This window comes from Zootoca vivipara, chromosome 12, assembly GCF_965207765.1.
Source record: "Zootoca vivipara chromosome 12, rZooViv2.hap1.1, whole genome shotgun sequence".
NCBI classification, from domain to species: domain Eukaryota; kingdom Metazoa; phylum Chordata; class Lepidosauria; order Squamata; family Lacertidae; genus Zootoca; species Zootoca vivipara.
Genome location: NC_142595.1, coordinates 28203880 through 28275573, shown reverse-complemented (window position 1 = coordinate 28275573; position 71694 = coordinate 28203880). Strand labels below are relative to the sequence as shown.

General features: G+C 45.9%; 2 protein-coding genes, 1 non-coding gene and 1 pseudogene across 3 annotated transcripts; 2 read left to right on the top strand and 2 right to left on the bottom strand.

The window, feature by feature from the left end:
- Nucleotides 1-10771: 10771 nt before the first annotated feature.
- Nucleotides 10772-13935, top strand: LOC148683868 (uncharacterized). The gene is made up of 2 exons (XM_088655836.1): nucleotides 10772-11983; nucleotides 12129-13935. Exons 1-2 carry the CDS (start codon nucleotides 10772-10774, stop codon nucleotides 13863-13865), a joined length of 2949 nt encoding a protein of 982 aa, XP_088511962.1. The 3' UTR covers nucleotides 13866-13935.
- A 23259-nt stretch (nucleotides 13936-37194) lies between these two features.
- On the top strand, nucleotides 37195-38533 carry LOC148683867 (uncharacterized; annotated as a pseudogene).
- Nucleotides 38534-51668: 13135 nt separating this feature from the next.
- On the bottom strand, nucleotides 51669-59333 carry LOC148683866 (epididymal sperm-binding protein 1-like). Its single transcript, XM_088655837.1, has 4 exons — nucleotides 59188-59333; nucleotides 57780-57932; nucleotides 56453-56617; nucleotides 51669-51979 (listed from the first exon to the last, which is right to left on the bottom strand). The coding sequence occupies exons 1-4, from the start codon at nucleotides 59252-59254 to the stop codon at nucleotides 51939-51941; spliced, it is 426 nt and encodes a 141-aa protein (XP_088511963.1). The 5' UTR covers nucleotides 59255-59333; the 3' UTR covers nucleotides 51669-51938.
- A 4064-nt stretch (nucleotides 59334-63397) lies between these two features.
- Nucleotides 63398-63470, bottom strand: TRNAK-CUU (transfer RNA lysine (anticodon CUU)). Its single transcript has one exon. It is a non-coding gene; the product is annotated as a tRNA-Lys (tRNA).
- Between the last annotated feature and the right edge of the window lie 8224 nt (nucleotides 63471-71694).

Sequence of the window (71694 nt, the reverse complement as noted above, 5' to 3'; positions counted from 1 at the left end):
CGCTGCTGCCTTGGCTGGCTGCCGCTGGGTCAGGGCTCGGCTCAGCGCGCTGCAGCCCTCGCCGGGTCCCGCTGGGTCCGGACTTGGCTCAGCACGCACTGCAGCCCTTGCCGGCTCCCGCTGGGTCGGGGCTTGGCGCGGCGCGCTGCTGTCCTCGCCAGGTCCCGCTGGGTCGGGGCTCGTCTCAGCACGCTGCGGTCCTCGCCGGGTCCCGCTGGGTTGGGGCTCGGTGGGCTGCGGCTCTTGCTCGGTCGAAGCTTTAGCACAGTGCGCGCTGCTGCCCTTGCCGGCTCCTTGCAACTCTCGCTGGTTCCTGCTGGGTTAGGGCTTGGCGCAGCGCGTGCTGCTGCCTTTGCCGGCTCCCGCTTAGTCGGGGCTCGGCATGGTGCATGCTACTGCCTTTGCCGGCTGCCGCTGGGTTGGGGCTCGGCTCAGCGTGCTGCTGTCCTCGCCAGCTCCCGCTCGGTCTGGGCTCCACATGGTGCACGCTGTGCATCCAGTTCCGTCAAGGACAGGTGACTTCCTTTTCCTCTTCCTTACGGAAGCGCCATCCAGACCTGCTCCCACCACTACCCTGGTATGGCTTCTTTTTGGGGTATGTTTTATATTTTGTTGCCTCAACAAAATCGTGCAATGGCTTATTTTATAGGCACGTCTTATTTTGTGAGAAACACGGTACATTGTTCCTAATCCTAGAATGGTGCTCTGATATTATTGCTTTCATTGGTCTGAGAGCATGACCTACATACAACAAACCACAGGGACATCTAACCACGTAAATTACACGTGGAGTAGCACATGTAGCAAATGCGTGTAAAAGGGACTTAAAAACTTTATTGGTAAACTCTTTTACCTGTAGAGCATATTTACAGGAGGTACAATGCCCACATCTAAAAAATTGCATGGAGGACTGGACAACGTACATTGTGAGAGTGTGGATTTTAAATATCGTATGCACCAATATATCTTTAAATGACTTTGTGTGTCGTTTGGCCAAGGGCGTATGCTATCGCACCACGGGATATCCTTAAGAATATGCCAATGACGCCTAATGAATGTACGTGAAGATCTTCTATCGGCATGTGAAACAGATGTAAGATGGGTCGACCTCTCTCAGGAGTATGGGCAGCAGTCAGGCTCTGGGGCCTGTAGTGCTTTGCAGGACTGGGGCCTGCCTCAGCTTGTGCTGGAGAAGCAAGGGGTGGCCACTCAGGTGAGGCCACTTGATAACTCACTGCACCTGGTGACAAGAGCTGGGAGGGATAAAAGCTCAGCATTTCCCTTCAGCTCTTTGCCACAGCAATGCAAACCCTGCCCTGTTGCATCTGGCCTCTTGCTCCTTGGACCCTCGCCTTGCCGGCGCCTTGTTCCTTGGACCCTTGCCTTGCCAATGCCTTGCTCCTTGGACCTTTGCCTTGCTGACGCCTTGCTCCTCGATTCCCAGACCTTTGCCTCCGCCTTGCTCCTTGACCCTCAGGCCCTTGCCTCCGTGACGCCCTGCTTTCCAACCTTCGGTTCCTTGACCCTGCGACTGCCTGCTGCTGGACCCTCACCCTGCACCATCCAGACCCTGTTCGTGCTTCCACACCACCATCTTGCCTCTGGTCCTGACGTCCTGAGTTGGGACTGCTACCTCCCGCCAGCAAGACCGTGACAATCTCTCTCTTACATATGTTTTTTGGATGGCAGTTGTTATGACTGAGTTTGGATAACCTTGTTGTAATAAGGATGCAGAAAGTATTTTTGAATGGGCTTTAAAGTCTTGTGGGTCCGATGAATTGCGTTTTAATCTTAGAAACTGACCTAAGGGAAGGTTATCATGGAGATGTTTGGGATGGTTAGATCTGTAATATAACAAGGAGTTTCTCTCTGTACTTTTCTTATAGGATCACACTTTAATTCTTAATTCATCCACAAAGATTTCTAGATCAAGGAAACGTAAACAATGTGAACTCGATGTACCGCGCTGACAGCTGATCTTCCTTTGCTGCTTTCTATGGCCGCGCTTCGTAAGATGAAGCGGCGGTCATAGAAAATTTTGTCATCTTACTAATGCCTCGCGCAACGCAAAACTCTTTCGTCTAGCTAATTTTTCATTGTGCAAGGCATTCGTAAAGCGAGGCACCACTGTACATGATTTGTAAAACTTCTATGTGCTTTAACTTTCTCATACCAGAGGTAAGCATGCCAACCAAATCTGTTGTCGTAACCTTCTAAATCTAAAAGATCAGTATTTTCCAATGTTATCCATTCTTTTAAGCAACAGAGACAGGACGCTTCATAGTATAATCTTAAATCTGGCACAGAGAATCCACCTCTTTCTTTTTTATCCACTGAAAGTTTAAATTTAATTCTAGGTTTCTTCCCCTGCCAGATAAATCTTGAAATTACTTTCTGCCATTCTCTGAACTGTCCTGTCCCCTTGATTATTGGAATTGTCTGAAATAGGAATAACATCTTAGGTAATATATTCATTTTAATCACTGCAATTCTTCCATAAAACGACAACTTCAATCTATTCCAGATCTCCAAATCCCTCTTCACCTCTTTCCACATAGGTTCATAATTATCATTAAACAAATTTATATTTTTTGCTGTCAACCATATTCCTAAATATTTAGCTTTGTTTACTACCACCAATCCACATTTTCTCTATAATTCTTCTTTATCCTCCTCCTGCATATTTTTGACCACAATTTTCGTTTTCACTCTATTCAGTTTGAAACCTGCCATACATCCAAATTCCTCTATTTCATCTAATGCTTCCGCAACAGATTCCTCCGGATTTTCTAATGTCAAAACCAAATCATCACCAAAGGCCTTCAATTCTTTTGCACCTACTTTTACACCTCTGATTTCTGATCTTTCTCTCAATCTAATTAGGAGTACCTCCAGGACTGTGATGAATAATAGTGGCGACAGTGGACACCCCTGCCTGGTACCTTTAGTTATATCAAAACAATCTGTTAGCACATTATTTACTATCGACTTTGCTATTATTAAATATAATGTTATATCATTCTCAATGCAATTTTCTATTGTTGAAGGCTCGCTGCTCTGCAGTGCCCTCTGGTATCACATTTTGTTAACACATTTTTAACATTATAAACAACCAGTGTAGATCTGTCACAGGCTGGAATGTGTCATTGAACTCTGATAATATCTCTTGCTTGCCAGAGTGGAGGAAATAGAAGGGATGCTTGAATTTTTGTAGAGCCTAGCCTACTCTATAAAAGTAAAAAATTACAATAATTGCTCTTTGTGCTTTTGCCTCTGGCCCTGCCTACCAAGGGCATGTGGCCCTCAAAGTTTACCCAGAAGGGAATGTGGTTCTTGGATTACTAACTGTTCCCCATCTCTGGTATAGGTGATTTAGTGAAGATTGGGAGAAGATTCTCATTACAGTATAAGAGATGGTGAACCTACCTTATCATACTGGGTTGGCACAACCTCTAACTTCTTCTTTCAAGTCTTTAGATAGCAATCAACATAGCATGTTTCTGGTTAGATCCCAAAATGTCCCTATTTCCCTTAGGACACCCCTATTTTCATTATAAAAAAATGTTGAAGGGTATGGTAGGACATCCCTATTTTCATTGGAGAAATATATGGAGGTAAAGTTATGCGACCCCCAGGCCAAGAAGATAAGTAACTATACAACCTTTAGAAGACATATGAAGTTTCTTAATGTTTACTGTTTAATTATGTCAGATGTGCAGAGCATAAATAAAATAATAATAATGAAATAGGATGTCCCTATTTTCATCGGAGAAATGTTGGTGGTTATGTAATAGCCACTTCAAAGGAGGATGGTGGAACAATCAGACAATTGATTGTTGTTGCATATACAGTGGTACCTCTAGTTACGAACTTAATTCGTTCCAGAGGTCTGTTCTTAACCTGAAACTGTTCTTAACTAGAGGCATGATTTTGCTAATGGGGCATCTTCCGGCTGCTGGTGCGCCGCTGGCACACAATTTCCATTCTCATCCTGGGGTAAAGTTCTCAACTCGATGTAACTCTTCCAGGTTAGCAGAGTTTGTAACCTGAAATGTTTGTAACCTGAGGCGTTTGTAACTCGAGGTACCACTGTAATTGCAAACTCTTTGGAGAGGGATCCACAATGATTTATCATGGCAGTGGGGCTATGCACATGCTTCTTTTACAAGCCAACAAACTGCTATTGACCACAGCAGTAAAGTACTGCTTCGTAGTGCTTTTCCTCATCACTATTTTTTCCATATAGTTTTAATGTTGCACAATCTTTGCTTCTCCTGGTAACTCAGTTTTTAGTACCATGGGCTGATCTTGCCAAAAGTTAGCATTGGGCATCCTTATAAACAATTCTTTAGAAACAGGACAATTCTCACTACCATTTTGCATCTTTCAACAGCATGCCTTCAACCCCTTTGTGGAATCATTGCCTTCCAAACTGGGCTGACATGAGCAACACTTTTACTCTGAATCTGTGTTTAGCTTTATGTGACCCCACAGTGAAAACACAAAGACATTTTATGCAGGTATCATGCTGTGTAAGTAGCAGATCTGGCAGGATCTAAAGAAATCATGCAATTTTTGCAAGCTCAAGGGAATGAAAGACACTAGCATAAGATGTATGTATCTTTCGCCTGCTGTTTGGTTGTTTTAACTGTATCTTGTTTTGTGGGTCTATGGACCGCAATAAAGATATTTAAAACAAAAATTAAAAAATCCTTCCAGCAGCACCTTAAAGACCAACTAAGTTTTTTATTTTGGTATGAGCTTTCGTGTGCATGCACACTTCTTCAGATACACTGAAATGGAAGTCCCCAGACGCTTATATGTAGAGAAATGGTGGGGAGGGGTGGTGGAAATGGGTGATTGTCTGACTGATAGCTGTTGACGACTGTAAATGACTGCAAATGGTCTTGCATGAAAAAGCAAGGGGTGAGATGGCTGAAGATCGCTTTATCATGTATAATGAGATAAGAATCCAATGTCTGTTCAAACCAGGTCTTTCCATGGTATTAAGCTTGGTGATAAGTTGCAATACAGCAACTTTTCTTTCCAGTCTATTTCTGAAATTCTTTTGTAGTAAGACAGCTACTTTGAGATCTTGTATAGAATGTCCTGGGACATTGAAGTGTTCTCCTATTGGTTTTTCTGTCTTGTAATTCCTCATGTCAGATTTATGTCCATTTATCCTTTGGCGTAGGGTTACATTGTCTTACTACAAAAGAATTTCAGGAATTTCAAAAATGTGTCTTTGTTAATTCTTATTGAACCCTCAGTGACTTTCAATACCATCAACCATGATATCCTTCAAAAGTGGCTGTCCGACTTAGGAGTGGATGACACTGTAAGTCTGCATTTTTTAGTACAATACAGAAAGTATTGATCTGGTGTGTTTGCATTAAGTTGGATGTTTGCGTGAAGTGTGTGATAGAACAAAAATTCTCACATAAAACTAGCCACATGTACATATTTTCATTCAGTCTATTAAGACTATGCAATCTCATTGATGCAGTTGCAAAAACTTTCTCCCACACACATCATATTTCATAGTGATCACTCATACATTTTTTATGGTGCCCAGCAAAGTAAAAGAAATGTTTTATTTTTGTAACACAAAGATACAGTTTGACAAAGATTAATAATCTCCCACTGCCACATCTTATTTTTTTTAGGACACCTCACAGGGTAAAGGCCTCCCAAGACTTTACATATTGGTAACAGGGTCATCATCCTTATAAATCATTTGCAGCACAACCCACTAAGCAAGGCTTCTAGTCGGCACACCCAATGATCTTTCTTTTACTCATCCTCCTGTTGTGATCCAAACTGGATAACTGGAATCACTGACTTTTATACACGTAGCTGCCATCCGGTTGAATTCCTGGAAAACGAGAACAGAGTAGTCAGACTATAATTAATGTTATACAGTTCAGATGAAATCTATAGCCCTAGTGATTAAAAAATAAAAAAAATGGAAAGGATTCACCCAACTAACAAGTTCTGGGAAGTACCATAGATTTATTTCACAACTATTAATTTATAAGTTTTAAGCACCTGTGGAGATTGGGCTTTTCCCAGATCCATCCCAGTTTGATCAACTGACATCTACTGAATTCTCAGTACTCGCTGTACAATGTCAACTCATTTCTACAAATATTAGTCATGCTCAGAGTAGACCCACTGAAATTAATGGGCATCGCTAATGTCAGTGGGTATACTCAAAGTACATATTAGTAGGATATGACCCACTGCACTTCTGGATGCATTTATACATAAAATCTTGAACAAGGAAGAGAGTTTTGGCACTATTAGCAAAAGCCATAGCCCACAAACAATCATGGCAGCACAAGACCCAAATTGTTGGTTTCTATTCCTCTCACTGTGTTTATGCATTCAAGCAAAGATTGTTGGAATCACGGGAGCGGATGTTTGCTATATTCGGTTTCCGTTTGCTGTCGTTTTCTTCTTCGGACTTGCTTTCTTTTGTAGCACACACCTCTGCCTCAGTCCTTCTGTGTTTTACTCTGCAGGATACCTGAATATGTGCCTGGTCATGAAGACATCGGGGAGAAGTGCTGGAAATATCCCTACGTGTTGCTGGGGGATTGCCCCCCCCATTCACTTAAAAAGGTAAACGGACCCCTTCCGGGTCATGCGGCCAGCATGACTAAGCCGCTTCTGGTGAACCAGAGCAGTGCACGGAAATGCCATTTACCTTCCCGCAGGAGTTGTACCTATTTATCTACTTGCACTTTGATGTGCTTTCGAACTGCTAGGTGGGCAGGAGCTGGAACCAAACAATGGGAGCTCACCCCATCACAGGGATTTGAACCGCCGACCTTCTGATAAGCAAGGCCTAGGCTCTGTGGATTAACTGACACCGCCACCTGCATCCACTCGTTTACCTGACATGCCATGATAAAAAGTCCATAATAAAGCAAAGGAATTGGGGTGCCATTTGCAGTATCAAATGGGCAGGGGGGCAGGGCTTGCTGATCCTTTCTTCTGCACAGTGACTTCTTCAGCAAGCCATCCTCAATATCCCTTTTCTCCCAAACAAACTTCAGTACTGTGAGAGAGTCCAATTGGAAAAGATGGGATGTAGGGGTGGGGGAGGGTTTCGAAGATTCACAGCCATTTTTCCGCCTGTCACTTTGGTGCTGTAGATTGTGCTGCTGATCCTACTGGTCAGCAACTCTCTTCCTAACCAATCTCTCAGGGATGTTGTGAGGATAACATGGAGAGCAGGGGAGCTTTGAGTTCCTTGGAGGCTTTGAGTTCCTTGGAGGCGAGGTGCAATAATAAATAAATAGATAAAATCACATAGAAAGGTTTTGTGCTCTACAGCGCCATGTGGTGTTACATGATTATAACACATGTGAATGATGGAGACCGCTCCCTCCTCCAGCCAATTCCATCAAGCCTAGGGGGAGGGGCCTACACTCACAGCCACAGCTTGAGAGGCCCCAGGAGGCCTTTGGGACACCGCTGCTGTTGCTGCTCCTGTGAATGTTTGGGAATTCCGCTCCTCCCTGCAAGCTAATTCCATTGGGCCTACACTCACACATAATCTGAGCAGCTCTCTGCAGCAAGTGGCAAAAATTGTTTTAAAGTGTTCTTAATCTGATGCACCTCCAATGATGGTTTTTTACAATATTTTATTATTTTCTTTCTGTTTGGGTTGGGGCAAATGTTTAGTCGGGGCGGGGAGTAGTTTAATTTTAGAATATATGTTTCCCTGCTTTGTTTTTACTCTCATTATTTTGTTAAGTTATTGCATAGTTTGTATTTTGCTTTTTAAGGTCAGGGCTGCCTGGGAGTGGGCCTCAGCCAACAGAATGGCTGGGGCAGGTTCCACGGGGGTGGGGGGATGTAGTGGGACACCCGATCTCAGTGATCACGGGCAGGAGAAGGAGTGACGCTAAGACCAGACCATGTCATTACGGAGGAGGAAGGCTTAGGCATTTTTTGAGGACTATCCCTGCCTCTAGTTCTGGTCCTGACCGGAAGGATACTGGAATCATCAAGGGAAACCCACATGACCTGAAAGTGTTGTAGTGCAATGCCAGGTCCTCCCCGCTGTGCCAAGGATTCCCTGCCCGAGCTGCTTCAGGTCATGGCGGATGTGCTCCTGGAGACACCTAGTTTGGTTGTCCTGGGGGATTTTAACATCCATGCTGACACGACCTTACAAGGGGCTGCTCGGGACTTCATGGAAAACATGGCCTCCAAGGGGCTGTCCCTGAATAAGTTTGGTCAAACTTATAGCCGCGGATATGCCTTACACCTGGTGTTTACCACTACTGATGTTGGTGATCTGACACTAAGTAAAAGTGAAACAAAAGAAGTGCAATGGTCAGATCACTTAATGGTGCAACTGGACTTCTCCGCAACCCCTCCCATCTGCAGGAAGGTGGGACCGATTCAGAGGGTCCGCTCCACCAGTTAATGGATCCAGTAGGCTTCCAGAGAGTAATAGGGGATGTTTTATCCCATGTTGATGGCCTTTCAGCTGATTCCCTGGTGGCCCTCTGGAATGCGGAGTTAACCAGGGTTATTGACTGTCTGGCTACAAAGCGCCCTCTCCAATTGCATGGAGCCCGGACAGCACCGTGGTTTTCCCCGGGGCTGAGGGAAATGAAACAATTGTTGAGACTGCAAGAGCGCTGGTAGCGGAAAACTCATTCTGAATCAGACCGGACACGGGCTAGAGCTCAACGTCAAGCCTACCAAGTGGCAATGGCGACGGCGAAGAGGACCTTCTTCACTGCCTCTATTGCATCTGCAGAAAAGCCACTTCCGCGCTTGCGACGGAGGTGGGGTTGTGGGCTGCCCGACTGTACCATCGCGTAGGGGCTGAAAGTTCAGCCCCTGCGCGATGGTGCGCTCCCGCCTGCGTCACACCCCGACCGGCCAATGAGGCTGGGCGGGGCGGGGCCAAGCCGTTTAAAGGCCTCCGCAGGCGGGAAAGCTCCCTCTTTCTTCGCTGTTCGCCGGAGCGAACAATTCGTTGCTTGTTTTGTGATCCTCCTTTTGTTTTCTTTTGTTCTTTAGCTGCCGTGGCCCTTTCTCTCCTCTTTTGCCTCCTTCTAGGTAATTTGATTAAAGGCGATCCGGAGCGGGTAACTGGGGGCTTCTTCTGCAGCGCGCGCGGCTACCGCCCATCAGCTGTTCGGGCTGCTTCCGGGTTCGGAGGAGCGCTTTCGCGGCGGCTGCCCCGCTCATCAGCTGTTCACCCCGCTCGTCCTGGAACGCCTTGATCGCCCTGCAAGTTGCCCTCGTGGGACCCTCCTCGTAGGCGAAATTAGCTGGTCTGGGGTGCACAGTAGAGGCGGCTGCCATCTACCCAGCTCTCTTCTCAAGGACCTTCCGCAGGCGACCAGTCCGGTCGGGTGAGCTAGCCGCTTTAGCGGCGCGGTTTCTTTATTTTCCAGGCCAGTGTTACTGCTCAGTCGTTTTGCTTGCTAGCGGCGCGACTTCATTCTTTTCCAGGCCAGTTTTACGGTTCAGTTCGTTTTGCTTGCTTCCCCGAGTCTGCCCCTCTTTGTGTCAATTTGGTTCTTGCTTTCCTGTGTCTGCCCCCCCCTCTTGCTTACTTCTCGATGTCCTTTTAGCGTTCATTCATAAGGCGGGGTGTTTTCCTTCGTGCGTGCACGTTCTTGGAGGCTGCCGCTGGTGGTGCTTATTTACGATCGATAGTGAGGGCTACTAGGCGCTAGCGGCGCCATCTTGTTTGAGGGCAAGGAGGCTGCCATTTTGGGAGGGTTCTTCAGAACAAAGGGGCCGACGCCATTTTGAGTGTGGCTTGCTAGTGAGCTCCAGGGAGCCATTTTGAGTGTGGCCACGTGCGTCTACTGGCGGCCGCCATTTTGAGAGGGAGTTTTTGTGGCTCTCGTTTGGCAGTCATTTTGAGTGGGGCTTGTGAGTTGCCAGCATTTGCAGCAGCCCATTTTCTTTGTTTTTAGCTAATTGGAAGAATTCAAGCCGTTTGTTAATCTTGATTGGATACCGGTTCTTATTAAGGCTATCAGGGGAAGCACATTAACGGCTTCCCTGCCTGCATAGGAATTGCCTGGCAGGATATAATTAAGTTAGTGGCAGTCCTTGAAGGGGTAGCTGAGTTTAATAGTTTAATTAGATTTGCAATTTAATAATTCACGTTAAGCCCCTATTGCATTACATTAGCCAGTTGATTTCGGGGTAAAGAATTAATTTGCTAATAAATTGGCTGATTAAAGTAGTATTGTGCTGACTATATGATACGGAATTTCATTATTTCAGAATCTTATTTTGTTTGGATGGGCATAATTCATTGGGCATAATTGATTGGGCATACTTCTCGGATACATTACATAATTAATTTATTAATTATCAAGGTAACGTTAATTTAGTAAACAAATATTAATAATAATAAATAAATAAATAAATAACTAGATGAAATAAATATAATAATAATAAATTGTAAATTGAAAATAAATTGATTATATTAATAAGATAAATAATAATAATAAATTAAATAACCATATACATATATATTATATATATATATATATATATATATATATATATATATATATATATACATAAAGATTAGTGCACGCACATACACACACACAGACATACACATATATAACTATATAAATACATACACTATATAACTATAATAATACTACATACACGCACACGGACACACTAGCACATATACACAAACGCATATCGGGAAGATCAGGAAAGTTTAGGTGTGATTTCACGAGCTTGGTCCAGTACCTGTCCGAGCATGGCTCCTAAGCGCGCGCAGGGTAAGGTCCCTTCCAAGGGCCCTGCGGCCCGGGACAAGACTGAGGCTCTGGTGCGAGTGGTTTCTACACTGCAAAAAACTCAGCTGGACGTTTGCAAGCAGCTTGCGGCCATTGCAAAAACGCTTGCGCCTGCGGCCACCGACACACAGGAGGATCCTCGTGGGTTACAGGATGAGCCAGGTGAGTCGCAGGATTTCATTCTCGACACCGGTTTGACAGAAAGTGATTTGCCCTGTACCTCTGCTTCTCTTTTTTCCAGCTCTAGTTCCGACCGGGGTAGCAACGTGAGCCAAGCCCCGCGGACACGAAGGCAGAAGGCACACGCTAATGCCTCCAACTCGCAAGGGCAGGGGGAGGGGTCTCATTCTGCAGGTTCTTCCACTCAGCCGTCGGCAGGTCCCCGGGCGGCCCAGCTTGGGCAAACCCTGGTGCAGCAGGGGACCGGGGATTCCGATACGTCTGGGGACGAGGGTACTTCCAGACCTGGAGGAGGTACCGAGAAGGAGCCAAGGATCGAAGAAGAGCGTCAAGGTGGGAAAGCCAAGAAGAAGACCGACAAGCGCAAGAGGAGCAAGGACGACTCGGACGATTCAGGTACGACCTCCGAATCGGATGGTGACATCCCGATGGAGGATTATTGGGGGATTGCGGAAGACCAGACAGGCCTTCCTCTATGGATACATAGGCGGAGATCGAGCGCCCATCGCAAGGGCTTTAAAGGGACTTTAGAATGGAGGGATGGCGCCTTAGTGCCAGATTCAAAATATTCCACCAACACTGACACCGACATTTTCTTGGGATCGCATTTGTCAAATAAAAAGAGGGAAAAGATTCTGAACGGGGATTTTGTTGACATTTTCACCCTTTTGCCTTTGTCGCACACGTTGGGAAAGGGCGAAAAGAGGAAGGATTACGGTAGGCGCAGATATAGGACCCCCCGCGCCGACCGTACTTTCGAAAACTGGCTAGATGGTATTCACATCTGGGCGGCGGTCATCTCCGCTGCATACCCCAAGAGGGCCTTGCACTTGTGGGCCTATGTAGCTGACGTTAGGTTGGCAAATAAGATGGCCGGGGAGGCGGCGGCTTTAAACTACGATGAAGACTTTCGTAGGAACGCGTCTCAGAATCCAAAGACCAGATGGGATCAGCGCAATCAGCATTTTTGGAGTTACCACGTGGTCCCATACGTAGAAAGGAAGCAGACTGATCCCCCTAGGTCAGGGAGGTTTGAACCCAGGAGGGACCCGCGCCGCAGGGTCTGCTGGGAATATAATAAAGGCATTTGTCAGCGGCCCAACTGCAAATATACGCATGAATGCGAAAAATGTCTAGGACAGCACCCTGGAGTGTCATGTTTCAAAGGGAGGCAGTCCTTTCGCGGCGGGCGAGGTAATTCACACCAGGGCCCCAGGCACACCAGTGGCGCCCCCCAGGGAACAGGCAGTAATCGGTTCTAATACATCACTCACTCTTGCTTTCTCCCCTATAAAGCTCGGCCCCCTGAAACTCCTTTTGGATCTCTATCCCAATAAAAAGGCAGCTAATTACTTCTGGGAGGGGTTCTCCTCCGGTTTTCGAATACCAGTAAAAAGCCCACCCCTTTCGTGCAACCCCCCCAATCAGAAATCCGTGAGGGAAAGACCCGACATAGCGATTAAGAAAATCAACAAAGAGATTACTGCCGGTCGGGTGGCGGGTCCTTTTGCGGTGCCACCCATACCCGAACTCCACATTTCCCCTTTGGGAATAGTCCCTAAGAAAGCGCCAGGCGAATTCAGGCTCATCCACAATCTCTCCCATCCGAGGGGCAGATCCGTAAACGATGGCATACCTCAGGAGCTTTGCACGGTTAAATATGCCTCCTTTGACCAGGCAGTGAAGCTGGTAAGGCAATTTGGTAAGGGTGCCTTGTTGGCAAAGTGTGACATCGAATCAGCATTTCGCCTCCTGCCTGTCCACCCGCAGGACTTCAGATGGCTGGGCTTTCGGTTCGACGGGGCATATTTCATCGACAAAGCCATGCCTATGGGTTGTTCCGTGGCGTGCTCTGCATTTGAGGCCTTTAGCACGTTCCTGGATTGGGCCCTGCGCTTTAAAACTGGCCTGTCTGGAGTCTCGCATTACTTGGATGATTTTCTCTTCGTGGCTAGGGCAAATAGTCCGGAGTGTGCTGGCCTTATGCAAGAATTCTCTGCCCTTGCTCAAGAGCTGGGGGTGCCGTTAGCAGCAGATAAAACTGAAGGGCCCATTTCACGTTTAACTTATTTAGGCATAGAATTAGACACAGTAGAGCAAACGTCCCGTTTGCCCGCGGACAAAATCAAGGGCCTTAAAGAGACTATTAGACAGCTCATCCCCTGTAAAAAACTTACCCTTAGACAAATCCAATCTCTCCTGGGTCACCTGAATTTCGCGTGCAAGGTGATATCGCCAGGCCGCCCCTTCTGCCTGCGTTTGGCCAGGCTTACGGCAGGTTTAACAAAACCCTTCCACCGGAAGCGTCTCCCTCGAGGCGTTAAGGCTGACCTGGAGTCTTGGCTTACATTTCTGGAAAATTTCAATGGGGTATCTCTATGGCAGGACAGCTTGTCTCTGCATTCCGATTTTCAGGTACAGTCAGACGCGGCCGGTTCTTTGGGTTTTGGAATCTATTTCAAAGGTAGATGGTGTGCGCAGCGTTGGCCGGCTAGCTGGCAGGGTACAGACATTACACGCGACTTAACATTTCTAGAGTTCTTCCCTATAGTGGTGGCAGTGCACCTATGGTCCGAGGAATTCAGGGATCGACGAGTCTGCTTCAGAACCGACAACCAAGCGGTGGTCAGCGTCCTCGCCCGCCAATCATCAAGATCCCCGAGAGTGTCATCTCTCTTACGCCATTTTGTCCTACTAAGCCTGAAATTTAACATGCATTTCTCAGCCAAATTCGTGCCTGGGCTTAATAATAATATCGCAGATGCTTTGTCTCGCTTCCAGATGGACCGCTTCCGCTCATTGGCACCAGAGGCACGCCTGTGGCCAGAGCCGTTCCCGGAACATCTATGGAACCTTGGGAGCGCGAAATTCTGAAGGGAGTATTTGCGTCGGTTGCCCCCTCTACCCTTAACTCGTATAAGCGGGCCTGGTCAGATTTCAATAAGTTTAGGCAGATGTGAACCACGGGTCCTTCTCCTGGTCCGCCCTCCCAGGAAGAGGTTATGCAATACATGGTGCATTTGAGGAAGCTGGGGCGAGCCGCTAAGACCCTTCAAATTCACACAGCAGCCATAACATTCTTCTCAAAATCACTTTATTTCATAGACCCGTGCAAATATTCCGTGATTTTGATACCCTATTGGATTCTTGCCCGGGGATGACGCTGCTTTGGTCAGCCCTGCTGGAGAGGCGCATTTGGCGCGATGGACGTTGCCCGATCGCTATGAACAGAACTAGGCGGCGCTTGAATTCTTTCGTGATCCGCAAAGTGTTAGCCTTGAATGGCCGAGTAGTCTCGCACCCAAGCCTAAAACAGAGTGAAGCAGCCCTGTATCGTCATGACGGTGTGCATCTATCGCCTATGGGGAATGATATTTGGCTCGAAAACATAATTACAGGAATCCACGATTGGCTACATGCTAGTGTACATAACTAGGTGAATAAGAGATTAGGACCACAGCCCCCCTTAATAACGTTATAATATTAAATAATTAAATAATGTTTATGTTATACCCACTAATTGGCAAGAGGTGACTACATGTGAGCGGATTGGCGGCGAGCCAGGGTGGGCTCGAGTGGCGGTTAGGCGTTGGAAATTTGCATAACAATCAGTGGAGGAGGGGCAAGTACGTCATCAGCTGCCCTATCTTGGAGAGGTAATTCCGTTAAAGGATTCCGGGGGCGAGGCTTGGTCCTGAGCCTGGAGTTGCCTGGGCCGTAAGGCACGCCCCATCGGTGGCCACAGGAGGAGCTCTAGTAGATCTACGTCGCGGGGCTCCTTTCTGGTGGTTAACTTCTCACAGACTCCCACACACGGGTTGGAGTCGGATATAGTCTGTTAGGTTCCAACGCCTAAGCCAATTCCGCTCTACATGCATATTTAATAAAGTTGTGGCCTTAACCACCCAATTAATTAAATCTTAAACCTGGTGTCACGAGTCTTTATTCCGGGGAAGGAGGGCATATAGCCACACAAAGCCACTTCCGCGCTTGCGACGGAGGTGGGGTTGTGGGCTGCCCGACTGTACCATCGCGTAGGGGCTGAAAGTTCAGCCCCTGCGCGATGGTGCGCTCCCGCCTGCGTCACACCCCGACCGGCCAATGAGGCTGGGCGGGGCGGGGCCAAGCCGTTTAAAGGCCTCCGCAGGCGGGAAAGCTCCCTCTTTCTTCGCTGTTCGCCGGAGCGAACAATTCACCCGCCCGCCCACCCCTTAATAAGAGGCAAGGGGACGCTGCTATGGACGTCAGTTGGTTGCCCTGGCTGGCCAGGGGGCTGGGTAGGATTTTTCCCATACTGGGTTAGCCATGATGGGTTTTTCGCCTACCTCGTAGCATGTCGTCACAACTTAGGTTAGGCGGTTAGGCGTTGGAAATTTGCATAACAATCAGTGGAGGAGGGGCAAGTACGTCATCAGCTGCCCTATCTTGGAGAGGTAATTCCGTTAAAGGATTCCGGGGGCGAGGCTTGGTCCTGAGCCTGGAGTTGCCTGGGCCGTAAGGCACGCCCCATCGGTGGCCACAGGAGGAGCTCTAGTAGATCTACGTCGCGGGGCTCCTTTCTGGTGGTTAACTTCTCACAGACTCCCACACACGGGTTGGAGTCGGATATAGTCTGTTAGGTTCCAACGCCTAAGCCAATTCCGCTCTACATGCATATTTAATAAAGTTGTGGCCTTAACCACCCAATTAATTAAATCTTAAACCTGGTGTCACGAGTCTTTATTCCGGGGAAGGAGGGCATATAGCCACACAAACAGCAGCAGAAGACTCTTTCAGGTGGTTCACAGTCTATCAGAACCACCTTCGTCACCGGAGCCTGCTAGGGACCCCAAGATCTCCTGCAATGCTTTTGCAACGTTTTTTCACGATAAAGTCACTCACATTCAGAAGGACGTAGACTCCACCATGGGAGCAGGGCCGGGACAGGGGAGTTCTAGAGTCCTGTCTAGTCATGTTATATGGGATCAATTCCAATCTGTTACCTCTGAGGATGTGGACAGGCTGCTTGAATGAGTGAAACCGACCACCTGTCTCCTTGATCCTTGCCCATCCTGGCTAATAAAAGTGAGTCAGAACGGGCTGGGCTCTGTGGGGCGGTGAAGGCTTCCCTCTGCAAGGGAGCCTTCCCAGACCCACTGAAAGAGGCGGTCATTAAACCGCTTAAAAACACACACACACATCTTAGGCCCGGCCAATATGGCCAAGTATCGCCCAGTCTCAAAACTACTATTCTTGGGCCAGGTGATTGAGTGGGGGGTTGCTGAACAACTCCAAGCATGCCTGGAGGATGCAGGCAATTTGGATCCCTTCCAATCTGGATTCAGGCCTCACCATGGGACTTATACTGCCTTCGTCACACTGGTCGATTATCTCCAGCGGGATAGGGACAAAGCTGAGAGCTGTTGCCTAGTTCTGCTAGATCTCTCAGCAGCCTTTGACACCATTGACCATAACATCCTTCTGGAACATCTAGAGGAGCTGGGAGCTGGGTGCACTGTTAAACAGTGGTTCCGCTCCTTTCTCCTGGGCTGTGTCCAGAAAGTGGTGTTGGGGAATGAGTGTTCAGACCCCTGGGCTCTCACTTGTGGGGTGCCTCAGGGTTCTGTCCTCTCCCCCATGCTTTTTAATATCTATATGAAGCTGCTGGGAGAGATCATCTGGGGGTTTGGGCTGGGTGTTCATCAGTATGCAGAGGACACCCAGCTCTACCTCGCTTTTAAATAAGTACCAGTGAAGGCGGTGAATGTCCTGTGTGAGTGCCTGGAGGCAGTTGGAGGATGAATGGCGACTAACAGACTGAGGTTGAATACTGACAAGACAAGTACTGTTTTGGGGGGAAAGGGGTCAGGTGGGTGTGGGGGACTTCCTGGTCCTGAATGGGGTAACTGTGCCCCTGAAGGACCAGGTGTGCAGCCTGGGAGTCAATTTGGACACACAGCTGTCCATGGAGGCACATGTTAATTCTGTGTCCAGGGTGGCTGTCTACCAGCTCCATCTGGTATGCAGGCTGAGACCCTACCTGCCCGCGGACTACTGCAATATGCTCTACGTGAGACTACCTTTGAAGGTGATCCAGAAACTGTAATTAATACAGAATGTGGCAGCTATACTGGTGACTGGGAGTGGCCACCGGGACCATATAACACCGGTCCTGAGAGATCTGCATTGGCTCTCAGTACGTTTTACAATTCAATTCAATTGTGCTCAGTACGAGCACAATTCAAAGTGTTGGTGCTGACCTTTAAAACCCTAAACGGCCTCAGTCCTGTATACCTGAAGGAGTCTCTCCACTCCCATCGTTCAGCTGATATCCAGCACCGAGGGCCTACCGGCAGTTCCCTCATTGCAAGAAGTGAGGTTACAGGGAACCAGACAGAGGGCCTTCTCGGTATTGGTGAGCGCCCTGTCGAACACCCTCCCATCAGATGCCAGGGAAATGAACAGCTATCCTAATTTTAACAGACATCTGAAGGCAGCTCTGTTTAGGGAAGTTTTTAATATTTAATGCTGTAATGTTTTTAACACTTGATTGGGAGCCGCCCAGAGTGCCTGGGGAAATTCAGCCAGATGGGTGGGATACAAATAACAATATATTATTATTATTATTATTATTATTATTATTATTATTATTATTATTATAAACTGTTTTTGACTAATGTAGCTGAGTCCTATATCATTTCTTTTTCTATAACTTCTGTCACACCACCTATTTTCATATAAGCTCACAAAGCTGTTATATACTGTGCACCAAGCTATTATGTAATATGTGACTAGTGGTTCATCCAACTAATCCTTTTTTCACTGTTCTGAAAACTATTTACTCAGTTCTCTATGGTCCTATCCAGACCTGTCGTCTCAGATGTACTGGCCTGAACCTGGAACTGTGCTCAGGACTGCTAAGACTAAGCAAACTTTTCATCAGAAGATAGAAAGCTGACAGAGACTGGATCAACACACAGGGGGGAAACACTTTAAACAAGTCAGAAATTACTGCAGTTTAAAATGTCTGGAGGGCACCAGATTGGGGAATACTGAACTTTCCTCTCACACTCCTTGGCCTACAAAGTGCCTTGTCTAATTATTCATCCAGCCAACATCTCCTGTTATTCTAGGCCCTTACATCATGCTCACCGGTATCAGGACAGTAGCTCCATAACCCGTGCCTGTCATAGCTCTCTGTTGTCGCACACCAGTAGCTTATTTCCCAAAGATTTTGCATCACATGTTTATAGATGCAGGTATAGAAGCTTTGGCCCTCGTACACAAATGGGAAGAAACAGGCTTCTCCGCCATCATTACCTCCATACTCTAGACCCAAACAGAGTGACATTATATGCATTGATACATACTAGCGATGATCACAAAATACAAAAAATAAAACAAAATGGTGAACATGTCACATATATATAAACCTTGCCTGGGATCTCCTTTGCAAAGGTTTAGAAAGATAGCTACAAACCAAGGAGAAAGGAATTTTTCAGGAGCCTGTGAGAGAAAGTGACAATTGCTCAAATGACAATAATGTTAAAGAAACAAGAAACTATAAAGAAAGATTAAGTGAATTAATTCAGTTATACTAGATATAAAACAAGACATAAGGATAGCTGCCATTTATACCTAAGTACAGGGCCGGCTCTTCATAGACCCCCGGTGGCGCAGTGCACCATGGCGGGGGGCTGGTAAGCTGGGCACTGGCCCGGAAAGGAGGAAACCAATTGTGCCCTGCGAGGGCGGGGCGGGCGGCTGAGCGATCTCCGCCCCTCAGCACCAGGGTGCGCGATCTGCTCAAGACGGCCCTGCCTAAGTAATATCAGTAATATTAGAAAAGATGACATTTGACTTTTATGGTCTATGCAATCTTTATCAATTATTAGCAGGAAATATTTGTACAAAAGCGCCTCTTAGGTACATAGTTAGAAGCATATTTTCAAATTAACATACTGATATATTTTTCATTTCTTCAGAGATCTTGTTGCTTGAAGCAACTTTTATCTGATCCTTGGAAGGAGATTTGTAATAGTTTGGGCATAAGGAATATCTCTACAAGCTACTGATTGTAGTCCCAAACCTCTTTAAGAGCACAGAAAGAGTTCTGCTGCATCAGACCAAAGGCCCATCTAATCCAACATTTTGTTTCCACAATGTCCAATCAGATGCCTATAGAAAACCCACATCTAGCTTTAAAGTTCATGTGGAGGATCTGTTTATTTTATTTCGGTAAAATGGCTATGCATATGTGTGACATAGGAAACCAGAAATAGAAAAAAATACAGGTCACCTTTAAGCATACATGGTTTCCATTTGTTTTGGCACATTTCTCTCGTTTTAGGGTTAACTTTTGTGGCACACCACAGCTCATCACGGTGATCTTTGGTGCAATTGGAATAGGATTTACCCTCGTAAATAAATGGGAAAACACAGGGACCACCAACTGAAATGGAAACAGGGGACAAAGGGGTAAGAATAAGAACTACAATTCATTAACTGCAAACGGTGTAGTCATCATTCATACATGTGAGACAGCTGTCTCAATTTCCACTTACTCAGCATTCAGTTTTCTAGTCGAATTGAAGCTGGTTTAAGAAAATCACACACCAAACTGTTGAAGTCTATTTTAAAGTCCACAGAACATGTGCAGAGTTCTGTAGTAACCACTGCAGTGCACGTGCAGACTTCCTGGAAGCTTGGCTGCAAATGCCGATGAAACAAAATGAAGTAGTCACTGCCACTAACAGCTGACTTAACCAAACGAAATTTATTATTTACAGCATATATACAGATAAAGGAACTCAAAAACAAACACTTCTCTCTCTAAACTTTCTCATATGTAAGTATGGGTGAGCAAATTATTATTATTATTATTATTATTATTATTATTATTATTATTATTATTAATACCTCACCCATCTGGCTGGGTTTCCCCAGCCACTCTGGGTGGGTCACATCACATACTAAAACATCAAACATTAAAAACTTCCCTAAACACGCTGTCTTCTAAAAGCAGCAGAAAACCATGACCCATTTTTGCAAGTGAAGGATGTGGCGGTTTTTAAGGGGAAGGGATTTTATACATGCCAGTGGTTTAGTTTAAGGGAGATAGAACCTCTGTGGAGGCTGCAATCCTGTGCACACCTACATGGTTCCAGCACCTCTCAGGTAGGTGCCATTGCTATTATAACAGAACAAGGGAGCTGTTCATGTTGAGTTCCAGCACCTCTTTTTCTAGAAAAAAAATAGCACTGGTAAACTCATTTACTCAGTGGGACTTACTGATGGGTGGGCAGACTGTAAGTCATCTTTTCCCCACTAAGACAGGACCATAGCTAAACAGACATTTATGCAAGTGAAGGCTAGCTGTAAGAGATCCTTTGAAAGCAGATATCAATGTTTCACTAGCCTCGTTAAGATGCATCAGAAGAAAATTCATGGAATATTTCTTACCCACAGCTTCAGGCAACAATAATAAGAGACTACAGGTGAGCAAGAGGAATGCCATGATGGAGTCCATCTCTTCTCTGACACACATGAGGTAGATCCTCTTTTTACAAGCTCCACTTAGTCCTTCCTTCCTCCAACTACAGATGTCTGATTTTGGCACAACCCAAGAAATGGCATATTTCCCCAAAGCAGCTCAGTGTACCTCATCATATTTTGTTTCCTCTTTGTACAAAATGCTAAAAACAAAGGGAAGTGGATCTTATCTTGCAATGAGTAAATAAGGAAGTTTCCTTAGAAAATGATTACATCTGACTTGAAATCGACAATTGTACCCTCTATGCTCCAGGAATGATATACCATAGCTGTCAACCTTTCCCTTTTGTTAAGGGAAATTCCCTCATTCCGAATAGGATTCCTCGCAAGACAAGGGAAAAGTTGACAGCTATGGATATATCAACAGAGAGATTCCAACTATACCTTTACTACCACCATGATCTGGGGAGTGTGATGTGTGTGTTATAAATCTGTAATATGCAAATTATACATTTTTTTGACATTATTTACACAGAACCTTATCTCTCCTAAAACGTCCACAAAGGAAACACATACAACAAAAGGAGGTGGTTGTTTCCTGATGTGGTTGAAATGCTGGTGGAAAAATACAGATTTGGAAAGTTACTCTTTTTAGCCTATATCCCTGCAAACTGAAAATTAGCACAGGTTATCTCTTCCCTTTATTCCCCCCTTCCCCCTTGATTTTCCCAGTAGTTATTCTCTCATCCTTGGTTACTTCCCTTTCCCCCCTCCTCCTGAGGGGCTTTCAACTCACCGGGCATCAGCCCGGCGAGTGCTCCCAGTCTTTCGAGCTTGCCACTACTTCTTTAATTGCCGTGGGCTTTTATGCAGTGGCATTTCCTTCTCCCGGCTGCGACTGCAGCTTTGGTGCTTGAAAATTTTATTGGGCTGCTGATCGCTTTTGGGCATAGCGGGGAGTTCCGTCTCCAAGCGAATTGCTTTTTCCTCTGTTCTGTTCATGGGGCTGGTGGGGAATTTCCAGGGCCGTTACCCCACCCCCACCCCACCCCGCATTTAACATGATTGCCATTTTGTACCTTCTTTCCAGTAGGGGAAGTCTTCACCCAGCTATTTTTTGCGGGAGCGCCATCTTGTTTTGGCGGGAGCACCATTTTGGTTGTGGGGTGCCTTTTCAATTCCGTTTGTATTTCTGTAATACCCCTTGTTTTAAAAAGATTGTTTTGAGATGCCTATCTAGAGGAATCACAGTCCCGCTCTCCCTTCTAAACGGGTGACCAGAGGCCCGTCTCAGTCACTGCATTCAGTGCCTCCCCCAGCGGTTCCCCAGCATACACTGGATCCCTTGGGTGCAATTATGGCCAATATCAGATCAGATCCTGAGACCGTGTCAAGGTTCAATACTGAGCTGGGATATTTGGCTCAGCAGTTTGAAAGGCAGCCTGTTTCCCAGCCTGGCCCTTCCATGTCTTCTACTGCTTTTGAGGCTTATGGTCCTTGGGATGTGAGTGAAGGGAGCGAGGCTTTTGATTCTTCTGTGCCTTGTTCTCCCAATTCCAACCTTCCAGGATCCCAGTCCCAGCTAGACCTTTTTTTAAACTTCATAGTCTTTTCTTTAATTAACCCAGAGTCTGCTTCTCATCTCTATTGATAATGGTTTTTTGGGAATTGAAATATACTCGGAGTCAAGAGTGAATTTCATGCTCTTTATTCAGCTCATAGTCATCAAGGAGGAGAAGAGAAGACGAATGGCTCTTTTCCCCAAACCATCTGCTTATATACATTATTTACACAATGGGCCTTGCGTGATTGGCTACTTCAGGGCTACACCTGTGGGCCAATTATATTATGGATTGACTTCTGCCTGCAGCCTGATTGGCTGCTCCTACAGGCCAATCAGGTAGCAGATTCACTTCTGCCAGCCGCCTGATTGGCTGCTCCAGCAGGCCAATCAGGTTGCGGATTCACTTCCACCTGGAGTTGGATTGGGTAGCTCCCGCTGATTCTGAATCCTATTGTTCTAGGATTCAGCTCAGTACATAACACCCCTCCCCTCTAAGTTCCAGTCCTGCCCGGGAAGTTGCATTCGTAGTCCCCAAGGTCTGCTGGCCGCCTCCGTGTGCGTTGTGGCCTGGGGTGTTCCTTGGTCAGGGGTTCTGGTTCTGGCTCGTGTTCCGAGGCTGCTGGCTGTGCCAGGGCTGTCTGGTCTGGCGCCACTGAACCACTAGGTTGTAGCTCTGGTTCCGGTGTCCTTCCAGCCTCGGGGCGCCCCTCTGTGCCTACTGCTTCTGCTTCCCCTGCCCACCCCTCTCGCTCTACAGGCCTCACTGCCCTGCTGTCCCCTTGGGACCCCTCTGTCCCGCTCTCCTCCCGGGTTCCTCCTGGGAATCGTCGCCGTAGCTGGTCGCAGTGGCGGCGCCAACATTGCCCCCCTTCCGTTAGTACCTCGTACGACACGGGACCGGTCACCTTGGTGACTGTGGCGGGTACCCATGCTGGGCCTGCCCCAAAATTCTTTGCATACACTGGGTCCTGGGCCACAAATGTCCGGGGGTTCCTGCCTTTCCCCACCACTACCTCATCCTGAGCTCTGTCGGGGTGAAGTCGGTCCAGTCTAGTTGCAAGGCGCCGGCCCATTAGTAATTCAGCTGGGCTCCGGCCCGTCGTTGTGCTTGGGGTGCTGTGCTGTGCTAGAAGAAATGCGGCAAGGCGGTATTCCCAGTCCCCTTGTGTCATGCGGCGGAGGCTGTCCTTGGTGGTCCGCACCATGCGCTCCGCTTGGCCATTGGTGGCAGGGTGGAATGGTGCTGAGCGGATGTGGCGGATGGCGTTCTGCGCTGTGAAGGTCTGGAACTCCTCTGACGTGAATGCGGTTCCATTGTCCGAGACGAGGGTGTCAGGGAGCCCGTGGGTCGCAAACAGCTTACGTAGTACCCGGATGGCTGCCGCCGTAGAAGTGGATGGTACCAGTGCGACCTCCAGCCATTTGGTGTAGGAATCCACCACTATGAAGAATGTTTTTCCCTGGAAGGGGCCAGCGAAGTCCACGTGCAAGCGTGACCATGGATGTCGGGCGGACTCCCAGGGCTGGACTGGGGCCCTTGGGGGATCCGGGCGGGATTCTTGGCAGGTCTGGCAGTGTTGGACCCAGGCCTCTATCTCTCTGTCAATCCCCGGCCACCACACATAACTCCTGGCAAGGGCCTTCATCCTCACTACCCCTGGGTGTGTCTCGTGTAGGGCTGTGAGGACCCTTTTGCGGAGGGGCTGGGGAACAACGACCCTGCTTCCCCATAACAGGCACCCCTTGTGGGCCGACAGTTCATGTTTGCGGTTTGTGTAGCCAGCGAATTCTGGCCCGGGGCTGCTGCTGGGCCATCCTCGCCACACCCAGTCCAGGACCCGGGAGATGACCCTATCTTTTGTGGAATGGTGCGCAACTTCTTGTGCCTGAATGGGTCGGTCGGGAAGCAGCTCCAGGGTCATAACCTCTTGCGCAGGCGCTGGGTCAGGGCCTGTTTCTGGTAGTGGTAGCCTGCTGAGGGCGTCTGCGTGGCCCATCGCCTTCCCAGGGCGGTGGATTAGTGCATACTGGTAGCCGGCAAGGAAAATTGACCACCTGAGGACACGTGGAGACAACACTTGGGGGGTCTGCTTCTCAGGGGCAAACAGGCCAAGCAACGGCTTGTGGTCAGTCACTATGGTAAAGGGCCGCCCGTACAAGAAATCATGGAATTTTTTTACGCCCTTCACGATTGCCAGACCCTCCTTGTCAATCTGTGAGTAGTTTCGTTCGGCTGCAGCAAGCGTCTGGGAGAAGTATGCCACCGGCACCTCTCTTCCATCCGGGAGTTGGTGTCCCAGGACAGCGCCGATGCCATAGGGAGAGGCGTCGCATGCCAGCACCACTGGCAGCCTCTCGTCGAAGTGTGCTAAGACCGAGTTCGAGACGAGCAAGTCCTTGACTGCCTGGAATGCGGCCCTTTGTCGCTGGCCCCACACCCAAGGGGCCCTTTTATCTAGGAGTCTGTGTAGGGGCTCCGCTACCGCTGCCTTATGGGGAAGGAAGGCATGGTAAAAGTTCAATAGTCCCAAGAATGACTGAAGTTCGGGCTTGCTCTTGGGCGCTGGGGCCTCACAAATGGCCCGTACCTTGTCACCGGTTGGATGGACCCCTTCTGCGTCCACCTTAAATCCCAGAAAGTCCACCTGCGGCACTCCCAGTAAACACTTTTCCCGCTTCACCTTGAGGCCCGCCGTCTGGAAACGGTGCAGGACGGAGCGGAGGCGGTCCTCAAATTCCTCTGGTGTGGGCCCGGCGATCAGTACATCATCAAAGAAGGGGGTGACGCCAGGAATCCCTTTAAGGAGAGAGTCCATTAGATTCTGGAATATGCCTGGTGCCACGCTAACGCCAAATTGCAGCCGCTTAACTCTGAATGCCCCTCTGTGCGTCACAATCGTCTGAGCCTCTGCTGTGGCTTCGTCCACAGGCAACTGTTGATACGCTTGGGCCAAGTCCAGTTTGCCAAAGATTTTTGACCCAGCCAGGGTGGCGAGGACATGGCTGACCACTGGCACTGGGTATGCATGGGCCGTGAGAGCCTTGTTTATGGTGCATTTGTAGTCTGCACAGATGCGGACCGAACCGTTAGGCTTGACGGGTGTGACAATTGGAGTTTCCCAGGGGGCGTTGGGCACCGGCTCCAGCACTCCTTGCTCCACGAGCCGGTCCAATTCCTCGTCTATGCGGGGTTTCAGGGCGAACGGGACCCGGCGGGCCTTGTGCCTGATGGGTCGTACAGCGGGGTCCAGCTGTAGGGCAATGGGGGGTCCTGTATATCGTCCCAATGCCCCATCGAAAACCCCTGGAAACTCTTTGCATATGGCGCCCACGTCCACTTGTAAGCTAGTGCGGTTCACCCCGGTAACGGCTAGCCCCAGAGGTCCAAACCATGCCAGTCCCAGTAAGCTAACGTAGGGGCCCTTAACTACCAGCAAGTCCAATTGTTGCTTTCGCCCTCGATATTGCACCCTGAAGGTCCCCACCCCCATAGTAGGGACCTTACGTTTCTGGAAGTCCCGGAGGGTGAATGGGGCCGGCCTTAGTTTGGGACCCCCATTAGGGCACAGTTCCCTTAATGTTCGGGCCGAGATTATGGATAGAGTTGAACCCGTGTCCAGCTCCATGCGGCATGGGGCTCCCTCTATCTGTACCTCTATATAAATTTTCTCTGTGCTGGGATGGGGCAACTGGAATACCTGGTAGTCCGTGATCTCCGTCGAGTTGCCTTGGTGCATGGTGCCGTGTGACCTGGGGCTCCTGGGTCGGTCATCTGATGCTTGTCGACGGGTGAGTCGAGCCCGACACACCCGGGCGATGTGTCCCAATTTTCTGCACTGCCTGCACTCTGCGTTGCGGAAACGACAGGTCCTCCTCTCGTGGTTCTCCCCGCAGCTTGCACAGTTCCCTCCTTCTCGTCGAGGCTGCTGTGGTGTGTGTGCTGCTTGAGTGCGCTGCTGTACTCGGTGTACTTCCTCCCTGTCAGATTCGGATTCGTCGGTGAGGTCTTCGTGGTAGACCCTCGGTTGGGATGGCGGGGCCGGTCGTGCCTCTTGCGTTGACCTCTCGGCGGCTTCGGTTGCCAGGGCTTCCTCCAGAGCAATCTGGAACGTGAGGTCTTTTTTGGCGTAGAGGCGTCGTTGCAACATCTCGTCCCTCAGGCCACCGACGAGGCGGTCACGAAGCATGTTCTCCAATTCTGAGAAGTTGCATAACCGGGCGGCTTGGCGGAGGGAGGTCACAAACCCAGTTATGGTTTCCCCCGGGGCTTGCCGCTTTGCGTAGAAGGCATTTCGGCAAGCTACCACCGAGGGCTGTGGTGAGAAGTGCTCCTTCAGCCGTTCCATTATTGTTTTGTAAGAGACGGTAGCGACATCTCTAGGTGCAAGGAGAGCCCGGGCGATTTCAAACGTCTCCTCTCCACAGACGCTGAAGAATGTCGCCCTCTTCATGGCATCGTTGGTGACTTCTTTCGCTTGCAGGAGGAAGTTGAAACGGGCGGCGTACCCTTCCCAGTCTCCTGATGCTGGTTTGAATGGCGAGAAGCTGCTGTCGGTTGCCATTCTGGGTTCCTTGGGTCCTGGAGCTGAAGCCTGGATGCACGGTGCGATGCAGCGGTGCAGCAGGTGGCGGTGCTGCGGTGCAGTGCGTGGTGGCGGTCAGCTCAGCAGGATCCCACCTTCGTCGCCAGTGAAATATACTCGGAGTCAAGAGTGAATTTCATGCTCTTTATTCAGCTCATAGTCATCAAGGAGGAGAAGAGAAGACGAATGGCTCTTTTCCCCAAACCATCTGCTTATATACATTATTTACACAATGGGCCTTGCGTGATTGGCTACTTCAGGGCTACACCTGTGGGCCAATTATATTATGGATTGACTTCTGCCTGCAGCCTGATTGGCTGCTCCTACAGGCCAATCAGGTAGCAGATTCACTTCTGCCAGCCGCCTGATTGGCTGCTCCAGCAGGCCAATCAGGTTGCGGATTCACTTCCACCTGGAGTTGGATTGGGTAGCTCCCGCTGATTCTGAATCCTATTGTTCTAGGATTCAGCTCAGTACATAACACCAATGGTGATTCCTAACAACTTTTTGAGCTTTTCTTAAATCAGATCCCAAAAGATTTTTATCTTCTTGCACGTCCACCACATGTGATATAGGTCTCCATTGTTTCCCCCACATCTCCAACATTTATTTGCAAGACCCTTGTACATTTTAGATTGTCTCGACGGGGTGAGGTACCACCAATGCTGGGTTTTCATCATGTTCTCTTTTATATTATATGACGTCGTAAACTTCATATTTATCCTTCACAAGTTTTCCCACTCAGTCATCATTATTGGGCCCTGTCCTGTGCCCACCTCACCATTGATGATTTAACCTCCTCCTCCTTAACTTCCTAATCGAGGAGTAGGTGGTAGACTTTCGATATAATCTTAAATTTATTATGTATCAATTCTGACACGAGTTTAGATATTCTTTGGCAAATCCAGTCTTTTTATCTTGTTTTAAAATTTCATAGAGTTGATGGTACTCCAACCACCCCCCAAGTTGGTCTTTTATTTCCTCATAATTTCTTAATTTAATTTCTCTTTGATCTTCTATCAATAATACATTATATGTCAGCCAATTCGATTTCATATTCTTTTTTTCTTTTTTTTAATTATTTTTTATTGATTTTAAAACAAGCAAAACAGACAAAACAAACAGTATACAAACTCTGTCCCTCCATTCTCCCCCCCCACAAGTCCACTTCTGCCACCAGTGGTACCCACGCGTGGAGAGAGTCAAAGGGGTCCACTTTGAAGCTGGGTTTGACCTCCCCCCCTCCTCCCCCCTCATCCCTCCCCTGCCACTGAAAGGACAGGGACGGAGAAGCACAGAGGTTTGGTTTTCTCCCAGCAGCTCCTTTAGCACAACCTAAAAACAAACAATAAAGCAAAAAACAAAAATAGAACAAAAAGAAAAAAGAAAAGTCCAATTCTTATTTTCTAAACATTGTCTTTGTGACTTCCTCGATTCTCTTCTTCCTGGTTTTCTTAATTTTTCTATAGATTAATAGCGGTTTTTCTATTCTAATTCAAAATCTTATTCTTATATTTTTCACTTAATCCTCCTCCTTCTTCCTGCTGCCCTCCACGAGTCCCCCCCCCCTGCCACTGGATGAACCCGCAAGGTGCAGCATTCCGAAGGATTCCATTTTTGCGTCTGGGTTTCCTTCCACCCCTTCCTCCCCCCTCAGCACACCCCCTGCCACCAGGTGTTACTGAGCACAGAGAGGAATAAAGGTGGCTCTCTGCCCAAACGCCTATCTAAACACAACCTATTTAATACAAATCTAAAATTTCCTTCCTCAATCATTATTTTCCCCCTCCAGAAAATTCAATTTTTAAATATACTCCTTTCCCTAATCAAAATCATAACTTAATACTTTAGAACACTTTCCTTCCCCTCCCTCAATGCCATTCCCCCGATTGGATCAACATTTCCTTTATCAGGCCAAGATTTCAGAAACCGTTATTCAACCACAAAATATCTCTTAACTAAAATTTTAACCCACACCACATCTTTCCCATTTCCAAATCCAGGCCTCTGTCTCCCCCTCCTTCTGCATTTCCCCCCCCCTCTGCCAAACAACTCAAAGTTTCTGTCCCTCCAGGCTCCTCCTTGTCTGGAATCTTCCTTTCACTTGGTAACTCAATAGTCCCATCTTCTGTCTTTTCAACTCCTTGTTGTACATCATCCAAGTCATGTTTTTTGTAATCCAAATCAATTTCGACATTGTCTTTTTTATCTTTTTCCTTAGTCGTAATCTCACATTTAGAATTATCTTCTAAATCCTGATCTTGAATCCCAATTTCTGGACATGGTGAACTGGGATGTAACAGTCTCTTGTTAATGTCTTCCAGCACTTGCAAATAGTTCAGCACCGCTTCCTGGAAGGCTGGTGAATATTTTGTTGTCTTCATTTTTTGTCTTGACCACAAGCAGACATGAGATTAGGAGACAAAAGGCACTGGAAATTTCCTTTCTGTCTAACGCTCGCCTCCATCTTGGCTGTTTCTTCTCATTGTCTTTAACTTTCCCACACGCCAATCATAATTCGAAATAACTTAACTTGACTTCTTCTTAAAACAAATTGTATCCGTTAGCAGTAATTTTGTAACTCCTTCTAGTCTTTTAACAGCTTTGACACCTTCTGACAGCTGTCAGCGCACTTTTCACCTTTATATTCTTGCTGAGCCTCAAGGGGTGCCGGCTCTGAGGGCTGAAAAGGGTTAGCAAAGTCTTACTTTCTCTCGGGTTCCACACTCAAACAGTTCCTTTTGACTTTGGAATTATTAATTGCGCTTCCTAATTACCCATTAGGAAGAGATCGACTTCCGTTTTTTTGTATCTCTTCCCAGTTTTCCAATAAAAAGTTCCGAATTTACTTTTAGAGTTCCAATAGAGATTCGACTTACTTTGTTGCAATCTTAATTTTCCTTGAAAGAATCCGCCGCTACCTGGCAGGAGACTCAGGGCTTCGCTTCTTCGGAGGTGACGATGTCGACCAAAATGGTTCACGCGACTCAAACTCCGCTGACTCTCGGAGACTCTACTGTGTCTCCGGGCAACAGAGGAATCGCCCGAAAACGGAGCCCGCTGGTCTCTAAGCCCCCGGGACGCTCTTCCCGAGGTTCTTGCGGGGAATCTGTGCGCCCCGCAGAATTCCCCCCCCTCCGCGATGCCAGGGACCGCGCAGCTCGCGTCCCCTGCATCTCCTTGCCGGTGCGACGGACCGGAAGTCAGCGATTTCATATTCTTTTTCTTGATTGTGTTTGCCTCTAGGGGAGATATCCATCTTGGGATCTTTGGCTCCAATAGTTTTTGATATCTTCCCCAAGTTTTGAATAACACGTTTCTTGCTATGTGGCTTGTAAAAAATTTATAAACTCTGTAAGTATGCATGCCATCTGAAATGGAGTTCATGCCCCTCTAAATCTAACTATTCAGTGTCTTGAAGTAGGAACCACTCTTTTAACTCATAATATAGTTTTAAATTGGGGAGGAAAAATCCCCCCTTTCCTTCGTATCGGTTAATGCCTTGTGCTTTATTATATTTATTTATATGGGTGCCATGATGCAGCGTGCCTTCAAGTCTGGATAGCCTCGTTCACAATCAGCACCCCAGGGCCTGGGGGTTTAGGGCCTCAGTTTGCACAGCATGTTGGGGGGGGGGGGAATCATCTTCCCAGCCAAGCTCCTCATATGCTTTTAGTTCTGTGCAGGTCCGGTCTGCTCTTTCGAGGGAGGTGCTCCGCATCCAGTCATCTGAGGAGGATCTCCCTGTGCCTAGATCCCTTCTTCTGGTGGCAAGTGGCAGAAGAGTTATTGCTCCAAACACAGGGCCAAGGGGCACAGAGTTGGCAATGCCTCCTCTTCCACTGGTACACCTTCTCAGACCTCTGATATGATGCTAGGGTTATTTCTGCAGCTTACCCCAAGAGGAGATGTTTTCACCTGTGGATTTATCAATCGTTGATGCGTAATAATAATAATAATAATAATAATAATAATAATAATAATTTATTCATACCCTGCCCATCTGGCCGGGTTCTCCCAGCCACTCTGGGCGGCTTCCAAAAAAAAATTAAAATAAAGAAATCCATCAAACATTAAAAGCTTCCCTAAACAGGGCTGCCTTAAGATGCCTTCTAAAGGTCTGGTAATTGTTGTTCTCTTTCACCTCTGGTGGGAGGGCATTCCTCATGGTGGGTTCCACTAACCAGAAGGCCCTCTGCCTGGTTCCCTGCAGCTTGGCTTCTTGCAACGAGGGAACCACCAGAAGGCCCTCGGTGCTGGACCTCAATGTCCGAGCAGAACGATGGGGTGGAGACGCTCCTTCAGATATCCTGGACCAAGGCCGTTTAGGGCTTTAAAGGTCAGCACCAACACTTTGAATTGTGCTTGGAAACGTACTGGGAGCCAATGTAGGTCTTTCAGGACCGGTGTTATGTGGTCTCGGCGGCCGCTCCCAGTCACCAGTCTAGCTGCCGCATTCTGGGTTAGTTGTAGTTTCTGGGTCACCTTCAAAGGTAGCCCCACATAGAGCACATTGCAGTAGTCCAAGCGAGAGATAACTAGAGCATGCACCACTCTGGTGAGACAGTCCGTGGGCAGGTAGGGTCTCAGCCAGTGTACCAGATGGAGCTGATAAACAGCTGCCCTGGACACAGAATTGACCTGTGCCTCCATGGACAGCTGTGAGTCCAAAATGACTCCCAGGCTGTGCACCTGGTCCTTCAGGGGCACAGTTACCCCATTAAGGACCAGGGAGTCCTCCACACCTGCCCGCCTCCTGTCCCCCACAAACAGTACTTCTGTCTTGTCAGGATTCAATCTCAATCTGTTAGCCGCCATCCATCCTCCAACCGCCTCCAAACACTCACATAGGACCTCCACCGCCTTCACTGGTTCTGATTTGAAAGAGAGGTAGAGCTGGGTATCATCCACATACTGATGAACACCCAGCCCAAACCCCCTGATGATCTCTCCCAGCGGCTGCATGTAGATGTTAAAAAGCATGGGGGAGAGGACAGAGCCCTGAGGCACCCCACAAGTGAAAGCCCAGGGGTCTGAACACTCATCCTCCACCACCACTTTATGAACACAGCCCAGGAGGAAGGAGCGGAACCACTGTATGACAGTGCCCCCAGCTCCCAAGCCCTCTAGACGGTCCAGAAGGATGTTATGGTTGATGGTGTCAAAAGCCGCTGAGAGATCCAGCAGAACTAGGAAACAGCTCTCACCTTTGTCCCTAGCCTGCAGGAGATCATCAACCAGTGCGACCAAGGCAGTTTCAGTCCCATGACGAGGCCTGAATCCCGACTGGAAGGGATCCAAATAGCGTAAGGCCATTACATTGAATGATTTTCTCAATTTTGAAAGACTTACGTGTGTTTTTTGGATAACAGTTTCATGACAGAGTTTGGATAACCTCACTGTAATAAGGATGCAGAAAGTATTCTTGAATGGGATTTAAAGTCTTGTGGGTCCAATATATTGCGTTTTAATGCTAGAAATTGACCTAAGGGGAGGTTATGACGGAGATGTTAGGATGGTTAGATCTGTAATGTAACAAGGAGTTTCTATCTGTGCTTTTCTTAGAGGGTTGCACTTTAATTCTTCATTTATCCACAAAGATTTCTAGATGAAAGAAAGGTAAACAATGTGCACTCGATGTACCTTCAAAGGTCAAGTGTGGACACACACTATTGATCCAACGGTTGAACGGTTCAAAAATAGCCTCCGAAAAAATAAATATAAACTCATGTATATACTGGCCATAAAACACAAAGTATTAACTGAATGGGTTATTATGAGCAATATGTTCTTTCCGCCTATCCAGGTGTTCACCCTTAGCTGACCTATCCTGGTTCCTTGGGTCAGCGCTACCTGCAAGGGTGCAGGGAGCTAGTCGAACCAGAGCCTATGCAACAACTCACTTTCTGTAATCAATAATGTTGTGGCCTAAATACTGCCAAAAAGCAAACCAAAATTTGAGTCAAGTGTGAATTTCTTTAGGGGGGAGGTCTCTGAGTCTGAACATGCAAATTCCACCCAGGATGCTCTATCTGGCCCTCAAGGTGTTCCTTAGGTCATACACGCTGTGCAGACTTGAACGCTCCCTGAGTGTTTTGGCCTGGGCTGGATCTACATTGATATGTAAAAATGTTATTAAATATAACATTATATCATCCTCAATGCAATTTTCTATTGTTGAAGGCTCGCTGCTCTACAGTGCCCTCTGGTGTCACATTTTATTAATACATTTTAACATTATGAACAACAAGTGTAGATCTGCCACTGGTTGGAATGTGTCATTGAACTCTGATAGTATCTCTTGCTTGCCAGAGTGGAGGAAAGAAAGGGGTGCTTGAATATTTGTAGAGCCTAGCCTACTCTATAAAAGTAAAAAAAAAATACAATAATTGCTGTTTGTGCTTTTGCTTCTGGCCCTGCCCACCAAGGGCATGTGGCCCCCAAAGTTTACCCAGAAGGGAATGTGGCCCTTGGATTACAAACTGTTCCCCATCTCTGTGATAGGTAGCTGATTTAGTGAAGATTGGGAGAAGATTCTGATTATAAGAGATGGTGAACCGAGCTTATCATACTGAGTTTGCACAACCTCTAACTTCTTCTTTCAAGTCTTTAGATAGCAATTAACATAGCATGTTCTGCCATGTAAGGCTCACAGCTTGGCCTGGTGCAATGATGTTCTGTATCTGCCAACGCAGGTGTCATTTCTCCTGATAATTTAACAGCAAGAGAACAGTCTCTAAGTTGTTCTATGTTTGTGTTGTGTTAAATTAGTTATCCAATTGGTTATCCAAATTTTACAGCACTCACATCATTTTACAGCACTCACCAAGTGTCCCTATTTTCCAGGGACAGTCCCAAATTCACAGAAACCGTCCTGGTTTCTGGTTAGATCCCAGAATGTCCCTATTTTCCTTAGGACACCCCTATTTTCATCAAAGAAATGTTGAAGGGTATGTTAGTACATCCCTCCTTACATTGGAGAAATGTTGGGAGGGTAGAGTTATGCGACCCCCAGGCCAAGAAGAGTCCAGACCTCACTTCATCTGAGGTTGGCTGAATGTGTCATTTAGACTGAAGTGAACCACCTTTAAACAGGAATTATATCCCATGTTGTCACTGAAGTTTTGTAGGAATTTTCCTTTTGAATTGTTGCATTGTAGCCTTGCAGATGTGTACTTCATTGCTTTGTATTCCATTCAATGGACTTTAACGTTCCCCGTTTTGTGGTCTGGATATCTATACCATGGTATATCGCACCCAGACAAATTCTCCCACTAATCCTCTTGAAATTGAATGCCTGTACCTTGCCTTTTGCATCCAACCTATCTTCACCGCACGGCTCCTTGGCCCCAAAGGCACGGCGGTGATGCAGAATGCGCTGTTCTCAAATCCAACTAGGCTGGCCGGGAGACTTGTGGGTAGTGACCCAGAACCCCTTGCAACGCTCCTCCTCCGACTCATCACCTGAGGAGTCATACATACCAGGTGCCGGTGCCGGTGCCGGCGCTGCTGATTCCTTATTTTTTTAACTGGGACTTGGCAGCTATGGGCCAACCTGAGCAGGTGGGTGGCACCCTTTCCAGGTAAGGCTCGCACGATGTCGCAAACCCCGCCCACCTGAGGGGAATGGTGAGGGCAGAAATTTCTGCTTACCATGGTATATTGCACCCTGACAAACTCTCCCACTGATCCCCATCCCTGCTTTGCCTTAACCTTCAATTACCTCTGTTGATTTTGCTCATCAAACAAAGCATCACTGATGTGTATATGATGATGTCTGTCAGGCAAGAGATAGGGGAAATGTGTCTCTGTTAATTCTCATTGACCCCTCAGTGACTTTCAATACCATCAACCATGATCTCCTTCAAAAGTGGCTGTCCGAGTTAGGAGTGGATGACACTGCATTTTTTAGTACTAGTACAGTACAGAAAGTATTGATCTGGTGTGTTTGCATTAAGTTCTATCCAAGGAGAGGGGCTGAGAAGGTAGAATTTTCAAAGGAAGTGACAACAGTTGAATGGGGTGGCAGGGCTGTTCCCTTCAGGGCTGAGGGCATTGGCTGGGCATGAGAGCTTTGCTTGGTTGATGCTGGCTTTAACTAGGGTATCTCTGAATACTGAATCATACTCAGTTTATCTACTACAGATATTCCTTTGACATGAACCAGTGAAAGCTAAAGACCACTTGGGCAGCTTTTGGATGTTTGGGTGAAGTGTGTGATAGAACACACAAACTCTCACATACATCCAGCCACATGTACATATTTTCATTCATTCTATGAAGACTGCAATCTCATTGATGCAGTTGCAAAAACTTTCTCCCACACACATCATATTTCATAGTGATCACTTATCATACATTTTATTATGCTGCCCAGCAAAGTAAAATAAATGTTTAATTTTTGTAGCACAAAGATACGGTTTGACAAAGATTAAAAATCTCCCACTGCCACATCTTTTTTTTTAAGACACCTCACAAGGTAAAGCCCTCCTAAGAGTTTATATATTGGTAACAGGGTCATCATTCTTCTAAATTATTTAGAGCACAACCCACTTAGCAAGGCTTCTAGTCAGCGCCCCCAATGATATTTCTTTTACCCATTCATTTGTTGTGATTCAAAAATAAAAACTGGAATCGCGGGCTTTTATACACGTAGCTGCCATCTGGTTGAACTCCTGGAAAACGAGAACAGAGTAGTCAGAATATCATTAATGTTATACACTTCCAATGAAACCTATAGCCCAAAAGATTGAAAAATTGGAAAGGATTCATGCAACTAACAAGTTCTGGGAAGTACAATAGATTTATTTCATAACTATTACTTTATAAGTTTTAAGCACCTGGCTTGAAGATTGGGCTTTTCCCAGATCCATCACAGTTTGATCAACTGACATCTACTGAATGCTCAGTACTCACTGTACAATGTCAACTCATTTCTACAAATATTAGTCATGCTCAGAGTAGACCCACTGAAATTAATGGGCATGGCTAATTTCAAGTGGGTATACTCAAAGTACATATTAGTAGGATATAACCCACTGCACTTCTGGATGCATTTATACATAAAATCTTGAACAAGGAAGAGAGTTTTGGCACTATTAACAAAAGCCATAGCCCACAAAAAATCATGTCACCACAAGGCCTACATTGTTGGTTTCTATTCCTCTCACTGCGCAGTCACAAGACTGTGTTTCTGCAATCAAGCACAGATTGTTAGCAGGGCTGGTCCTAAGGCAAGGCTGGGTGGCGCAATGCGCCAGGGTGCCGGGCCGCCAGGGGGGCGCCACGCTGCTGTGCCCGCCAGACAGCCACGCTGGGAAATGAGGCGGGGGGTGGCGCCGGAAGGATCTTTGCACCACGGTGCCACGGCGCCTGATATGCTTAAGATGGCCCTGATTGTTGGAATCACGGGAGCGGGTGTTTGCTGTATTCGGTTTCCGTTTGCTGTCATTTTTTTCTTTGGACTTGCTTTCTTTTGCTCTGCCTTATTCTTAGTAATAAACGTAGTTTGTAGCACACATTTCGGCCTCAGTCCTTCTGCGTTTTGTTCTGCAGGATACCTGAATATGTGTTTGGTCATGAAGACATCGGGGAGGAGTGCTGGAAACATTCCTGCGTTTTGCTGGGGGATTGTTCCTCCCCCCCCAACTCGCTTAAAAAGGTAAAGGGACCCCTTACCATTAGGTCCAGTCGTGTTCAACTCTGGGGTTCCTGCCCTCATCTCGCGTTACTGGCCGAGGGAGCCGGTGTACAGCTTCCGGGTCATGTGGCCAGCATGACTAAGCCGTTTCTGGCGAACCAGAGCAGCACACTGAAACGCCGTTTACCTTCCTGCCGGATAGGTACCTATTTATCTACTTGCACTTTGACGTGCTTTCGAACTGCTAGGTGGGCAAGAGCTGGGACTGAACAACAGGAGCTCACTCCGTCACAGGGATTCGAACTGCCGACCTTCTGATCAGCAAGGCCTAGGCTCTGTGGATTAACCAACAGGGCCACCTGCATCCACTCGCTTCCCTGACATGCCATGATAAAAAGTCCTTAATAAAACAAAGGAATTGGGGTGCCAGTTGAAGTATCAAAAGGGCAGGCGGGCAGGGCTTGCTGAACCCTTCTTCATCACGGTGACTTCTTCAGCAAACCATCCTCAATATCCCTTTTCTCCCAAACAAACTTCAGTACTGTGAGTGAGTCCAGTTGGAAAAGAAGGGATGTAGGGCTGGTGGTGGGGAATGGTTTGAACAGCAGGGGAAGATTCACAGCCATCCTTCTGCCTGTCACTTTGGTGCCGTAGATTGTGCTGCTGATCCTACTGGTCACTAAGTCTCTTCCTATCCAATCTCTCAGAGATGTTGTGAGGATAACATGGAGAACAGGGGAGCCATGTAGTGGGACACCCAATCTCAGTGATCACGGGCAGCAGGAGTAGTTACCCTAAGATCAGACCATGTCATTACTGAGGAGGCAGGCTTAATCGTTGTTTGAGGACTATCCCTGTCCCTAGGTCTGGTCCTGACCGGAAGGATTCTGGAATCAGCAAGAGAAACCCACATGACCTGAAATGTTGCTCTACAATGCCAGATCAATGATGAATAAAGCCACTGTCATCCACGACCTGGATGAAGCACTTGACCTGGCATGTGTGACAGAGACTTGGTTGGATGAAGCAGATGGGCCTGTCCTTGCCGCTGCTTGTCCACCAGGTTTCTCTTACGCACAGCAACCCTATTGGGACGACCCAGTTTTCTGAGTGCATGTTCTGGAAATTGGGCAATAGGGGCAGTACAGGATTCCTTTTGGTGTACCGACCTCCTCGCTGCACCAAGCATTCCCTGCCCGAGCTGCTTCAGGTCATGGCGGATGTGCTCCTGGAGACACCTAGTTTGGTTGTCCTGGGGGATTTTAACATCCATGCTGACACGACCTTACAAGGGGCTGCTCGGGACTTCATGGAAAACATGGCCTCCAAGGGGCTGTGCCTGAACAAGTTTGGTCAAACTTATAGCCGCGGATATGCCTTACACCTGGTGTTTACCTCTACAGATGTTGGTGATCTGGCACTAAGTAAAAGTGAAACAAAAGAAATGCCATGGTCAGATCACTTCCTGGTGCAACTGGACTTCTTCACGAGCCTTCGGATGGTCCACCCCTCTAGTTAATGGATCCAGTAGGCTTCCAGAGAGTAGCAGAGGATGTTTTATTCCATGTTGATGGCCTTTCAGCTGATTCCCTGGTGGCCCAATGGAATGCGGTGTTAACCAGGGCTACAAAGTGCCCTCTGGCTACAAAGTGCCCTCTCCAATTGCAAGGAGCCCGGACAGCCGCATGGTTTTACCCAGGGCTGAGGGCGATGAAACAATAGTTGAGACTGCTAGAGCACCGGTGGCAGAAAACTCATTCTGAATCAGACCGGACACGGGCTAGAGCTCAACATCGAGCCTACCAAGTGGCAATGGCGACGGCGAAGAGGACAATCTTCACCACCTCTATTGCATCTGCAGAAAACAGCAGCAGGAGACTCTTTTAGGTGGTTCACAATCCATCGGAACCACCTTCATCACCGGGGCCTCGTAGGGACCCCAAGATCTCCTACAATGCTTTTGAATTGGTTTTTTTTTTTTTTGCAGATAAAATCTCTCAGATTCAGAAGGAGGTGGACTCCTTCGGAGCAGGGCCATGGCAGGAGAGTGCTAGAGTCCTGTCTAGTCATGTTCTGGGATCAATTCCAATCTGTTACCTCCGAAGATGTGGACAGGTTCCTTGGACGCGTTCAACCGACCACCTCTCTCCTTGATCCTTGCCTATCCTGGCTAATAAAAATGAGTCGGGAAGGAGTGGGCGATGGGCTCTGCGGGGTGGTGGATGCTTCCCAGACCCACCAAAATTGGCGGACATTAAACAGCTTCTTAAAAAAACATCTTTAGATGCGGCCAATATGGCCAACTATCATCCTGTCTCAAATCTTCCATTCTTGGGCAAGGTGATTCAGTGGGTGGTTGCTGAACAACTTCAAGCATGCCTGGAGGATGCGGGCCATTTGGATCCCTTCCAATTGAGATTCTGGCCGCACCATGGGACTGAAACTGCCTTGGTTGTGCTGTGCCATGTCCAGAAAGTGGTGTTGGGGGATGAGTGTTCAGACCCCTGGGCTCTCACTTGTGTAGTGCCTGAGGGTTCTGTCCTTTCCCCCGTGCTTTTAAATATCTAAATGAAGCTGCTGGGAGAGATCATCAGGGGGTTTGGGATGGGTGTTCATCAGTATGCAGATGACAACCAGCTCTACCTATCTTTTAAATCAGAACCAGTGAAGGCAGTGAATGTCCTGTGTGATTTCCTGGATGTGGTTGGAGGATGGAAGGCGGCTAACAGATTGAGGTTCAATCCTAACAAGACAGAAGTACTGTTTTTTGGGGACAGGGGGCGGGTGGGTGTTGGGGACTTCCTGGTCCTGAATGGGGTAACTGTGCCCCTGAAGGACCAGGTGCGCAGCCTGGGAGTCATTTTGGACTCACAGCTGTCCATGGAGGTGCAGGTTAATTCTGTGTCCAGGGCGGCTGTCTACCAGCTCCATATGGTACGCAGGCTGAGACCCTACCTGCCTGCGGAATGTCTCACCAGGGTGGTGCATGCTCTAGTTATTTCCCAATTGGGAAAAGCTATTATATACTGTGCACCAAGCTATTATATAATATGTGACTAGTGGTTCATCTAACTAATCCTTTTCTCACTGTTCTGAAAACTATTTACTCAGTTCTCTATGGTCCTATCCAAACTTGTCATCTCAGATGTTGTGGTCTGAACCTGGAACTGTGCTCAGGAATGCGGTTTCACCATCATGGTGAGCACGATTTGTGGTGGGGGCTTAACAAACCACTCCTGAGTTCCAAAGGTGGGGGCATGAGTGGTCACTATTGGATAGGTCCTTGGCTGTTGTTGGGCAAATTTGTATGTTGCAAGTTGATGGGTCAGCCCCCTTGGTATAGAAGCCAAAGAGAGAGGTTTCTCTTTGGCTGCATTTTCGGATCACTCGAAGGCACTGGGGCTGGCAAGCATGCTGACAAGTCTGGACTGGGGTGCCGTCTCGGCCACTTGCCTTTGCAAGTGTATCTTGGATGTCCAGATTGGGAATGCTTTGGGAGGATTTCATTCCTTTGGTTCAGTCGAGTGTGGCCTGTAACGGTCCTCCCGTAGCGCTGGTGATGCTCTGGGTGGGAATGTTTTGCCATCTTCCCCCAGAGTAAGTTTGCGTCTTGCAGCAAGTGGACTTGGATGAGCTGTTGGCAGTGCCCCCGGGATAAAGAAAATTTAATTTTAATTCGGTCGCTTTCTCAGAGACATGTGTGGCAAGGCACCCGCTGCCCAGCTGCCACTAAGGAAGTGAATAAGACAGCCCAGGGGGGTGGGTCGTAGCTCCTCCAGTAATTTCTTTCCAGAGCTCAGGAGTCGGGCCTTGGTTCCAGTCTCAGACTCCCTTCGAATGTGCATGTGTCTTGGCTGGCCAGGAGAGGGATGTTGTGGGGTGAATTTCTCCCACTGATTCGCAAGCAGTTGCACATGGATGGACCCCCCTCGGCAATTTTGGTGGGTGAAAATGATTTGCCCACTACGGACTGTCGCACACTGCGTTCTTCGATTTGTAGTGATGTGTGAGAATTGAGTACCCTGTTGCCAGCTACAAGATTAATTTGGTCCCATTTATTGCAGAGAAGGGAGTGGCAAGGGAGTCGCTCCCCTGTCACCACCGAACGGGCTAGGAAACGGGTGAATTGGGCTGTGGTTAAGTTGATCGAGGAATTGGGTGGGCTGATCATTATTCATCCTGAAATTTCTTTTGCCGCTGCCCAGATGTATCGACCCGATGGTGTTCATCTTTCCTCAGTAGGGAACAATCTGTGGTTGGGGTCGATTCGTGGGTGGGTTTTGTCCTGGCTGGGTTTGTGAGTGGTTTTGGTGGCAAGCCTAGGGGCTCTAGTGGCGGTTAGGCATTGGTTATTGGTTGTATATGGGGTCTGTTGACTGCATAGGCCCCTTGAGTTAATGCCTGAATTAGGGGAGATGCCAGTCAGGAATACAGGGGCTCTATGCAGTGTCCATAACCCCGGTCGGGGACCAGCAACACGCATGAGCCCCTGGGAGCCTGAGGGGAGAGGGTATCCAACTCCCTGTCTCTCCCTGTAGGGTTTCCCCTTGTTGACAAGGCGAGTTTATTTCTGTCCTTAGGTGACAGTTGGAGAACCAATGCCTACGCAACCACTCACTTATTTTATATTTGTATTTCAATAAAAGTTGTGGCCAAATACATGCCAAAAACCATTAAACAAAAATTCTGTCTATGGTGTGAGTTATTTGAGGGGCAGTTTTGGGGACCTCCACACGCAATGCTAAGACTAAGCAAACTTTTCATCAGAAGATAGAAAGCTGACATAGACTGGATCAACACACGGGGGAAACACTTTAAACAAGTCATAAATTAAATCGTTATAACAAAAGAGAAAAAACAATGTGAAATTGCACAAAGTGTTCTGCTCTACAGAGCCAACTGGTGTCACATGTTTATAATGCAGTTATAGTGTTGTAACATGAGCAATGTAGCTGAGTCAAAACTGAGTCAGACGCTAGATCCATCTAGCTTGGTGTTGTCTACTCTGGCTGGCAAGGGCTCTCTTCCAGCCCTACCTGGAGATTCTGAGGAATGAAGTTCTGATGTTTTGCATGCAAAACAAGTGCTCCCAATGTGGGGCCTTCCAGAAGTTTCACATCAGTCTTCTCCCAACAGGTATGGCCACTGATTAGTGCTGATGGGAACTGCAGTTTGGAATTTCTGGAGGGCACCAGATTGGGGAATACTGTACTTCCTCTCACTCTCATTGGCCTACAAAGTGCCTTGACTAATTATTCATCCAGCCAACCACTATGTGAAATTGCACAAAGTTTTGTGCTCTACAGAGCCAAGTGGTGTCACATGTTTATAATGCAGTTAAAGAGTTGTAACATGAGCAATGTAGCTGAGTCCAAACTGAGTCAGACGCCTTGACTAATTATTCATCCAGCCAACCACTCCTGTTATTCCAGGCCCCTGCATCATGCTCACCGGTATCAGCACAGTAGCTCCATAACCTGTCCTGGTCATAGTTCCATGTTGTCGCACACCAGTAGTCCTGTCTCTGTGCACCTTGCTGGGTGCAGGTATTGAAAATTTGGCCCTTGTACACAAAGGGGAACACACAGGATCGCCCACCAGCATTACCTCCATTCTCTAGGCCCAAACAGAGTGAGATTATATACATTGAAACATACTAGCGATGATCACAACATACAAAAAATAAACCAAAAGGGTGAACAAGTCTCATATATATAAACCTTGCTGGGGATCTCCTTTGCAAAGGCTTAGAAAGAAAGCTACAAACCAAGGACAAAAGAATTGGTCAGGAGCCTGTGAGAGCAAGTGACAATTGCTCAATTGACAATAATATTAAAGAAACAAGAAACTATAAATAAAGATTCAGTTATACTAGGTATAAAACAAGACATGAGGATAGCTGGCCTTTATGCTAATGTAATATTAGTAATATTAGAAAAGATGACATGTGACTTTTATGGTCTATGCAATCTTTATCAATTATTAGTAGGAAATATTTGTACAAAAGCGCCTCTTAGGTACATAGTTTGAACCAGATTTACAAATTCACATACTGGTGATGTGTTTCATTTCTTGAGAGATCTTGTTGCTTGAAGCAACTTTTATCTGATCCTTGGAAGGAGATTTGTAATAGTTCGGGCATAAGGAAGATCAATACAAGCTCATTAGTCCCAAAGCTCATTAAGAGCACAGAAAGAGTTCTGCTACATCAGACCAGACCAAAGGCCCATCTAATCCAACAGTTTGTTTCCACAATGTCCAATCAGATGCCTTTGGAAAACCCACATCTAGCTTTAATGTTCATAAGGATGATTTGTTTACTTTATTCCAGTAAAATGGCTATGCATATGTATAACATAGGAAACCAGAAAGAGAAGAAAATACAGGTCACCTTTAGTTTCACAATTTTTCCAGCTTTTCATGATTTTTGTGCCAGGGCGAAGTGATATGGCACACCATATTGAATGATGTTTAACCTTGGTGCACGAGGAATAGGATTTATTCTGGTAAATAAATGGGAAAATACAGGGAGCACCAACTGAAATGGAAACGGGGGACAATGGTGTAAGAATAAGAACTGCAATTAATTAACTGGAAACAGTGTGGTTATCATCCATGCATGTGCGACAGCTGTCTCAATTTCCACTTACTCAGCATTCAGTTTTCTAGTTGAATTGAAGCTGGTTTAAGAAAAACACACACCAAACAGCAGAAACTACAGCATCAATATGGATCGTGGCTGATACCATGTGAATGTGGCTTCAAAAACTAGCAGCAAACGAGCAGTTGATACAGAGCAAGCCACTGCTTCTCAATCTGTCTCCTGCAGTGGGCTGGCATTCCTCCCTCCCCAGTGTGCCACAGACTGGTACCATATGTAGTCACTGGAGCACCCCACTCAACCTGGGCTGTGGTAGAGGCACTTGTAACCAGCAGCCATGCTTTCTCAGTCCATGTCTGAGTGCTTATTTTTTAATTTATTTTGCCCACCAGTTTCCAAGGAAAACCCAATCTTTACCACTGAATCAGATTGAATGGCAATTTGGGTTTTCCATGGATTGCCATTTGGTCCAATTCAGCGGTAAGGAGTGGGTTATTGTTATTGTTGTTGTTATTATGATTATGATTATGATTACCTCACCGATCCGGCTGGGTTTCCCCAGCCACTCTGGGTGGCTCACATCACATACTAAAACATCAAACGTTAAAAACTTCTCTAAACACGCTGCCTTCAGATGTCTCCTAAAAGCAGCAGAAAACCATGACCCATTTTTTGCAAGGGAAGGATGTGGTAGTTTTTAAGGGGAAGGGATTTCAGTCTACCCTTAGTTATACATGCCTGAGGTTCAGTTTAAGGGAGATAGAACCTCTGTGAAGGCTGGAATCCTGTGCACACTTACCTGGGAGTAAGGCCCAGGGTTGTTTTTTTCAGCTGGAACTCTCCAGAACTCAGTTCCAGCACCTCTTAGGTAGGTGCCATTGCTATTATAACAGAACAAGGGAGCTGTTCATGTTGAGTTCCAGCACGTCTTTTTCTGGAAAAAATAGCACTGGTAAACCCATTAACTCAGTGGGACTTACTGATGGGTGGACAGACTGTAAGTCATCTTTTCCCCACTAAGACAGGACCATAGCTAAACAGAAGTTTATGCAAGTGATGGCTAGCTGTAAGAGATCCATTGAAACAGAGATCAATGAACCACTAGGCTCGTTAAGATGAATCGGAAAGAATTCATGGAATATTTCTTACCGACAGCTTCAGTCAACAATAGTAAGAGACCACAAGTGAGCAAGAGGAATGCCATGATGGAGCCCATATCTTCTCTAAGGGATGAGGAGGGTACTCTTTTTATAAGCCCCACTTAGCCTTTCCTTCCTCCAACTACAGGTGTCTGATGTTTGCACAACCACAAGAAATGGCATATGTTTATATTTCCCAACAGCAGCTCAGTGTGCCTCATAATTTTTTGTTTCCTCTTCGTACACAATGCCAAGAACAAAGGGAAGTGAATCTTATCTTGCAATTAGTGAATAAGGAAGCTTCCTTAGAAAAGGATTACATCTGACCTGAAATTGTGAATTATTCCCTCTATTCTGCAGGAATGATGTATCAACAGACAGATTCCTACTATACCTTTACCACAATCATGATCTGGGGAGGGAGGGTTAAAAGCCTATAATATGCTAATTATACATTTTATGACATTATTTACACAGAACCTTATCTGTCCTTAAAAGTCCACAAAGGAAACATATTCAACAAAAGGAGGTGGTTGTTTCCTGATGTGGTAGAATGCTGGTGGAAAAATACAGATGTGGAAAGTTAATCTTTTTAGCCTATATCCCTGCAAATTGAAAATTAGCACAGCAGAGAAAGAGCTAATACCCCATTTTTCTCTCTGGTGTGGGGAGATCACTGGACTAATTGACAACAGGACATGAGAGAAGGAAGGAGGTGGTGCTCAGCCTCCCCCCTGAGATTTCCCCTTGCTTTTTAAGAGGGAAAAAGTTCACCTTATGGAGCGAAAAATACGGTAAATTGTTTTTCCTTTTACATTGTAATGAATGACCTTTTCCCTGACAAGTACAGTCAGGAAATAATTATACTGTTAATTATACTGTTAATTATGTAAAATTAATAAATTTGTAAATTACATAATTGAATTAAATAGCAGACAAATAAGACAAATAATTTCATATTTGGCAAAAACTGATGGGAACAAGATGACCTTGACAGGTCAGAATAGAAATTGCTTGTTCTTACATCTCTAAGCAGGCGTAGGGAAGCTCAGGCCTCGCCTCCAGGGACTCAGCTATACAGCTGCAAATAAAACGTTTTAAGTGTGTTTTAAGTGTAATATACAATGTGACACTAGAGGGCAATGATGAGTCTCATGGAAAATTCAATGTATTTTTTAAAAAATGCTGGTCTTGGCCCCAGTCTTATTCAACATCTTTATCAATAACTTGGATGATGGGCTTGAGGGTATCCTGAGCAAGTTTGCAGATGACACCAAATTGGGAGGGGTGGCTAATACCCCAGAGGACAGGATCACACTTCAAAATGACCTTAACAGATTAGACAACTGAGCCAAAGCAAACAAGATGAATTTTAACAAGGAGAAATGTAAAGTACTAAAATTGGGCAAAAATAAAATAAAAGGCACAAATACAGGATGGGAGACACCTGGCTTGAGAGCAGTACATGTGAAAAGGACCTAGGAGTCTTGGTAGACCACAAACTTGTGGTCTCTTCCAGTTCTATGATTCAAATAAGCATTTTCAGAACAGTTTTTATATGTGTCTAGATTGGGTCCTCCCTCAAAATGGCACATGTTTTGGTGAGACCTGGAGAACGACCGCCTGTGTTTTCGGTGGGTAAAATTGGTTAGCCACAACACCCGATTGGTAGGTCCCTCGAAGTTGGGTTCAATCTGGCCAGTGGGTCACATTGCAAACGAATTGAGGGACCCATATATACCCATGCACCTGACCCAGAACTTCCTCTTTCGGTGTATGCATTTGAAAAAGCAACAGCTGGACATTTGATGGATCGTCCTATTGATCTCTTTCCTTTATTCCCCCTTTCCCCCTTGATTTTCCCAGTAGTTATTCTTCCCTCCTTTCCTTTCCCTTTCCCCTTTCCCCTTTCCCTTCCTTTCCTTTCCTTTCCACCCCCCCCCCCCCCGAGGGGCTTTCACCCACGGGGCTTCAGCCCCTTGAGCACTCCCGGTCTGTCGAGCTTGCCACTGCCTCTTTAATAACCGTGGGCTTTTGGCACAGCAGCTTTTCCTTCTCCCGGCTGCGGCTGCAGCTTTGGGGCTTGAAAATTTTATTGGGCAGCCGATCGTTTTTGGGCATCGCGGGGAGTTCCCTCTCTGAGCAATATGCCTTTGTTCTGTTCGGCTTAAGGGGCTGGTGGGGAATTTTCAGGGCCGGAAACCCCCCCCCCCTGATTTAACGCAATCGCTGTTTTGTACCTTCTTTCAAGTAGGGGAGGTCTTCACCCAGCTAATTTTGGTGGGAGAGCCATCTTGTTTTGGCGGGAGCGTGCCTTTTCAATTCCGTTTGTATTTCTGTAATTCCCCCTTTTTTTAAAAAAAGAAAGAAGGTTTTGGGATGCCTATCAAGAGGAATCCCAGTCCTGCTCTCCCTTCTAAAAGTGTTCAGTGACTCCCCCAGCGTTTCCCCAGCATACGCTGGATCACTTGGGTGCAATTATAGCCGATATCGGATCAGATCCTGTGGCCGTGTCAAGGTTCAATACTGAGCTGGAATCTTTACCTCAGCAGTTTGGAAGGCAGCCTGTTTCTCAGCCCGGCCCTTCCATATCTTCTACTGTTTTGAGGCTCATGGTCCTTCGGATGTGAGCAAAGGGAGTGAGGCTTTTGATTCTTCTGGTGCCTTGTTCTCCCAATTCCTGCCTTCCAGGATCCCAGTCCCAGCTAGTCCTAGGGGTCATCCTAGGAGGAGTATGGGTGCCATGATGCAGTGTGCCTTCCATTCTGGACTGCCTCGTTTGCAGTCAGCACCCCCGGGGCCTGGGAGTTCAGTTTGCACAGCATGTGGGGGGGGGAATCATCTTCCCAGCCAAGCTCCTCACATGCTTTTAGTTTTGTGCAAGTCTGGTCTGCTGCTTCGAGGGAGGCGCTCAGCATCCAGTCGTCTGAGGAGGATCTCCCATTAATGCCTGCCTTAAGGCCGTTACTTCACAGGTGCCAGCTCCACAGTTCCACCAGTTCCAGTTCCACAGAATCCTATTCCAAAGACACGGATTTCTGGAATATGATCCTTGTTTCACCGTTCTTGGTTTCATCAGTAGTTCTGGGTGATGCAAATAGACGTGTTCCTTGGGTTACAAACACTTCAGGTTCCAAACTTCGCTAACCAAGAAATAGTACCTGACATTAAGAACTTTGCTTCAGGATGAGAACAGAAATTGTGCTTTGGCAGTGCGGCGGCAACAGGAGGCCCCATTAGCTAAAGTGGTGCTTCAGATTAAGAACAGTTTCATGTTAATAACGGACCTCCGGAACAAATTAAGTTCTTAACCAGAAGTAGCACCATGAATGCAATGTTGTGATGTCACACACTTTTTAACATAAAGAATAATTTAAATGCCATAAACAACTGTACATACCAAAAGTGATGTAAGAAGATAGTAGTTCTGTGTCATTGTATTAGCTGCGATAAACATCAACTGTTACAATGTGAGGTTATATGGATAAACTATTTACCTGTAGAGCATATTTATAGGAAGTACAATGCCCACATCTTAAAAAAAAAAAAAACTCATGTGGAGGACTGGACAACGTGAGTATGGATTTTACATCCATATGCACCAAGATCTCTTAAAATGACTTTGTGCGTCGTTTGGCAAAGAGGGGGATGTTATCGCACCCTGGGATATGCTTAAGAATACGCCAATGACGCCTAATAATTTTCTCAATTTCAAAAGTCATATGGTTATATTGTAGGGAAGCGTAAATACGCGAAGATCTTATATTAACATGTGAAACAGATGTAAGAAGGGTCAACCTCTCTCCTATGTGTGTTTTTTGGATGGCAGTTGTTATGACTGAGTTTGGATAACCTCATTGTAATAAGGATGCAGAAAGTATTTTTGAATGGGCTTTAAAGTCTTGTGGGTCCGATGAATTGTGTTTTAATCTTAGAAACTTATCTAATGGAAGATCAAGGAAAGGTCAACAATGTTGACTCGATGTACCTTCAAAGGTCAAGTGTAGATTCGCACTATTGATCCAACGAATGAATGGTTCAAAAATATCCTCCGAAAATATAAATATCAAACTTTCTATATACCGGCCATAAAACAGGATGTATTCACTGAATGGTTTATTATGAGCAATATGTTCTAAATCAAAACTTCTCATAAAGATATTGGCCACACTTCGAGCACATTTAGAGTCCATGGGTAAACCTTATTTTTGAATGAAGTGCTTTGAAGCAAACCTGAAAGAATTGTTAGATAAAGGTAAAAATATATCCAGAATCTCCATTAAAAATGCATTAGTGGTGAAGACTGATTATGATTATGAGGGGGGTTGGACCCGTGTCTGAGTCCAGGGGGACATCTGGGTGGTGGACATAGCCTGTCCCCTGCTTTCCGCCTATCTATGTTTTCACCCTTGGCTGACCTATGCTGGTGCCCTGGGTCAGCGCTACCTGCAAGGGTGCAGGGAGCTAGTTGAAACAGAGCCTATGCAACCACTCACTTTCTGTATTCAATAAAGTTGTGGCCTAATTTCTGCTAAAAACGAAAGTAAAATTTGAGTCAAGTGTGAATTTTTTTTAGCGGAAGGTCCCTGTGTCTAAACATGCAAATTCCACCTAGATCTCTCTATCTGTCCCCCATGATGTTCCTTAGATCATACACCCTGCCCAGGCTTGAAGGCTCCTTGAGTGTTTTGGCCTGGACTGGATCTACATTGATCTGTAAAAATGTTATTAAATATAATAATATTTCTTTTCTCCACTCTGGGGGGAAGGCAAATGGCGAAAAGCCCCCGCTGCGGGGTTGCCAGCTCTGTCAGGTGGGGGGAGGGAGAAGCAGAGGATCCGATCGGTCTTTGGCTTCTCCCTCCCCCCGCCCAACATAGCCGGCATTTGGCTCTGTCAGGTGGGGGGAGGGAGAAGCAGAGGATCCAATCGGTCTTCGGCTTCTCCCTCCCCCCACCCAACATAGCTGGCATTTGGCTTTGTCAGGTGGGGGGAGGGAGAAGCAGAGGATCCGATCGGTCTTCGGCTTCTCCCTCCCCCCGCCCAACATAGCCGGCATTTGGCTCTGTCAGGCGGGGGGAGGGAGAAGCAGAGGATCGGATTGCTTCTCCCTCCCCCCACCCGACATAGCCGGGGTTCTCACCGCCGACAGAAAGGACAGATCCCAGGATCTGTCCTTGCTGTCGGCGGCGGGGGGAGAGGAAGGAAGGAGGAGAAAGGGCTGCTTTCTCCTCCTTCGTTCCTGTCTCCCTGCCGCTGACAGCAAGGACAGGTCCCGGGTTTCGGAGAAGTGCTGCGCAAGCGCTTCTCCGAACCCCGGGATGTCTCTTTCCTGTCGGCGTCTGGGGGAGAGGAAGGAAGGAGGAGAAAGCAGCCCTTTCTCATTTGTTCCTGTCCCCCTGCCGCCGACAGCAAGGACAGGTCCCAGGGTTCGGAGAAGCACTGTGCAAGCGCTTCTCCGAACCCCGGGATGTTCTACCGGTAGTGCCCGTTATTGAACGGGCTGAAATACACTAGTAGTAGTAGTAGTAGTAGTAATAATAATAATAATAATAATAATAATGGAATAGGGTGTCCCTATTTTCATTTGAGAAATGTTGGTGGGTGGGTAATAGCCTCGGGGGGTGGGGGTGGGGGTGGGACAATTACAATTACATATACAGTGGTACCTCTAGTTATGAACTTAATTTGTTCCAGAGGTCCGTTCTTAACCTGAAACTGTTCTTAACGAGAGGCTTGCTTTCGCTTATGGGGCCTCTTGCTGTTGCTGCTGTGCCGCTGGCACACAATTTCCATTCTCATCCTGGGTAACTCTTCCAGGCTAGCAGAGTTTGTAACCTGAAAGGCTTGTAACCTGAGGCCTTTAAAACTCGAGGTACCACTGTAATTGCAAATTGTTTGGAGAGGGATCCACAATGATTTATCATTGCAGTGGGGCTATACACATGCTTATTTTAAATGCCAACAAACTGCTATTGACCACAGTAGCAAAGTACTGCTTGGTAGTGCTTTTCTTCATCACTATTTTTTCCATATAGTTTAATGATGCACAATCTTTGCTTATCCGGTATCTCAGTTTTTAGTACCATGGGCTGATCTTGACAAAAGTTAGCATTGGACGTCTTTATAAACAATTCTTTAGAAACAGGTTATACTTGTCTCTAGCTTTAGTCTCCATCTCAGAAACAGGAAACTTCTTATCACCATTTTGCATCTTTCAACAGGATGCTTTTTGAAATCGCTTCAACCCCTTTGTGGAATAATAGCCTACCAAACTGGGCTGACATGAGCAACACTTTTATTCTGAATCTGTGTTTAGTTTTATGCTTTATACGACCCCACAGTGAAAAAAAAACACAAAAAGAAAGACATTTCATGCAGGTATCATGATGTGTAAGTACCGGTAGCAGATCTGGCATGATCTAAAGAAATCATGCAATTTTTGCAAGCTCAAGGGAATGAAAGACATTAGCATGTATGTATCTTTCATCTGCTGTTTGGTTGTTTTAACTGTATCTTGTTTTGTGGGTCTATGGAGCGCAATAAAGATATTTGAATTGGGCTAGCATAAGAAGAGAAAGAGGTTGCAGAAAAAGGAGGGGGGAATCCAGAAGGAAAATGAGTGAGAACATCCAGTGGTGTCAATCGAAGTTGAGATTTGCAGATCTATGGATATAACAGACCGCATGATGATCTGCTTATTCCACGGTACCCTGCACTGAACAAAAAAGTCCAGGCCTCACTTCATCTGAATTCGGCTGAATGTGTCATTTAGACTGCAGTGAACCACCTTTAAACATGAATTATATCCCATGTTGTGACTGAAGTTTTTGTAGGAATTTTCTTTTTGATTTGTTGCATGGCAGCCTTGCAGATATGCACTTCATTGCTTTGTATTCCATAAAATGGACTTAACTTTCCCCCTTTTGTGGTCTGGATATCTGTTCCTGCTTTACCATGGTATATCGCACGCTGACAAACTCTCACACTGATCCACATCCCTAATCATTTGCATATTATCACCTTCAATTACCTTGTTGATTTTGTGCTGCAAACAAAGCATCACTGATGTGTATATGATGACCTCTGTCAGGAGAGATATAGGGGTAACATGTCTCTGTTAATTCTCATTGACCCCTCAGTGACTTTCAATACCATCAGCCATGATATCCTTCAAAAGTTGCTGTCCGAGTTAGGAGTGGATGACACTGTCAGTCTGCATTTTTTAGTACTAGTACAGAAAGTATTGATCTAGTGTGTTTGCATTAAGTTCTATCCAAGGAGAGGGGCTGTGAAGGTAGCATTTTCAAAGGAAGTGACAACGGTTGAATGGGGTGGCAGGGCTGTTCCCTTCAGGGCTGAGGGCATTGGCTGGGCATGAGAGCTTTGCTTGGTTGATGCTGGCTTTAACTAGGGTATCTCTGAATACTGAATCATACTCACTTTATCTACTACAGATATTTCTTTGACATGAACCAGTGAAAGCGAAAGACCCCTTGGGAAGCTTTTGGATGTTTGGGTGAAGTGTGTGATAGAACACACAAACTCTCACATACAACCAGCCACATGTACATATTTTCATTCATTCTATGAAGACTATGCAATCTCATTGATGCAGTTGCAAAAACTTTCTCCCAGACACATCATATTTCATAGTGATTACTCATCATACATTTTTTATGCTGCCCAGCAAATTAAAAGAAATGTTTTATTTTTGTAGCACAAAGATACAGTTTGACAAAGATTAATAATCTCTCACTGCCACATCTTATTTTTTTTAGGACACCTCACAGGGTAAAGGCCTCCCAAGACTTTATATATTGGTAACAGGGTCATCATTCTTCTAAATTATTTGCAGCACAACCCACTTAGCAAGGCTTCTAGTCGACACACCCAATGATCTTTCTTTTACCCCTCCACCTGTGGTGATCCAAACTGGATAACTGGAATCATGGACCTTGATACACGTAGCTGCCATCTGGTTGAATTCCTTGAAAACGAGAATAGAGTAGTCAGAATATCATTAATTTTGAACAGTTCCATGGAAACCTAAAGCCCAAATGATTAAAAAAAAATAAAAAATGGAAAGGATTCATCCAACTAACAAGTTCTGGGAAGTACAATAGATTTATTTCATAACTATTAATTTTTAAGTTTTAAGCACCTGTGGAGATTGGGCTTTTCCCAGATCCATCCCAGTTTGATCAACTGACATCTACTGAATGCTCAGTACTCACTGTACCATGTCAACTCATTTCTACAGATATTAGTCATGCTCAGAGTATACCCACGCAAATTAATGGGCATGGCTAATGTCAGTGGGTATACTCAAAGTACATATTAGTAGGATATGACCCACTGCACTTCTAGATGCATTTATACATAAAATCTTGAACAAGGTAGAGAGTTTTTTAGAAAAAGCCATAGCCCACAAACAATCATGTCACCACAAGGCCTAAATTGTGGGTTTCTATTCCTCTCACTGTGCAGTCACAAGACTGTGTTTATGCATTCAAGCACAGATTTTTGGAATCATGGGAGCAGATGCTTGCTGTATCCGTTTGTTGTCGTTTTCTTATTCGGACTTTTTTCATTTTGTTCTGCCTTAATCTTGAATCCTGAATATGTGCCTGGTGTCTAGAAGGCAGGGGTCATGAAGACACCGGGTAGAAGTGCTGGAAACATTCCTGTGTTTTGCTGGGGAATCGTTCCTTTCAAAAGGTAAAGAGACCCCTGACCATTAGGTCCATTCATGTTCGACTCTGGGGTTGTGGCCCTCATTTTGCGTTACTGGCTGAGGGAGCCGGCATACAGCTTCCGGGTCATGCGGCCAGCATGACTAAGCCGCTTCTGGTGAACCAGAGCAGTGCACAGAAACATCGTTTACCTTCCCGCCAGAGTGGTACCTATTTATCTACTTGTACTTTGACATGCTTCCAAACTGCTAGGTGGGCAGAAGCTGGGACCGAGCAATGAGAGCTCACCCCATCACAGGGATTCGAACCGCCAACCTTCTGATCAGCAAGGCCTAGGCTCTGTGGATTAACTGACACCGCCACCTGCATCCACTCACTTACCAGACATGCCATGATAAAAAGTCTGCAATAAAGCAAAGGAATTGGGGTGCCATTTGAAGTATCAAATGGACAGGTGGGCAGGGCTTGCTGAACCCTTCTTCTGCACAGTGACCTCTTCAGCAAGCAATCCTCAATATCCCTTTTCTCCCAAACACAAATTTCAGTACTCTGAGTGAGTCCAATTGGAAAAGAAGGGATGTAGGGGTGGGGGAGGGTTTGAACAGCAGGGGAAGATTCACAGCCATCTTTCCGCCTGTCACTTTGGTGCTGTAGATTGTGCTGCTGATCCTACTGGTCACCATCTCTCTTCCTAACCAATCTCTCAGGGATATTGTGAGGATAACATGGAGAGCAGGGGAGCCATGTGAACCGCCTTGAGTTCCTTGGAGGCGAGGTGCAATAATAAATAAATAGATAAAATCACATAGAAAGGTTTTGTGCTCTACAGTGCCATCTGGTGTTACATGTTAAATATAACACATGTGGGTGTTTGGAAAGATGCTCCCTCCTCCAGCCGATTCCATCAGGCCTAGGGGGAGGGGCCTACACTCACCACTACAGCCTATGAGGCCCCAGGAGGCCTTTGGGATGCTGCTGCTGTTGTGGCTCCTGTAAATGTTTGGGGAAACCGCTCATCCATGCAAGCCAATTCCATTGGGCCTACACTCACACATACTCTGAGCAGCTCTCTGCAGCAATTGGAAAAATGCTTTTAAATGTTTTAAGTGTTCTTAATGGTGGTTTTTTATAATATAATTTTATTATTTTCTTTCTGTTTGTGGTGGGAGAAATGTTTAGTCGAGGCAGGGAGTAGTTTAATTTTAGCATAATTGTTTCTTGCTTTGTTTTTACTCTCATTATTTTGTAAAGTTATTGCATAGTTTTTATTTTGCTTTTTAAGGTCAGGGCTGCCTGGGAGTGAGCCTCAGCCAACAGAATGGCTGGGGCAGGTTCCATGGGGGTGGGGGGGATGTAGTGGGACACCCGATCTCAGTGATCACGGGCAGGAGAAGGAGTTACGCTAAGACCAGACCATGTCATTACGGAGGAGGAAGGCTTAGGATACTGGAATCATCAAGGGAAACCCACATGACATGAAAGAGGCAATCATTAAACCACTTCTTTAAAAAAATATCTTTAGATGCGGCCAATATGGCCAACTATCATCCCATCTCAAATCTTCAATTCTTGGGCAAGTTGATTGAAGGGGTGGTTTCTGAAAAAATCCAGGCATACCTGAAGGATGCGGAACATTTGGTTCCCTTCCAATCTGGATTCAGGCCTCACCATGGGACTGAAACTGACCGCACTGGTTGATGATCTCCAGAGGAATAGGGACAAAGGTGAGAGCTGTTGCCTAGTTTTGCTGGATCTCTCAGCGGCCTTTGACACCATTGACCATAACATCCTTCCGGAACATCTAGAGGAGCTGGGAGATGGGTGCACTGTTATACAGTGGTTCCGCTCCTTTCTCCTGGGCAGTGTCCAGAAAGTGGTGCTGGGGAATGAGTGTTCAGACCCCTGGGCTCTGACTTGTGGGGTGCCTCAGGGTTCTTTCCTCTCCCCCACGCTTTTTAATATCTATATGAAGCCGCTGGGAGAGACTATCAGGGGGTTTGGGCTGGGTGTTCATCAGTATGCAGATGACACCCAGCTCTACCTCGCTTTTAAATCAGTACCAGTGAAGGCGGTGAATGTCCTGTGTGAGTGCCTGGAGGCAGTTGGAGGATGAATGGCGACTAACAGACTGAGGTTGAATACTGACAAGACAGAAGTACTGTTTTAGGGGTCAGGGGGCGGGTGGGTGGGTGGGAATCCCTGGTCCTGAATGGGGTAACTGTGCCCCTGAAGGACCAGGTGTGCAGCCTGGGAGTCAATTTGGACACACAGCTGCCCATGGAGATGCAGGTTAATTCTGTGTCCAGGGCGGCTGTCTACCAGCTCCATCTGGTACGCAGGCTGAGACCCTACCTGCCCATGGACTACTGCAATGCACTCTACATGGGGCTACCATTGAAGGTGACCCAGAAACTGTAATTAATACAGAATGTGGCAGCTATACTGGTGACTGGGAGTGGCCACCGGGACTATATAACACCGGTCCTGAGAGATCTGCATTGGCTCCCAGTACGTTTCCGAGCACAATTCTAAGTGTTGGTGCTGACCTTTAAATCCCTAAATGGCCTCGTTCCTGTATACCTGAAGGAGCGTCTCCACTCCCATCGTTCAGCCTGGACACTGAGATCCAGCACCGAGGGCCTATCGGCAGTTCCCTCATTGCAAGAAGTGAGGTTACAGGGAACCCGACAGAGGGCCTTCTTGGTAATGGTGCCCGCCCCATGGAATGCCCTCCCATCAGATGTCAGGGAAATAAACAGCTATCGTAATTTTAAAAGACACCTGAAGGCAGCTCTGTTTAGGGAAGTTTTTAATATTTAATGCTGTATTGCTTTTAACACTCGATTGGGAGCCGCCCAGAGTGGCTGGGGAAACTCAGCCAGATGGGTGGTGTACAAACAATAAATGAATATATTATTATTATTATCATTATCATTATTATTATTATGTTTTTGACTAATGTATTTGAGTCCTATATCATTTTTTTCTATAACGTCTACCACACCACTTATTCTCTTATAAGCTCACAAAGCTATTATATACTGTGCACCAAGTTCTTATATAATGTGTGACTAGTGGTTCATCAAACTAATCGTTTTTCACTGTTCTGAAGACTATTTACTCAGTTCTCTATGGTCCTATCCAAACCTGTCATCTCCGATGTGCTGGCCTGAACCTGGAACTGTGCTCAGGAATGCTAAGACTAAGCAAACTTTTCATCAGAAGATAGAAAGCTGACATAGGCTGAATCAACACACAGGGGGGAACGCTATAAACAAGTCATAAATAATAAAATCATTATAACAAAAGAGAAAAAAACTATGTGAAATTGCACAAAGTTTTGTGCTTTATAGAGCCAACTGGTGTCACATGTTTATAATGCAGTTATAGCCTTGTAACATGAGCAATGTAGCTGAGTCCAAACTGAGTCAGACGCTAGATCCATCTAGCTTGGTGTTGTCAACTCTGATTGGCAAGGACTCTCTTCCTTCCCTACCTGGAAATTCTTGGGAATGAAATTTTGATATTTTGCATGCAAAGCAAGTGCTCCTAACGTGGGGCCTTCCAGGTGTTTCACATCAGTCTTCCCCCAACAGGTATGGTCACTGGTCAGTGGTGATGGGTACTGCAGTTTAGAATTTCTGGAGGGCACCAGATTGGGGAATACTGAACTTCCCCCCTCACTCTTTCCGGCCTACAAAGTGCCTTGACTAATTATTCATCCAGCCAACCACTCCTGTTTTTCCAGCCCCCTGCATCATGCTCACCGGTATCAGCACAGTAGCTCCATTTCCCGTCTTTGTCATAGTTCTCTGTTGTCGCACACCAGAAGTCCCCTGCCGTCGCATCTTGTTTGGTGCAGTTATCAAAGGTTTGGCCCTTGTACACAAAGGGTAACACACAGGGTCGTTCACCATCATTACCTCCATACTCTAGACCCAAACAGAGAGAGATTATATGCATTGAAACATAATAGCGATGATCACAAAATACAAAAAATAAAGCAAAATGGTGAACAAGTCACATATATATATACCTTGCCAGGGATCTCCTTTGCAAAGGTTTAGAAAGATAGCTACAAACCAAGGGCGAAAGAATTGGTCATATAGGAAAGACTGGAAGTTGGAAAGGGGGGGGACAGGGGGAGTGTATCTTAATTTTAAATGAAATGATTATATAAAGGAAGCTAAGAATATAGCTGAAATGTATTTTGATTTTGGGTATGAATGAATGTATGATGTATGATTTTGTTTGTCATTAGTTTTCTTTATGATTTTCTTTAAGATTATGTTTATTGTAATTATTATTATTTGCATTATATTATGTTACATTATTATTATTAATGATTTTGTATGTTATTATTTCTATATTATTATTTCGTTTCATATGTTATTATTCCTTTAGTGTGTTTGTGAATGTATTTTAATTTGAATTCTAATAAAGTTTATTTTTAACATAAAAAAATAAAGAATTGGTCAGGAGCCTGTGAGAACAAGTGACAATTGCTCAATTGACAATAATTTTAAAGAAACAAGAAGGTATAAATAAAGATAAAGAGAATGAATTCAGTTATACTAAGTATAAAACAAGACATGAGGATAGCTGGCCTTTATGCTAATGTAATATTAGTAATATTAGAAAAGATGACATGTGACTTTTATGGTCTATGCAATCTTTATCAATTATTAGTAGGAAATATTTGTACAAAAGCGCCTCTTAGGTACATAGTTTGAACCATATTTTCAAATTAACATACTGGTGATATGTTTCATTTCTTCAGAGATCTTGTTGCTTGAAGCAACTTTTATCTGATCCTTGGAAGGAGATTTGTAATAGTTCAGGCATGAGGAAGATGTATACAAGCTACTGATGCTAGTCCCAAACCACTTTAAGAGCACAGAAAGAGTTCTGCTGCATCAGACCAAAGGCCCATCTAATCCAATATTTTGTTTCAACGATGTCCAATCAGATGCCTATGGAAAACCCACATCTAGCTTTAAAGTTCATGAGGAGGATCTGTTTACTTTATTTCAGTAAAATGGCTATGCATATGTGTGACATAGGAAACCAGAAAGAGAAGAAAATACAGGTCACCTTTAAGGTCACATGTTTTCCATTGAGATTGGATGAGTTCATCTGTGTCAGATCCAACTTTTGTGCTACACCACAGCTTATCATAATGATCCATGGTGCACGCGGAATAGGATTTACCCCTGTAAGTAAATGGGAATTTACAGGAAGCACCCACTGAAATGGAAACACGGGACAAAGTGTAAGAATAAGAACTGCAATTCATTAACTGGAAACAGTGTAGTTATCATCCATGCATGTGTGACAGATGTCTAAATTTCCACTTACTCAGCATTCACTTTTCTAGTCGAATTGAAGCTGGTTTAAGAAAATCACACACCAAACTTTCGCTAATACCATGTGAATGTGGCTTCAAAAACTAGCAACGAGTGGATACAGAGCAAACCACTACTTCTCAAGCTGTCTCCTGCGGTGGGCTGGCATTCCCCCCTCCCCAGTGCGCCAAAGACTGGTACCATATGTAGTCACTGGAGCATCCCACCCAACCTGGGCTGTGGTAGAGGCACTTGGGACCAGTAGCCATGCTTTCTCAGTCCATGTCTGAGTGCTTATTTTTTATTTATTTTGCCCACCAGTTTCCCAGGAAAACCCAATCTTTACCATTTAAACGGAACAAATGGCAATTTGGGTTTTCCATGGATTGCCATTTGGTCCAATTCAGCGGTAAAGAGTGGGTTTTCAGGGATGCCAAGTCCAAAAACAAGCAGTCAGATGTGGACCTGGAAAGCCCAGACCTGTGCCTAGAAATGTGGAGCAAAGGTAAGTATGGGTGAGCCTATTATTATTATTATTATTATTATTATTATTATTATTATCATACCTCATCCATCTGGCTGGGTTTCTCCAGCCACTCTGAGTGGCTCACATCACATACTAAAACATCAAACATTAAAAACTTCCCAAAACACGCTGCCTTCAGATGTCTCCTAAAAGCTGCAGAAAACCATGCCCCATTTTTGCAAGGGAAGGATGTGGCAGTTTTTAAGGGGAAGGGATTTCAGTCTACCCTTAGTTATACATGCCTGGCCTTTAGTTTAAGAACCTCTATGAAGGCTGGAATCCTGTGCACACTTACCTGGGTTGTTTTATCAGCCAGAACTCTCTAGAACTCAGTTCCACCACCTCTTAGGTAGGTGTCATTGGCATTATAACAGAACAAGGGAGCTGTTCATGTTGAGTTCCAGCACCTCTTTTTCTAGAAAGAATAGCACTGGTAAACTCATTAACTCAGTGGGACTTACTGATGGGTGGACAGACTGTAAGTCATCTTTTCCGCACTAAGACAGGACCATAGCTAAACTGAGGTTTATGCAAGTGATGGCTAGCTGTCAGAGATCCTTTGAAAGCAGAGATCAATGATACACTAGCCTCGTTAAGATGAATCAGAAACAATTCATGGAATATTTCTTACCCACAGCTTCAGTCAACAATAGTAAGAGACCACAGGTAAGCAAGAGGAATGCCATGATGGAGTTCATCTCTTCTCTAAGGGACTGTGACAGGCTACAGGAGGGTGCTCTTTTTTTAAGCCCCTCTTAGTCCTTCCTCCCTCCAACTACAGTTGCCTGATGTTTGCACAACCACAAGAAATGGCATATATTTATATTTCCCAAGAGCAGTTCAGTGTACCTCATCATTTTTTGTTTCCTCTTTGTACACAATGCCAAGAACAAAGGGAAGTGGATCTTATCTTGCAATGAGTAAATACGGAAGCTTCCTTAGAAAAGGATTACATCTGACCTGAAATCGAGAATTATTCCCTCTATGCTGCAGGAATGATGTATCAACAGACATATTCCTACTATACCTTTGCTACCATTATGATCTGGGGAGGGGGGGTGAAAATCCTATAATATGCAAATTTTACATTTTTATGACGTTATTTAAAATCCACAAAGAAACACATACAACAAAAGGAGGTGGTTGTTTCCTGATGTGGTGGAATGCTGGTGGAAAAATACAGATTTGGAAAGTTAATCTTTTTAGCCTATATCCCTGCAAATTGAAAATTAGCACAGCAGAGAAAGGGCTAAGACCCCATTTTCTCCCTGGTGTGGGAAGATCACTGGACTAATTGACAACAGGACAGGGCGTTCAGGGTGTTCACAGGGTGCTCTAAAAGTGTGATCAGAGGCCCATCTCAGTCACTGCGTTTAGCGCCTCCCCCAGCAGTTCCCCAGCATATGCTGGATCGCTTGGGTGAAATTATGGCCGATATCGGATCAGATCCTGTGGCCATGTCAAGGTTCAATATGGAGCTGGAATCTTTGGCTCAGCAGTTTGGAAGGAAGCCTATTTCTCAGGCATCCCCAAACTGCGGCCCTCCAGATGTTTTGGCCTACAACTCCCATGATCCCTAGCTAACAGGACCAGTGGTCAGGGATGATGGGAATTGTAGTCCAAAACATCTGGAGGGCCAAAGTTTGGGGATGCCTGCTATTTCTCATCCCGGCCCTTCCACGTTTTCTACTGTTTTTGAGGGTCATGGTCCTTCAGATTTGAGTGAAGGGAGCAAGGCTTTTGATTCTTCTGGTGCCATGTTCCCCCAATTCCAACCTTCCAGGAACCCAGTCCCAGCTAGTCCTAGGGGTCGTCTTATGAGTATGGGTGTCATGATGCAGCGTGGCGTCCTGTCTGGAGTGCCTTGTTCGCAATCAGCACCCCCGGGGCCTGGGAGTTCAGGGCCTCAGTTTGCACAGCATGTTGTGGGGGGGGGGTCATCTTCCCAGCCAAGCTCCTCACATGCTTTTAGTTCTGCTTAGTTCTGTGCAAGTCCGGTCTGATCCTTCGAGGGAGGCGCTCAGCATCTAGTGATCTGAGGAGGATTTCCCGGTGCCTAGAGTCTCTTCTTCTGGTGGCAAGCGGGAGAAGAGTCGTCGCTCCTAATGCAGGGCCAAGAGGCACAGAGATGTCTACTCCTCCTCTTCTACTGGTACGTCTTCTCAGACCTCTGATGATGATTCAGATGTGGCGTTGGATCTGTATTGCAGTCATGGTGAGAGGCCTTCAGGCCTGCCTAGGTTGGTGTAGCAGCGTAGAGCCAACACCCACAGGGACAGGTATGGCCTTCCTTTGGAATGCATTGATGGAGAACTGGTCAAAGAGGTTAAGGTTTCAACCAATCTGTCAGGGATATTATCCCAGGTGCGCATTTGCCATCCAGAATGTGAAACAGGATGCTCAACGGTCGCTATGTGGATAATTTCAAACTCCTTACCCCTAATGAATGCCCAGACAAGGATAAGCAGGTTGCTTCGGGCAAGGGCAAGGCCGGCTCCCTTAAAGTGGAGAGAACCTTTGAAAAGTGGCTTGATGCCTTTCAAGTATTTGCTGGGGTTATTTCTGCAGCTTACCCCAAGAGAAGTTTACACCTGTGGATTTTTCAATCGTTGGTGCATAAGGCCATTACATTGGCCGGTGAGGCGGCAGCTATAAGCTACAACGAGAGTTTTCCTCGCCGGGCTGCAAGGATCCCTTCTGCTCAATGGGATCATAAGGAACATGATGTATGGACTACTTATGTCTCTCCTAATTTCGAGAGCAAGTCCACTGAGCAGTTAAAATCCAATCAAGAGATTTAGAAGCCAGGAAGGCATCTTATTTGTTGGGAATATAATAAGGGGAACCTGCCAGCATCAGGGATGTAGCTATTCCCATGTTTGCAATAAGTGTTCCGGGAGTCATCCTGCCACATCTTGCAGAATTAAGCAGCCCGTTCAAGGGGTGAGGAGAGGTTCCCAGCAGGAAAAGAAGGCAGCCCCTCCTCAAGCAGCCTATGATGTTAAGTGAGGTCTTATTGACCCTAGCTTGTACTCCCCCATTAAGCTGCCCGCCTTAAGGCCGTGGCTTTGCAGGTATCCTGACATGGTTGCTGCTTCATATTTGTGGCTTGGAATAAACACATGAGTCACAACCGGCTGCACCCTTGCAAAATAAAGTATAGTAATTCACTGTATCATATAAATTTCAACAGAAATGAGTTCATAAAATACAATGAAACAAGCAGAAGACCCAGTGGATCAGTTCATACTGTAATCAGTGCATGGATGAGGTCTAGACATTGGTAATGTCTGTTCCACCTGAATCAGTTCATAAAGTCCCAGCAATAACAAGTAGTTCCAGTTCCACAGAATCCTGTTCCGAAGACAGGGATTTCCAGAATATGAACCTTGTTTTGCTGTCCTGGGCTTCATCAGTAGTACAGGTTCTGCGTGATGCAAATAAATGCAATGTTGTGATGACACACATTTTTTTTTTACAAAAAGAATAATATAAATACCATAAACAACTGTACATAGCAAAAGTGATGTAACAAGATAATAGTTCTGTGTCATAGTAGTAGCTGTGATAAACATAAACTGTTACAATGTGAGGTTATATTACATAGCTGCCAAGTTTTCCCTTTTCTCGCGAGGAAGCCTATTCAGCATAAAGGAAAATCCCTTAAAAAAAGGGATAACTTGGCAGCTATGGGTTATATGGACAAACACAGTATTTATTTCGATTACAGGTGTTGGCAATCCACAGATATAAAATTTCTTTCTTAAAGTGACCCTTGTAGCCCAGCAGAAATTTAAAACCCAAATTAAACCCTGCTAAGGTGTTACGTCGGACCTTGCCGACAAAGGTCCGTATAGTTAAAGCTATGGTTTTCCTAGTAGTGATGTATGGGTGTGAGAGCTGGACCATAAAAAAGGCTTGTCACCGAAAAATTGATGCTTTTGAATTATGGTGCTGGAGTAGACTTTTGAGAGTCCCCTGGACTGGAAGAAGATCAAAGCTATCCATTCTTAAGTAAATCAGCCCTGAGTGCTTACTGGAAGGACAGATCCTGAAGCTGATTCTCCAATACTTTGGCCACCTCATGAGAAGAGAAGACTCCCTGGAAAAGACCCTGATGTTGGGAAAGATGGAGGGCACAAGGAGAACGGGACGACAGAGGACGAGATGGTTTGATAGTGTTCTTGAAGCCACCAACATGAGTCTGACCAAACTGTGGTAGGCAGTGGAAGACAGGAGTGTGTGGTCCATGGGGTCACAAAGAGTCGGACACGACTAAAAGACTAAACAACAGCAAGGTGGTATGTGTGTAAAATTAATACGAACTCATGGAGAACCGTAATCAATTTTCAGATCCAAAGTAATAGCAGGCCACAGGTTTGTTTGTTTATTTATTTATTTTGAAGAGGCCCCTCCACCCCACAGAAGTAAATAAACTTAGTCCATACTTAGGTATTCTACATATCAATTCTGGTAAAGGTAAAGGTAAAGGGACCCCTGACCATTAGGTCCAGTCGTGACCGACTCTGGGGTTGCACGCTCATCTCGCATTATTGGCCGAGGGAGCCGGCGTATAGCTTCCAGGTCATGTGGCCAGCATGACAAAGCCGCTTCTGGCAAACCAGAGCAGCACATGGAAATGCCGTTTACCTTCCCGCTGTAGCGGTTCCTATTTATCTACTTGCATTTTGACGTGCTTTCGAACTGCTAGGTTGGCAGGAGCTGGGACCAAGCAACGGGAGCTCACCCCATCACAGGGATTCGAACCGCCGACCTTCTGATCAGCAAGCCCTAGGCTCAGTGGTTTAACCACAGCGCCACCTGGGTCCCTTAAAAGTGTGCGCCCAACGTGGGGCTCGAACCCACGACCCTGAGATTAAGAGTCTCATGCTCTACCGACTGAGCTAGCCGGGCAGTTTCAATTCTGCTACCTACTCATAAAAAGCAACTGTTATCAATTAAAGTATTCAGACCTGAGGGGTGTAACGTATACAGTAAAAAAATAAACCTAGTTTCTTTCTGCATGAGGATATTTTTAGCTCGTTCTCCAGGACCCAAATACATTCAAATTACAAAAAAGGTCAAGTCCTCATCTGAATGAGATGCTTCAATAAAATGTTGTACTAGAGGAGCATCTATTACATTGGTCCTAATCCTAGAGCGGTGCTCTGATATTCTTACTTTTATAGGTCTGAGGGTATGACCTACATACAACAAACCACAGGGACATCTAATCACGTAAATTACACATGGAGTAGCACATGTAGCAAATGCCTGTAAAAGGAACTGAAAACCTTCTTTATTGGTAAACTCTTTTACCTGTAGAGTATATTTACAGGAGGTACAATGCTCACATATAAAAAAAAAAAGTCTGGAGGACTGGACAACGTACATTGTGTGAGTGTGGATTTTAAACTCGTATGCACCAATATATCTTTAAATGACTTTGTGTGTCATTTGGCAAAGAGGGGGATGTTACCGCACCACGGGATATCCTTTAGAATATGCCAATGATGCTTAATGATTTTCTCAATTTCGAAAGTCATATGGTTATATTCTAGGGAAGCGTAAATATGCGACGATCTTGTATTAACATGTGAAACAGATGTGAGACAGGTCGACCTCTCTCTTACATGTGTTTTTGGATGGCAGTTGTTATGACTGAGTTTGGATAACCTCGTTGCAATACGGATGCAGAAAGTATTTTTGAATGGGCGTTAAAGTCTTGTGGGTCCGATGGATTGCTTTTTAATCTTAGAAACTGACCTAAGGGAAGGTTATCATGGAGATGTTTGGGATGGTTAAAGGTAAAAGGGGCCCCTGACCATCAGGTCCAGTCGTGTCCGACTCTGGGGTTGCGGCGTTCATCTCGCTCTATAGGCCGAGGGAGCCGGTGTTTGTCCGCAGACAGCTTCCGGGTCATGTGGCCAGCATGACAAAGCTGCTTCTGGCGAACCAGAGCAGCACATGGAAACGCCGTTTACCTTCCCGCCGGAGCGGTCCCTATTTATCTACTTGCACTTTGATGTGCTTTCGAACTGCTAGATGGGCAGGAGCTGGGACCGAGCAACGGGAGCTCACCCCGCTGCAGGGATTCGAACCGCCGACCTTCTGATCAGCAAGCCCTAGACTCTGTGGATTAACCCACAGCGCCACCTGGGTCCCTCTTGGGATGGTTAGATCTGTAATATAACAAGGAGTTCCTATCTGTGCTTTTCTTACAGGGTTGCACTTTATTTCTTAATTTATCCACAAAGATTTCTAGATCAGGGAAAGGTAAACAATGTGAACTCGATGTACTTTCAAAGGTCAAGTGTGGACTTGCACAAAAATATAATTATCAAATCATCTATATACCGGCCATAAAACAGGATATATTCACTGAATGGGTCATTATGAGCAATATGTTCTAAATCAAAATATCTCATAAAGATATTGGCCACACTAGGAGCACATTTAGAGCCTATGGCTACACCTTATTGCGTGCCAAGGCCTTCAGACACCCCCCCCCTAAATAACTCACACCACACACATAAATTTTGTTTGGGTTTTTGGCATTAATTTTGGCAACAACTTTATTTAAATACAATTTTAAAATTTGAGTGTTGGCCTAGGCATTGGTTAATCTTCTGTCCGTATAGGGAAGTCAAGTACAGTGGTACCTTGACTTATGAATAACTCTACTTATGAATGTTTCTACTTACGAATGGAGCTCCGTCTGCCATCTTGGATGCGGTTTAAATAGGATTTTTTCGACTTACGAATTTTTAGATAGGGTTGCTTTGACTTACGAATTTTTTCTCCCAATGCATTCTTATGGGATTCGACTTACAAATGTTTCGATTTACGAATGTTCGTTCGGAACGCATTAAATTCGTAAGTAGAGGTACCACTGTAAACACCTCATGGGAGAGGAGGTAGCTGTGTCCAGGCACTCTCCCCTCAACCAGAAATGTTCCCCAGGGCTCGTGCTCTGTTATGGCCCTAGCCCCCGCACCATTGCGGGGGTGTACGGATTAGAGCCGTAGCCCAGGATTCCTTTAACGGAAAACTTCTATGAAGAGCATCTTATTGAGGGGTAGGTATCTCCATACTATACCCTTCCACCAACCAGGAATTATTAACCAATGACTAACTGCCAACCTAACAAGTTGTGACAATTTGCTAAGCAGTCGGCAAAAACCAAATGGCAACAGCCAATCAGCCAAATGGCAAAATTCCTACTGGGCCCCTGCAAAAGGCGACCCCATGAAAGGCAAAGCGATGTCAGGCTAAACCTTCAGAAAAAGTGGTGGGCGGGCGGGAGATTCAAACACTTTGCAAAAGTGAAACTGGACTGCAAGATGCTGAGAATATAATGATCACCTCCTGTCAATAAAAAATGGCAACATACTTTTTTTCCCAGCAACCAAAACCCCCCCAATCACTCATGCTCTTATATACTCTAGTCCCTTCCCCATCCAGAGGAATATCTTTTTCCCCGGCCGCAACCCTCGCTCTCCCTGATAGGAGAATGTGCTTTTTTGAATGAAGTACTTTGAACCAAACCTGATTTTCTTTAAAGATAAAAATAAAACTAAATCTAGAATCTCCATTAAGAAATGTACTGGTGGTGAAGACTGATTATGATTATGAGGGGGGTTGTGCCCATGCCTGAGTCCAGGGGGACAGCTGGGTGGTAGACATAGCCTGTCCCCTGCTTTCCCCCTATCCAGGTGTTCACCCTTGGCTGACCTATGCCGGTGCCCTGGGTCAGCGGTACCTGAAAGGGTGCAGGGAGCTAGTTGAACCAGAGCCTATGCAACCACTCACTTTCTGTATTCAATAAAGTTGTGGCCTAATTTCTGGCACAAACCAAACTAAAATTTGAGTCAAGTGTGAATTTATTTAGCAGAAGGTCTCTGTGTCTGAACATGCAAATTCCACCCAGGTCTCCCAATCTTTTTTTTTTTTATAATAATTTTTATTAATTTTACAAACAAAACTAAACAAACTACACAAACATACAATATAACACTGTCCCTTCGTTTTCCCTCCACCCACTGGTTCACCTCTGCCACCAGTGAAACCCGTGTGCTTTGAGAATCAAAGGGGTCCATTGTAAGTTGGGTTTGGCCTCCCCCTCCCTCCTCCCCCCTCTTCCCCCCCCCTGCCACTGAAAGGACAGGAGTGGAGGAGCTCTGAGGATTGGTTTCCCCCAGCTCATTCATAAGCATACTTAGACAAATACAAAAATAACAATAATAGGGGAGAATTTTGACTCCCCAATTCTTATTACCTTAACCTTATACTTGTGACTTCCTCGATGGTCTTCCTCCTGGTTTTCCTTAAACAAAATCTAAAGTTTATGGCGGGTTTTCTATTTCAGTTTAAAATCCTTTTCTTATAATATTAACTCAACCCTCCTCCTTTTCCATGCTGCCCTCCCACAGGCCCCCTCCTGCCACAAGAGGAACCTGTGGGGCACAGCATTTCCAAGGTTCCATTATATCCCCTCCTCACCCCTCTGAGCACTCCCTGCCACTGAGTATCTCAGAGTAAGGAAAGAGTAGGCAGCTTTCTGCCTAAACCTAACTTAATTTACATTTACATAATTTACATTTACATAATTTACATTTACTTAATTTACATAAACTTAACTTACAAAAATTTACATTAACTTAAATTCTTTCCTAAGCCATTCTTATAACTCCCTCCAGAAAACACAGTTTTTTCCATTCATTTTTACACTCCATCTCCTCTCCCTAAGTCTTTTCCCCCAATTGGATCAGAATTTCCGTTAACAGGCCAAAATTTCAAAAACCGTCTTTCAGAGACTAAAAGCAGAATTTTTTAACTAGAATATTCACCCCACACCCATTCTTTCCCATATCCGTCTCCAGACCCTTGTCCCCCCCTGCCCCTGTCTTTCCCATTCCTCCCTGACATCACCCCACATTTCAACCCCTCCAGGATCTTCAAGTCCATTAATCGTCAAATTCCTTTGCTTCTCATTTTCTTGCTCTGCTTGATTTTCTTCCTTTTGAAGTCCATGCTTTGCTTCATCCCAGACATATTTTTTATAGTCCAAGTCCTCTTTAAAATTTTCATCTAGTTGTTTCTCCTGACATCCAGATTCAATCTCCACAGTCTCCAAGATCAAATTTTCCTCTAAATCTTGGACTTGGACTTCATCTTCGACTGCTGGTGAATTGGGATGTTGCCGTTCCTTATAGATATCCTCCCATATTTGTAGATAGTTTAGCACAGCCTCCTGGAAGGCTCGAGAGTACTTTGTTTTCATATTTCTCCTGACCGCAGACAAACAGGAGGTGGAGAACAAAGAGGTGCTGGAAAATTCCTTCCTCAGACGGTCGACTCCATTTTGGCTGTTCTTTTCCTTTGTCTTTTAACTCAATCACAACTCCATTCTTAATTCCAATATTGAATAGTTCTACCACATTTTCAGTCAATTTTTACTGATTACAACAATGCAATAAATCCACCCGGTCTTTTGACAGCTTGACAGCTTTTGACAGCTGTCAAAGCACTCTCCCCCTTAATAATGCTGTACCTCAAGGGGTGCCGGACTCGGGAGTTGAGAGGGTTCAAAAAAGTCTTTCTTTCTCTCGGGTCCACAGTCCCAGATGCCTTTTGTCGTTCAGCTTAAGATTATTTGAAGTGCCTCCCAGTTTTCCATTAGGAAGAGACCGACTTCCGTTTCTTTAAAGCCTCTCCTATTTTTCCAATTAACGAATTTAAAGTCCGTGATCGCAATTCCTCTTACTTTTTGGAAGTTTAAATTTGTTCGGAAGAATCTGCCGCTTGCCGGGTCAGGACTCGGAGCTTCACTTCTCGGAGGTAAGGTATAGCCCAAAATGGCTCCCGCGGTTCCACCCCGCCGGCTCTCGATCGCTCTATTGAGCTCTCGGGCAGCGGGGGATCCGCAAAAAACGGAGCAACCGCTGGGCACGTGAGTCACCGGGACTCTCTACCCGGTGTTTTTACGAGGAATCCGCTCGCTCTGCGGACTTCCCCCCCTCCGCGAAGCCAGGGACATCGGCGCGCGAGGTCCCTGCGTCCTTCTCTCCGCCGCGACAGACCGGAAGTCCTCCCAGGTCTCCCAATCTGGCCCTCATGATGTTCCTTAGGTCATACACCCTTCCCAGGCTTTAATGCTCCTTGAATGTTTTGGCCTGGGCTGGATCTACATTGATCTGTAAAAATGTTATTAAATATAACATTATATCATTCTCTCTCTCTTTTTTAAAAAATAGAGCCTATGCAACCACTCACTAGAGCTAGAGCCTATGCAACTAGAGCCTATGCAACCACTCACTTTCTGTAATCAATAAAGTTGTGGCCTAAATTCTGCCAAGAACCAAACCAAAATCTGAGTCAAGTGTGAATTTTTTTAGGGGGGAGGTCTCTGGATCTGAACACGCAAATTCCACCCAGGAATGTTCCCAAGATGTTCCTTAGGTCATACACGCTGCCCAGGCTTGAACACTCCTTGGCCTGGGCTGGATCTACATTGATCTGTAAAAATGTTATTAAATATAACATTATATCATTCTCAATGCAATTATCTATTGTTGAAGGCTCGCTGCTCTACCGTGCCCTCTGGTGTCACATTTTATTAACAGATTTTTTTTTGAGAGTCCCATGGACTGCAGAAAGATCAGACCTATCCATTCCAGGAGTGTGTGGCATGCTCTGGTCCATGGGGTCACAAAGAGTCGGACACGACTAAACGACTAAACAGCAACATCCCATCATCCCTGACCATTGGTCCTGCTAGCTAGGGATCATGGGAGTTGTAGGCCAAAAACATCTGCAGGGCCGAGTTTGAGGAAGCCTGTTCTAATTCATCCTCATGATTCAAATCACCACATATTGAAAATTTAAAGCAATCACGTTTGTTGTTCTTTACATAAATTAATAAAGACCCAGAGAATGAAGTTCCCGGCCAATTTGTGTTTAAGTACAAAGCTGACGTTTTCAATATTGTGGGGGGTGGGGTGGGGTGGGGTGTAAAGCAGTGACATCCTGAACCTAAAAAGGACCCAAAACCTGGGTAACAAAGGCTGCAGCCCTAACTGCTCTTACCTGAGAGTAAGCCCTGCTAAATCAAATAGGACCTTACTTCTGAGTAGACAGTAGGACTGCAGCAAAAAACACAGTTGGGAATTAGGGCTCTCTGTTTTATTGTCTCAACCAGAGAAAATGTAATATTGGAGATTAGGGAGTAATGAATATGAATAGATTGGGGGGAGGGGACTGAGGAGAGACCAGAAACCACAGGTAGCAAGACAAGGGACACTTTCTAGGGAGCAAGTCTCACACACAGTTGCTTGGGGTAAGAACTGCAGAGGGACCATAGTTGGGTTGTGGATGTGTTTTTCAGAAAAACATAGAATTGGAAGGGACCCTGCGGATCATCTAGCCCATCCCCCTGCAATGCTTTTTAGCTTGCATTGAACTCAAAAATCTTCAGTGCCTTTTTTATTATTATTAAGTCAGATAGGCAATTAACAGGCTTGTTTCACAAATAAGGGAGAAGGAGGGTTGCTGGCTTGGTTTGGTTTTACTTTGTTCTAATTTTTAGCATGTGCTTAGTAATTTCAGGCTGTGAGCCGCCCTGATATCTGTGGGTGGAGGGCAGTAGTAGTAGTAGTAGTAGTAGTAATGGTGATGATATTTTTTGCATGGCTTGGAGTAAGTGGGTGATGGCCAGCTGCTGGAAATGAATGGGGCCGGTGCTAAATGGTCTGGCTTGCTTTACAACCTTTAGAGACCTTGTGGGGGGCGGAGAAGGAGCCCACCCCCCTCAAAGAAGGAGGAGGAGGAAAGTGAAGGGGGGAGGCTTCCCCTCCCCGGGACAGAGCTGCCCGTAATGTTACACACAGGGCGTGACAGGGAGAGAGAGAAACCAGGGCAGCAGCTGCTGGTGCCGGTAAATGGGAAGGGAGGACTGGCATGCTACTACTCCCACCTCAGGCTCAATGTAGCTTAACAGGATGGGCAAGGGGACACTGCAAGCGCCCGCTGGGGCGGCTCTCCAGTGCCGTTTCCTCCATGGTGGCGGTGCTGGGTCCCAGACTCCACCTGCTCTCACCTCCCTTCTCACAGTTGGCACATGCTCGGCAGCCGGATGTTGAGGAATTTGGGGCAGGAAGTTTGGGAAGCGTGGCCTCTTTCCCTAGCATGGTCCTCCAGCTGTGCGGGGCGGGGAGGTGGGTGGGTGGTGGACTCTCCTCCTCCTCCCTCAGCGGCACTCTGGGACTGGGGAGGGGGAGAAGCTCAGCAGCCCACTCCTCGTTCGGACAGGCTCTGCTCTCTCAGGACTCCTTCCTGGACACTCAACTTGGCACCCTTCAGACATTTGTGCCCTGGTTCCCCGCGCCACTTGCGCCACTGGGTAGAGATGGGTCTGTATAGTGGTTAGAGTAGCAGAGCTGGACCTGGGAGACAGGGTTTCAAATCATATGTCATATACTGAATCAGACCTGTTTCGACCTCTGTGACTCAGGACATGGAGACATCAGAAATGGAATGCCTGTTTGCTTCTTCATTCCTGAGACCCCAGCTGTTTGCCATTTTAAGAGGTGTTTTCCTGTCCCACTATTCAAGAGGAAGAAGCAGGGGCACACAATTTATTAAATAGATGATTTCATTCTTCTTTTTCAAAAATAGTCATTTATTTATTTAATTTTATACCATGGACACACAGAAAAATATGAAAAATGTAAGTAAATACAAGAAAACAGAAAATCATTTACAAATAGAACATAAACGTAAGGCTGACTGAGACATTAAACAAAGAGATTAAACAATTTTGAGTGATTTTCAATTAATTTTTTTATCATTGACCAATTTCTTTTGATGGGATGATTGAAAACACTTTGAGACATTTATTTCAGGATTGTTTTTTTTTAAAAAAAATAGACACTAACAAATTCAGTAATGCCACAATCACTTCAAATTGAGAACGAAACACCATTTAAGAATGTGTATTATGATAAAATATGCATTTAAGTGTGTGTTTAGTTGTCATTTATATTTTTTATGCCAACTTCTTTTTCTTCAGGGAAAAACAACAACCCTAAAACTGTCATGCATTGCAAATATACAGCTCAACACATCCAAATCAGCGATG

Bases quoted from the DNA above. Each gene is read 5' to 3' on its own strand.
- LOC148683868 (XM_088655836.1), top strand. From the start codon at position 10,772: ATGGCTCCTAAGCGCGCGCAGGGTAAGGTCCCTTCCAAGGGCCCTGCG. The intron at 11,984-12,128 runs GTAGAAAGGAAG...AAAAATGTCTAG, and splicing joins GTTACCACGTGGTCCCATAC to GACAGCACCCTGGAGTGTCA.
- LOC148683866 (XM_088655837.1), bottom strand. From the start codon at position 59,254: ATGAACTCCATCATGGCATTCCTCTTGCTTACCTGTGGTCTCTTACTA. The intron at 57,933-59,187 runs GTAAGAAATATT...TTTCCATTTCAG, and splicing joins ATTGTTGACTGAAGCTGTGG to TGGGTGCTTCCTGTAAATTC. The intron at 56,618-57,779 runs GTGACCTGTATT...GTTTGGGTCTAG, and splicing joins GAAAACATGTGACCTTAAAG to AGTATGGAGGTAATGATGGT.